The sequence below is a fragment of the Nerophis ophidion genome, linkage group LG11, assembly GCF_033978795.1.
Source record: "Nerophis ophidion isolate RoL-2023_Sa linkage group LG11, RoL_Noph_v1.0, whole genome shotgun sequence".
In the NCBI taxonomy this organism is placed as follows: Eukaryota; Metazoa; Chordata; class Actinopteri; order Syngnathiformes; family Syngnathidae; genus Nerophis; species Nerophis ophidion.
Window position 1 is genome coordinate 19391116 of NC_084621.1, and position 72089 is coordinate 19463204.

Consider the following 72089-nt stretch of genomic DNA (forward strand, 5'->3'; position numbering starts at 1 on the left):
TTATAAAAAAAAAAGGAAAATTGTATAAATATACAATTTTTGTATTGTATAAATTATACAATTATAATTGTATAAATATACAATTTTCTATTATTTTTATGAAATGTTTTATAAAAACTTTTTCTATTGATTTTTTAAAATTACGGATCGGTTTATAATTAAAAAAAAATTATTAATTAAATTAATTAATTAAAAAGTGAAAAATTGTATATATATATATATATACATACAATTTTTCATTTTTGTATTAAATTCTTTATAAAAATTTGTATTGGTTATTGAAGTTTATGAATTGGTTTTGAATTGGGAATATATATATATATATATATATATATATATATATATATATATACAATTTTTCATTTTTTTATTAAATTTTTTATTTTTTTTTAATTAATTGATTTTTGAAAATTACGAATCGGTTTTGAATCGGGAAGAGAATCGATTTTATTACCGGAAAACTTTTCAAAACAGGCTACGGGTTACAAAAGCTCCTTCTGGTTGTTAGGAGACGGCCTCGAAACATGTTTTTAAAAACTGATTCTTATTGGGGCAGGGGGAAAAATTAAAATAGTTTTTTTCTTATAATTTTGAAAAATGGATCAAAAAGATGTTAAATCCTATTTTATTTTTTAAGAAGATTACAAAATATTACTATATACACAGTATACATATATATTACATTTTTTATTTTTTTTTTCATTAAAAAAAATGTAATCAATTTTTGAAAGCTACGAATGGATTTTGAACCAGGAAGGGTAATTTTCAAAAATGAATCACGTTTTTTAATGAACAATTTAATTAAAACATGAAAAATTGTGTGTGTATATATATATATATATATATATATATATATATATATATATATATATATACAGTATATATATATACACACAATTCTATTGATATATTTTTTTTCTTAAATTTTTTGGGATGGATTTTTTGGAAAATTACAATCCAAAATCATTTTATTTTTATAAAAAAAAAAGGAAAATTGCATAAATATACAATTTTTGTATTGTATAAATTATACAATTATAATTGTATAAATATACAATTTTCTATTATTTTTATGAAATGTTTTATAAAAACTTTTTCTATTGATTTTTAAAAATTACGGATCGGTTTATAATTTAAAAAAAATTATTAATTAAATTAATTAATTAAAAAGTGAAAAATTGTATATATATATATATATATATACATACAATTTTTCATTTTTGTATTAAATTCTTTATAAAAATTTGTATTGGTTATTGAAGTTTATGAATTGGTTTTGAATTGGGAATATATATATATATATATATATATATATATATATATATATATATATATATATATATATATATATATATATATACAATTTTTCATTTTTTTATTAAATTTTTTTTTTTTTTTTAATTAATTGATTTTTGAAAATTACGAATCGGTTTTGAATCGGGAAGAGAATCGATTTTATTACCGGAAAACTTTTCAAAACAGGTTACGGCCTCAAAACCTATTTTCAAAAATGTCTTCTTTTTTGGGGGGGAAGAAAAATATAAAATAAAATTTTTTTTTTCTTTACCTTTTTTTTTTTTTTTTTTTTTTTAAATTTCTGAATCGGGGGAAAGAATAAGAATGGCGAGTGGGCTTTGAATAGAATCCTCTGCGCCCCGCGAGCAGACGAGCAGACACAGGGGCTGAAATAACCCCCCCCCGCTTGTAAAACTAAGGGCTATCCTCTCCGCACACCAAACGCTGACCTCTGGATCTTGTCTGGATGTGGTGGTGGACTTTCTATCCGTGTCCTACAAGCACACCACACTAAGGGGAAGTGGGAGGAGCTGGGGGCGGGGGGGCGGAGCCATGATGACGGACACCCAATCTTCCTATACGCATACGCAGTGCTAAATGTAGTCCTCTCAGTATGATGGAGTGTTCTTATTGACCATTATTCTATACTTCTTATGCTTATTAGCAATGATTATCTTACGGCGTGGTGTTCTTTTTACTTGGTGGACTTTTTAGTGTTTCTTGTTTTTTGGGTATCCTCATCACTTGATGCTTTTTTCCCCCGGTATATATTTGATGCATGCGCGCCTCCATTCCACCAATGAGAAGCATTTATACTCAGTAGGTCCGGACCAGTGTTGGGGATAACCACGCACTTTTGCCTACGTCAGAAGCTAATAGGGCTAGGCAACATCACACACGTACACACTACTACTACTACTACTACCACTACTACGTGGGAATAATGAACAGCAAATACCCCGTTTGTGGACAAGGAGACTTGCGAATAGATTCAGTGCCGTAAAAACAGCTGAGCTGATGCTGCTCCGTCTGGCTTCCCTCGCTGACGTCGCACGTGCCTTGGCGCTCTGCTTTCATGAAACATCTTTCAGCCTGATCCAGATATTTCAAACTATTTCCTCGTGACTGATTTACAAAACCCCAAAAGCGGTGAAGTTGTCACCTTGTGTAAATGGTAAATAAAAAAAGAATACAACAAATCCTATTTAACTTATATTCAATTGAATAGACTGCAAAGACAAGATATTTCATGTTCACACTGACAAACTTTGGTATTGTTTGGCAAATAATCATGAACTTAGAATTAAAAGGCAGCCTCATTATAGCAAAAAGGCATTTTATACCAGTGTGTTACATGGCCTTTCCTTTTAACAACACTCAGTAAAGGTTTGGGAACTGAGGAAACCCATTTTTGAAGTCTTTCCCATTTTTGCTTGATGTACAGCTTAAGTTGTTCAACAGTCTCCTGCCTCATATTTTCACATGTTCAATGTCTGGACTACAGGCAAGCCAGTCTAGTACCTGCATTCTTTTACTACGAAGCCACAGTGTTGTAACACATAGCTTGGCATCGTCTTGCCGAAATAAGCAGGGCCGTCCATGATAACAACACATGTTGCTCCAAAAGCTGTATGTACCTTTCAGCATTAATGGTGCCTTCACAGATGTGTAAGTTACCCATGCCTTGGGCACTAATACACCCCCATACCATCACAGATGCTGCCTTTTACACTTTGCGCATAGAACAGTCCGGATGGTTCTTTTCCTCTTTGGTCCGAAGGACACGACGTCCACCGTTTCCAAAAACAATTTCAAACGTGGATTCGTCGGACCACAGAACACTTTTCCACTTTGCGTCAGTCCATCTTGGATGAGCTCGGGCCCAGCGGAGCCGGCAGCGTTTCTGGGTGTTGTTGATAAATGGCTGTGGCTTTGCATAGTAGAGTTTTAACTTGCACTTACAGATGTAGCGACCAACTGTAGTCACTGACAGTGTTTTTTCTGAAGTGTTCCTGAGCCCATGTGGTGATATCCTTTACACACTGATGTCGGTTTTTGATGTAGTACCGCCTGAGGGATCCAAGGTGCGTAATATCATGGCTTACATGCAGTGATTTCTCCACTTTCTCTCAACCTGTTGATGATATTACGGAGCCTAGATGGTGAAATCCCTAAATGTTGTTCTTAAACAATCTGCTCAGGCGTTTGTTGACGAAGTGGTGACCCTCGCCCTGTCCTTGTTTGTGAACGAGTGAGCGTTTCATGGAAGCTGCTTTCATACCCAATCACGGCACCCACCTGTTCCCAATTAGCCATGTTCACCTGTGGGATGTTCCATATAAGTCTTTAATGCGCATTCCTCAACTTTCTCACTCTTTTTTGCCACTTGTGCCAGCTTTCTGGAAACATGTTGCAGGCTTAAAATTCCAAATGAGCTAATATTTGCAAAAAATATCAAAGTTTGTCAGTGTGAACGTTTAATATCTTGTCTTCGCAGTCTATTCAATTGAATATAAGTTGAAAAGGATTTGTTGTATTCTCTTTTTATTTACCATTTACACAAGGTGACCACTTTACAAATTTAGTTTTTTTTTCTACATTTATTAAAGAGCATCAGTTTTTTTGGGCAAAGTAACTACAATGAAGTGATCTTCCAAACACTGGTCCGGACTTGTGTTCTGGCTGTATGTACTGTGCCTATAGACGTGGGACATATGATTGCTTGGGTTTTCCACTAAAGAAGTGTGCGTGCCGTGAGGGCCAGCAGACAGTGAGAAGGTCTCTCCTTTCATTCCTGGGAGTTGAGAAGCTGTCACGTGTGTTCTTGTTATTCCACGCACACAAGACCAGGTCTGGCGGACCGCAGAGCCCTTTTATCCGCCGCGTCACACCACTTTGACCCCAGTCCGCCACATTTAGGCCAGAGTCGTTTCAGCGTGACGCAGTTGTTCTTCGGACCTGGAGGTGGGCACTTCCCAGCAGGCACGAGACGTTGATACAACGTTGATTATACGTACATGTCCTTTAAAAAGCTGACTCTAAAACCACGTTGATATCCAACATTGGATCCACGTTGTTGGTTGGGAAATGACCAAAAGTTGAATGTCCAATTAATATCACAACCTAACGTTGATTTAACGTCGTCAAAGAGCGTGTTGTTTCAATGTTGTATTTGTGTTGGAAAATGACCAAAATTCAACGGTAAAATAGACATCAGAACCCAACATTGAAAAAACGTTGTCAAAAAGCATGTTGTTTCAACGTTGTATTTGTGTTGGTAAATGACCAAAATTCAACGGTCAATTTAATGTCAGAACCCAACATTGATTAATAGTTGTCAAAAAGCATGTTGTTTCAATGTTGTGTTTGTGTTGGTAAATGACCAAAATTCAACGGTCAAATCGACGACACAACCCAACATTGAAAAAACGTTGTCAAAATGCATGTTGTTTCAACGTTGTATTTGTGTTGGAAAATGACCAAAATTCAACGGTAAAATAGACATCAGAACCCACCATTGAAAAAACGTTGTCAAAAAGCATGTTGTTTCAACATTGTATTTGTGTTGGTAAATAACCAAAATTCAATGGTCAATTTAATGTCAGAACCCAACATTGAAAAAACGTCAAAAAGCATGTTGTTTCAACGTTGTATTTGTATTGGTAAATGACCAAAATTCAACGGTCAAATCGACGACACAACCCAACATTGAAAATACGTTGTCAAAAAGCATGTTGTTTCAACGTTGTGTTGGAAAATTGCCAAAATTCAACAGTAAAATAGACATCAGAACCCAACATTGAAAAAACGTTGTCAAAAAGGATGTTGTTTCAACGTTGTATTTGTGTTGGAAAATGACCAAAATTCAACGGTCAAATCGACGACACAACCCAACATTGAAAATACGTTGTCAAAAAGCATGTTGTTTCAACGTTGTGTTGGAAAATTGCCAAAATTCAACAGTAAAATAGACATCAGAACCCAACATTGAAAAAACGTCAAAAAGCATGTTGTTTCAACGTTGTATTTGTATTGGTAAATGACCAAAATTCAACAGTAAAATAGACATCAGAACCCAACATTGAAAAAATGTTGTCAAAAAGCATGTTGTTTCAACTTTGTATTTGTGGTGGAAAATGACCAAAATTCAACGGTAAAATAGACATCAGAACCCACCATTGAAAATACGTTGTCAAAAAGCATGTTGTTTCAACATTGTATTTGTGTTGGTAAATAACCAAAATTCAACGGTCAATTTAATGTCAGAACCCAACATTGAAAAAACGTCAAAAAGCATGTTGTTTCAACGTAGTATTTGTATTGGTAAATGACCAAAATTCAACGGTCAAATCGACGACACAACCCAACATTGAAAATACGTTGTCAAAAAGCATGTTGTTTCAACGTTGTGTTGGAAAATTGCCAAAATTCAACAGTAAAATAGACATCAGAACCCAACATTGAAAAAACGTTGTCAAAAAGGATGTTGTTTCAACGTTGTATTTGTGTTGGAAAATGACCAAAATTCAACGGTTAAATAGACGTCAGAACCCAACATTGAAAAAACGTTGTCAAAAAGCATGTTGTTTCAACGTTGTATTTGTGTTGGTAAAAATGACCAAAATTCAACGGTCAATTTAATGTCAGAACCCATAGTCGTCAAAAAGCATGTTGTTTCAACGTTGTATTTGCGTTGTAGAATATTGGTTGGGAAATGATACAATTTCAACGGTCAAATCGACGTCAGAACCGAACATTGAAAAAACGTTGTCAAAAAGCATGTTGTTTCAACGTTGTATTTGTGTTGGAAAATGACCAAAATTCAACAGTAAAATAGACATCAGAACCCAACATTGAAAAAATGTTGTCAAAAAGCATGTTGTTTCAACGTTGTATTTGTGTTGGAAAATGACCAAAAGTCAACGTTCAATTTAATGTCAGAACCCAACATTGATTAATAGTTGTCAAAAAGCATGTTGTTTCAATGCTGTGTTTGTGTTGGTAAATTACCAAAATTCAACGGTCAAATCGACGACACAACCCAACATTGAAAAAACATTGTCAAAAAGCATGTTGTTTCAACGTTGTATTTGTGTTGGAAAATGACCAAAATTCAACAGTAAAATAGACATCAGAACCCAACATTGAAAAAATGTTGTCAAAAAGCATGTTGTTTCAACTTTGTATTTGTGGTGGAAAATGACCAAAATTCAACGGTAAAATAGACATCAGAACCCACCATTGAAAATACGTTGTCAAAAAGCATGTTGTTTCAACATTGTATTTGTGTTGGTAAATAACCAAAATTCAACGGTCAATTTAATGTCAGAACCCAACATTGAAAAAACGTCAAAAAGCATGTTGTTTCAACGTAGTATTTGTATTGGTAAATGACCAAAATTCAACGGTCAAATCGACGACACAACCCAACATTGAAAATACGTTGTCAAAAAGCATGTTGTTTCAACGTTGTGTTGGAAAATTGCCAAAATTCAACAGTAAAATAGACATCAGAACCCAACATTGAAAAAACGTTGTCAAAAAGGATGTTGTTTCAACGTTGTATTTGTGTTGGAAAATGACCAAAATTCAACGGTTAAATAGACGTCAGAACCCAACATTGAAAAAACGTTGTCAAAAAGCATGTTGTTTCAACGTTGTATTTGTGTTGGTAAAAATGACCAAAATTCAACGGTCAATTTAATGTCAGAACCCATAGTCGTCAAAAAGCATGTTGTTTCAACGTTGTATTTGCGTTGTAGAATATTGGTTGGGAAATGATACAATTTCAACGGTCAAATCGACGTCAGAACCGAACATTGAAAAAACGTTGTCAAAAAGCATGTTGTTTCAACGTTGTATTTGTGTTGGAAAATGACCAAAATTCAACAGTAAAATAGACATCAGAACCCAACATTGAAAAAATGTTGTCAAAAAGCATGTTGTTTCAACGTTGTATTTGTGTTGGAAAATGACCAAAAGTCAACGTTCAATTTAATGTCAGAACCCAACATTGATTAATAGTTGTCAAAAAGCATGTTGTTTCAATGCTGTGTTTGTGTTGGTAAATTACCAAAATTCAACGGTCAAATCGACGACACAACCCAACATTGAAAAAACATTGTCAAAAAGCATGTTGTTTCAACGTTGTATTTGTGTTGGAAAATGACCAAAATTCAACAGTAAAATAGACATCAGAACCCAACATTGAAAAAATGTTGTCAAAAAGCATGTTGTTTCAACTTTGTATTTGTGGTGGAAAATGACCAAAATTCAACGGTAAAATAGACATCAGAACCCACCATTGAAAATACGTTGTCAAAAAGCATGTTGTTTCAACATTGTATTTGTGTTGGTAAATAACCAAAATTCAACGGTCAATTTAATGTCAGAACCCAACATTGAAAAAACGTCAAAAAGCATGTTGTTTCAACGTTGTGTTGGAAAATTGCCAAAATTCAACAGTAAAATAGACATCAGAACCCAACATTGAAAAAACGTTGTCAAAAAGGATGTTGTTTCAACATTGTATTTGTGTTGGTAAATTACCAAAATTCAATGGTCAATTTAATGTCAGAACCCAACATTGATTAATAGTTGTCAAAAAGCATGTTGTTTCAATGTTGTGTTTGTGTTGGTAAATGACCAAAATTCAACGGTCAAATCGACGACACAACCCAACATTGAAAAAACGTTGTCAAAAAGCATGTTGTTTCAACATTGTATTTGTGTTGGTAAATAACCAAAATTCAATGGTCAATTTAATGTCAGAACCCAACATTGAAAAAACGTCAAAAAGCATGTTGTTTCAACGTTGTATTTGTATTGGTAAATGACCAAAATTCAACGGTCAAATCGACGACACAACCCAACATTGAAAATACGTTGTCAAAAAGCATGTTGTTTCAACGTTGTGTTGGAAAATTGCCAAAATTCAACAGTAAAATAGACATCAGAACCCAACATTGAAAAAACGTTGTCAAAAAGGATGTTGTTTCAACGTTGTATTTGTGTTGGAAAATGACCAAAATTCAACGGTTAAATAGACGTCAGAACCCAACATTGAAAAAACGTTGTCAAAAAGCATGTTGTTTCAACGTTGTATTTGTGTTGGTAAAAATGACCAAAATTCAACGGTCAATTTAATGTCAGAACCCATAGTCGTCAAAAAGCATGTTGTTTCAACGTTGTATTTGCGTTGTAGAATATTGGTTGGGAAATGATACAATTTCAACGGTCAAATCGACGTCAGAACCGAACATTGAAAAAACGTTGTCAAAAAGCATGTTGTTTCAACGTTGTATTTGTGTTGGAAAATGACCAAAATTCAACAGTAAAATAGACATCAGAACCCAACATTGAAAAAATGTTGTCAAAAAGCATGTTGTTTCAACGTTGTATTTGTGTTGGAAAATGACCAAAAGTCAACGGTCAATTTAATGTCAGAACCCAACATTGATTAATAGTTGTCAAAAAGCATGTTGTTTCAATGCTGTGTTTGTGTTGGTAAATGACCAAAATTCAACGGTCAAATCGACGACACAACCCAACATTGAAAAAACATTGTCAAAAAGCATGTTGTTTCAACGTTGTATTTGTGTTGGAAAATGACCAAAATTCAACAGTAAAATAGACATCAGAACCCAACATTGAAAAAATGTTGTCAAAAAGCATGTTGTTTCAACTTTGTATTTGTGTTGGAAAATGACCAAAATTCAACGGTAAAATAGACATCAGAACCCACCATTGAAAAAACGTTGTCAAAAAGCATGTTGTTTCAACATTGTATTTGTGTTGGTAAATAACCAAAATTCAACGGTCAATTTAATGTCAGAACCCAACATTGAAAAAACGTCAAAAAGCATGTTGTTTCAACGTTGTATTTGTATTGGTAAATGACCAAAATTCAACGGTCAAATCGACGACACAACCCAACATTGAAAATACGTTGTCAAAAAGCATGTTGTTTCAACGTTGTGTTGGAAAATTGCCAAAATTCAACAGTAAAATAGACATCAGAACCCAACATTGAAAAAACGTTGTCAAAAAGGATGTTGTTTCAACATTGTATTTGTGTTGGAAAATGACCAAAATTCAACGGTCAATTTAATGTCAGAACCCATAGTCGTCAAAAAGCATGTTGTTTCAACGTTGTATTTGCGTTGTAGAATATTGGTTGGGAAATGATACAATTTCAACGGTCAAATCGACGTCAGAACCGAACATTGAAAAAACGTTGTCAAAAAGCATGTTGTTTCAACGTTGTATTTGTGTTGGAAAATAACCAAAATTCAACGGTAAAATAGACATCAGAACCCAACATTGAAAAAACTTTGTCAAAAATTATGTTCTTCCAACGTTGTTTTTGTGTTGGAAAATGACCAAAATTCAATGGTAAAATAGACATCAGAACCCAACAATGAAAAAACGTCAAAAAGCATGTTGTTTCAACGTTCTATTTGTATTGGTAAATGACTAAAATTCAACGGTCAATTCAATGTCAGAACCCAGTCGTCAAAAAGCATGTTGTTTCAATGTTGTATTTGCGTTGTAGAATATTGGTTGGAAAATGACCAAAAAAATCAATGTTGAAATCAACGACACAACCCAACATTAATTAAACGTTGTCAAAAAACATGTTGTTTCAATGTCGTATTTGTGTTGGAAAATGACCAAAATTCAACGGTAAAATAGACATCAGCACCCAACATTGAAAAAACGTCGTGAAAAAGTATGTTGTTTCAACGTTAGGTTTGAGTTTTCAACGTTGTTTCAACGTCTGCTGCATGCAGGCTGAGTCCTTCCACCTCCATGATGTTGCTTCCATTAACGGTTTAATGGGTGTAGCTGACAACGAATGACAAGATCTGGACTGCCCGGAGTGGCTGCAACTTAGCCGACTGTCTTTGTGCGTCTCTACGTGAGCAAGCATGCCAGGAGGGATGCAACAGTAAACGTTCCGGTGGTTTGATTACCGTTTTAAATTCATGATAACCACCACCTTGAAAAATCGAAATGTTTGAAATAACTTGAAATAATCCACAAAGTCAGCACATGCAAGTATGTACAGTAAAGTACAGTAGTCAAGCCAGATCATTAATGCAATTGCCCCTCTTGCTGGTTATTATTGATAACCACCACCTTGAAAAAGAGAAATGTGAGAAATAACATGAAATAATCCACAAAGTCAGCACACGCAAGTATGTACAGTTATGTCCAGTAATTAACCCAGATCATCGATGCGATTGCTACCCTTGCCAGTTATTAATGATAACCACCACCTTGAAAAATTGAAATTTTTGAAATAACTTAAAATAATACTCATAGTCAGCACATGCAAGTATGTACAGTAAAGAACAGTAGTCAGGCCAGATCATTGATGCGATTGCTACTCCTGCTGGTTATTAATGATAACCACCACCTTGAAAAAGAGAAATGTGTGAAATAACATGAAAGAATCCACAAAGTCAGCACATGCAAGTATGTACAGTCATGCCTGGTAGTCTAGCCAGATCATTGTTGCGATTGCTACTCCTACTGGTTATTAATGATAACCACCACTTTGAAAAAGACACATTTGTGAAATAACATGAAATAATACACAAAGTCAGCACATGCAAGTATGTACAGTAAAGTACAGTAGTCAAGCCGGATCATTGATGCGATTGCTACTCCTGCTGGTTATTAATGATAACCACCACCTTGAAAAAGAGAAATGTGGGAAATAACATGAAATAATCCACAAAGTCAGCACATACAAGTATGTACAGTCATGCCTGGTAGTCTAGCCAGATCATTGATGCGATTGCTACTCCTACTGGTTATTAATGATAACCACCACCTTGAAAAATGGAAATTTTGGAAATAACTTGAAATAATACTCATAGTCCGCACATGCCAGTATGTACAGTAAGGTACAGTAGTCAAGCCAGATCATTAATGCAATTGCCCCTCTTGCTGGTTATTATTGATAACCACCACCTTGAAAAGGAGAAATGTGTGAAATAACATGAAATAATCCACAAAGTCAGCACAGGCAAGTATGTACAGTTATGTCCAGTAATTAACCCAGATCATTGATGCGATTGCTACTCTTGCCGGTTATTAATGATAACCACCACCTTGAAAAATGGAAATTTTGGAAATAACTTGAAATAATACTCATAGTCCGCACATGCCAGTATGTACAGTAAGGTACAGTAGTCAAGCCAGATCATTGATGCGATTGCTACTCCTGCTGGTTATTAATGATAACCACCACCTTGAAAAAGAGAAGTGTGTGAAATAACATTAAATAATCCACTAAGTCAGCAAATGCAAGTACTGTATGTACAGTTATGTCCAGTAATCAACCCAGATCAATGATGTGATTGCTTATCCTGCCGGTTATTATTGATAACCACCACCTTGAAAAAGGGAAATGTGTCAAATAACATGAAATAATCCACAAAGTCAGCACATGCAAGTATGTACAGTCATGCCTGATAGTCAAGTCAGATTATTGATGCGATTGCCACTCCTGCTGGTTATTAATGATAACCACCACCTTGTAAAAGAGAATTGTGTGAAATAACATGAAGTAATCCACAAAGTCAGCAAATGCAAGTACTGTATGTACAGTTATGTCCAGTAATCTCTCCGGATCATTGATGCGATTGCTACTCCTGCCGGTTATCAGTGATAACCACCACCTTGAAAAAGAGAAATGTTTGAAATAATCCACAAAGTCAGCAAATGCAAGTACTGTATGTACAGTTATGCCCGGTAGTCAAGCCAGATGATTGATGCAATTGCTACTCCTGCCGGTTATTAATGATAACCACCAACTTGAAAAATAAAAATGTGTGAAATAACATCCATAAAGTCAGCACATACAAGTATGTACAGTTATGTCCAACAATCAACCCAGATCATTGATATGATTGCTACTCCTGCCCGTTATTATTGATAACCACCACCTTTAAAAAAAAAGGAGTGAAATAAATTAAAATAATCCACAAATTCAGCAAATGCAAGTATGTACAGTTATGCCCAGTAGTCAAGTCGGATCATTGATGTGATTCCTCCTCCCCCTGCCGGTTATTAATGATAACCACCACCTTAAAAAAAAAGAGTGAAATAAATTGAAATAATCCACAAAGTCAGCACATGTAAGTATGTACAGTTATGCCCAGTAGTCAAGTTGGATCATTGATGCGATCCCTCCTCCCCCTGCCGGTTATTAATAATAACCACCACCTTAAAAAAAAAAGAGTGAAATAAATTGAAATAATCCACAAAGTCAGCACATGCAAGTATGTACAGTTATGCCCAGTAGTCAAGTCGGATCATTGATGCGATCCCTCCTCCCCCTGCCAGTTATTAATGATAACCACCACCTTAAAAAAAAATGTGTGAAATAAATTGAAATAATCCACAAAGTCAGCACATGCAAGTATGTACAGTTATGCCCAGTAGTATAGTCTGATCATTGATGCGATCCCTCCTCCCCCTGCCGGTTATTAATGATAACCACCACTTTAAAAAAAAATGTGTGAAATAAATTGAAATAATCCACAAAGTCAGCACATGCAAGTATGTACAGTTATGCCCAGTAGTCAAGTCGGATCATTGATGCGATTCCTCCTCCCCCTGCCGGTTATTAATGATAACCACCACCTTAAAAAAAAATGTGTGAAATAAATTGAAATAATCCACAAAGTCAGCACATGCAAGTATGTACAGTTATGCCCAGTCAAGTCGGATCATTGATGCGATCCCTCCTCCAACTGCAGGTTATTAATGATAACCACCACCTTGAGAAATAAAAATATGGGAAATAACTTGAAATAATCCGCAAAGTCAGCAAATGCTAGTATGTACATTTATGTCCAGTAATTGACCCAGATCTTTGATGCGATTGCTACTCCTGCTGGTTATTAACGATAACCACCACCTTGAAAGAAAAAATATGTGAAATAAATTGCAAGTATGTAACATTATGCCCGGTAGTCAAGTCAGATCATTGATGCGATCCCTCCTCCCCCTGCCGGTTATTAATGATAACCACCACCTTGCACAGTCCACTTAAGTAATCCACAACCTCAAAGTACGTTTGCTCACGCAGAGGCTGCTCATTCCCGCGAACGCTCCTCCCGCCAGTTCTTACTGACAGCCCCCGCCTTCAACGTTAGCACCTTAGCCCCCTCTCCCCCCGCAGGGGAAGTGGTGGTGTGACGCGGTGTGACAAAGTCTGCGTTTCCCAGGGGACCGGCGCTGGCACGTCCGGGATGTTCCACAGGAGGTCCGTAGCAAAGTCTGTCGAGTCCCACAAGCCATAGCCCTCACACTTTTCTACATGCTTGACCTGATTTGTGGCAGTATTGTATTTTGTATCGCTAGTACAATCAGGAAAAAAATTATATATATATATATATATATATATATATATATATATATATATATATATATATATATATATATATATATATATATATATATTAATATATATATATTTTCATTTGAGAACATGCTGTGTTAGTATTTGATGAGGTGTACAGTACCGACATGTTGTTGTCACGGCGACACTGATACCTTTGGGTACGCACAAAGTCTCTTTTGGTCTGCGCACCATTCCTCTTTTCATTTGAAACTACGCAAAGAAGAAAAATCACCTTTTTTTTTCGGTAAAACCAAATAAATGTTAATATAGAGATTTGCTCATACGTATGTTTGTTACATTAAATAAAATATAAACACCCGGAAGTAGGTTTACGTTCCGGCAGGTGAACATGGGAAAATAAGTACCGCCCACTGACCAATCAGAGGTCGGAGCCGGTGAAGTGGCCCGCCCACTGACCAATGTTTACCTGCAAGTTCATGGGGGGCATCAAGAAGTATCAAATGGCGTGGCGAAAATTCAGTTAATACACTTAATATTTTATATATATATATATATATATATATATATATATATATATATATATATATATATATATATTTATAATTACATAATACATATGAATTATATATATAAATATATATATATATTTTTCTTATGTTTTCTCTTCTATGTATATCTTATATATCTATATATGCATGCATATGTTTCATACATATATATTTATTTATATATGCAAATATATATCATATATATAAACATATTCATTCATAAGAAAAAATGTATACAGTATGATTTTATACTGTATATATTATTATATATACATGTATATTATATTATTTTGTATCATATATATGTTTTTCTTATATCATATATAAATATATATATTTATATATATATGTATAATACAAGAAATATGAAAAAATATATACATACATACATTTTTCTATCCTGTATTATTATTATTTTTTCTTATATTATATACTTATATTATATAATTAAATGTATATAATATTAAAATATATACTATACTGTATATATATTTTTTAAATTACAAAATACATATATATTCCATATTTTTTTTTCTTATGTCTTCTCTTCTGTGTATATATCTTATATTTCTATATATTTTATACATTTATATTTATTTATATATGCAAATATATATCATACATATAAATATATACATATATAAGAAAAAATATGTATATAAGAATGTAATGTATATATATATATATATATATATATATATATATATATATATATGTATATATATATATTTTTTTTTTTATATATATATGTATATATATATATTTTTTTGTATATGTATATATATAATATACAATGTATTTTTTAATACTGTATATATTATTTTGTATTATATATATGTTTTTCTTATATTATATACATATATAAAATAAAACATATATATATAATATAAGAAATATTAAAAAATATATAAAATATATACATATATATATATAGTATTTAATGTATAAATTATTTTATATTATACATTTTTTTCTTATATTATATACTTATATAGAATAAAAATATACATAATATTAAGATATATACTATACATATACACGCACAATATATATATTATATTTAAAATTTATTCACATTAAATATTATACTTAAGTTATATGTACAACTTAAAAAACAAGTTGCTAATTGTTGTTTTGTGTTGGTTTCAAATGAAAAAAGCAAATGAAGCAATGATACTCAGATTATTGTACTTTTACTTATTGGATTTTTGTTTCATGAATGGAAATTGAAAAAAATAATTATTGGTTTACTTGAATTTCGTTTTGAAATAAAAAAAATTTTAAAAAACAAAGCGTTCTTTTTTTTTTCCAGTGTCGAAAATGTGTGTTTTGATATTTGTTGTTTGGCAATAATGAAAAGAATCAGTCGGCAGAAACAAGAAAAAAAAAATAACTCAAATATTAAAACGTATAAAAGGGAAACATTCCAGTCTAGTTTAGATTTTAGTTGTGTGTTTGCTGTGTTGTGTTGATATTGTTGTGGCTCAGCACACACACAGCCGTTGTGTAACAAGAGCTGTAACAGTCAGAGCTGGCTGACACAATATCAACCAATATTGATACTTTTATAACCTTTGAACAACAGGAGCAGAAGAAACATGCAAGTTACAGCTGTGCTCTAAAGGGTGAGCGCGGGTGTAATATTAGCGGTCTTGCCTTGCATCCTTTACAGAGCGCACTGGTCTGACTACGGTCCCTTTTGAAAACAACCAAAAAAGTGACTTTTCCTCTTTGTTACACAATTTCTTCAGTTTGACTTTCCACCAATCAGGGATCACTTCCTGTGTTGTCGGGTCACCAGAGAGCGAGGGCCTTTGTTCATGCAACCAACATTATCACAATTTCAGGAGGGTTAAAACCAATAAAAATCAGTTCCCGGTGGCTTATTTTATTTTTCGAAGTTTTTTTCAAAATTTTACCCATCATGGAACATCACGAAAAAAGGCTTTAAAGTGCCTGATTTTCGCTATCTGTGAAGCCACCGTCCATTTTCTTGTGACGTCATCCAGTGACGCCAATACAAACATCGTTGGAAATGTATCTGCAGGATATCCATACATCTCTGTGCCATGTCTGCCTTAGCATCGCCGGTAAAATCTGCATACCAAACGATCGGGACTTTCGCATCTTGTGACACTGGAGCAACTTAAATCCGTCGATTGGTAAGTGTTTGTTTGGCATTAAATGTGGGTGGAGGGAAACGCTGAATGCAAATATGGCTACAAATGTACATACAGCTAGCCTAAATAACATGTTAGCATCGATTAGCTGGCAGTCATGCCGCAACCAAATATGTCTGATTAGCACATAAGTCAATAACATCAACAAAACTCACCTTTGTGATTTCATTGTTCTAAAGCTTGTGCGTGTGTTAGCATGATAAGTTTTTCTTCTTGCCAATTTTGCAGTTTTACACCTCAGAGTCATAAAAATTGGTGCTTGACACATGCTAGGTGTTAGCATGCCATGGTTAGCATGCTAGCTTTCTAACATTAGCATGTGAACTTTTTTGCTAAGGTTTTCAATTGTACGCCTCAGATTCCCATAACATTGTTCGTGACACATGCTAAGAGTTAGCATGTCACGGTTAGTTTGCTAGCTTGCTAACATAAGCATGTGACCTTTTTTTCCCCAAATTTAATAACATGCCTCCTCAGTAGAAGCATTTAAGTCTCACCTTAAAACTCATTTGTATACTCTAGCCTTTAAATAGACTCCCTTTTTAGACCAGTTGATCTGCCGTTTCTTTTCTTTTTCTTCTATGTCCCACTCTCTCTTGTGGAGGAGGTCCGGTCCGATCCGGTGGCCATGTACTGCTCGCCTGTGTATCGGCTGGGGACATCTCTGCGCTGCTGATCCGCCTCCGCTTGGGATGGTTTCCTGCTGGCTCCGCTGTGAACGGGACTCTCGCTGCTGTGTTGGATCCGCTTTGGACTGGACTCTCGCGACTGTGTTGGATCCATTGTGGATTGAACTTTCACAGTATCATGTTAGACCCGCTCGACATCCATTGCTTTCCTCCTCTCTAAGGTTCTCATAGTCTTCATTGTCACCGACGTCCCACTGGGTCATTATTGTCACCGATGTCCCACTGGGTGTGAGTTTTCCTTGCCCTTATGTTGGCCTACCGAGGATGTCGTGGTGGTCTGTGCAGCCCTTTGAGACACTAGTGATTTAGGGCTATATAAGTAAACATTGATTGATTGATTGATTGAAAGTCATATAATTTGGTGAGTGACACATTCAAAGTGTTAGCATGTTACGGTTAGCATGCTAGCTTGCTAGCATTAGCCCGTTAACGTTTTTGCCAATTTTTTAACCGTGCACCTCAGAGTCATATAACTTGACACATGCTAAGTGTTACCATTTTAGGGTTGGCATGCTAGCTTGCTAACATTAGCATGTGAACTTTTTTGCCATTTTTTTAACCTTACACCTCAGAGTCATGTAACTTGGTCCGTGACACATGGTAATTGTTAGCAAGCCATTTTTTTTTTTTTGCCAAATGTGCCATCGTACACTTATGAGCAGGGGTCACCAGCATTTTTGAAACCAAGAGCTATTTCTTGGGTACTGATTAATGCGAAAGGCTACCAGTTTGATACACACTTACATAAATGCCAGAAATAGCCAATTTGCTCAACTTACCTGTAAAAAATAAATCTACATTATATATATATATATATATATATATATATATATATATATATATATATAAATATATATAAAAATCGGTATTTCCGTCGTACATTTTTTTTCCTTTCACAGAAGGTTTTTTTGGTAGAGAATAAATTATGAAAAAAAAAGACTTAATTGAACGGTTTAAAAGAGGAGAAAACAGGAAAAAAATTTAAATTTGAAAAATAGTTTATCTTCAATTTCGACCCTTTAAAATTCCAAATTCAACCGAAAAAAAGAAGAGAAAACTAGCTCATTCAAATCTTTTTGACAAAAATTTAAAAAAGAATTTATGGAACATCATTAGGAATTTTTCCTGATTTAGTTTAATTTTAGAATTTTGATGACATGTTTTAAATAGGTTAAAATCCAATCTGCACTTTGTTAGAATTTATAACAAATTTGACCAAGCTATATTTCTACTGTAACAAAGACAAATCATTATTTCTTCTAGATTTTCCAGAACAAAAATGTTCTAAGAAATTCAAAAAACTTTGAAAAAAGATTAAATTTGATTCTAAAGATTTTCTAGATTTGCCAGAATATTTTTTTTTAATTTTAATAATAATAAGTTTGAAGAAATATTTCACAAATATTCTTCGTCGGGAAAAAAGAAGCTAAAATGAAGAATAAATTAAAAAATATTTATTATTCTTTACAATAAAAAAATTAAATTTACTTGAATATTGATATAAATTATCAGGAAAGAAGAGGAAGGAATTTAAAATGTATAAAGGTATATGTGTTTAAAAATCCTAAAATCATTTTTAAGGTTGTATTTTTTCTCTAAAATTATCTTTCTGAAAGTTTTAAGAAGCAAAGTAAAAAAATAAATGAATTTATTTAAACAAGTGAAGACCAAGTCTTTAAAATATTTTCTTGGATTTTCAAACTCTATTTGAGTTATGTCTCTCTTAGAATTTAAAATGTCGAGCAAAGCGAGACCAGCTTGCTAGTAAATAAATACAATTTAAAAAATAGAGGCAGCTCACTGGTAAGTGCTGCTATTTGAGCTATTTGCTTTAGAGTCATATAAGTAAGCCAATTCAAAACGGCCATGTCGCTTCAGCGTTAATTGAAATATGGACCAAAACGCAAAAAATGAGCAAAAAATATGAAACAAATAAGGTTTTTTAGACATTATGTTTTTAGGAAAAATGTTTGTCAACAATATGAACTTAAATCGTACTGTTGTTAAATAAATACAGTCATAATTATATCACCATGGCAACTTTGGAAGTGCAGCTAAATGAGCAACTATCTCTATGGGCTTTTGAATGAGAGAAAAAAACAAAACAAAACCCTGCAACAAAGTAATATTTTGACGATTATTTCCATTCCTGACTAGGAGTTTCAGTCATCTTCATCGCCATCATCACTTTCCCTCCAACACACTTAAGAATTCAGAGCGATACAAGTCGCAGTGATTCACATCCGTGTGATTGAAATGACTGAATGAATAAAAAAAAGGCAGGCTGGGGTCTCAGAGCCACATTTTTGTTCTCTTTGCCAAATAAATCTCTGCATTTTGTTTATAACTGCAAGAAATACACATTGTCACACATGAACATTATGAACAAATTCCAAAAGGCTAACAAGCTAAGCTAAGCTACGTCGTTAGCTAAACCAACTAGCATCAGCGATACAAAGTTAGCACTTTAATAGTTAGCACAATTCTAAGCCAGCAGTTTTGAATGCCTACATGTACAAGAGTTAAACCCACAAGCATAATTTGAACATTCTAAAATTCTCGTGGAAATTTTAACAGGCCTGTCGTCAGTGCCATGAACCTCCGGTCGGGGGTTAATTGACACTAAAAAGCTCGCATAAAATGTTTGAGTATGTTATAGCAGGGTGTCAGGTTCAAACACTGATTACATTTATTAAACAAGACAAGAAGCAAGGAATGAAACCAAGACAGAATTCAATTTGGCTCAATGAGGAGAGACCTACTCAGTGGCCTAGTGGTTAGAGTGTCCGCCCTGAGATCGGTAGGTCGTGAGTTCAAACCCCGGCCGAGTCATACCAAAGACTATAACAATGGGACCTGTTACCTCCCTGCTTGGCACCCAGGATTAAGGGCTGGAATTGGGGTTTAAATCACTGGGCGCGGCACCGCTTCTGCCCAATGCTCCCCTCACCTCCCAGGGGGTGATCAAGGGTGATGGGTCAAATGCAGAGAATAATTTCGCCACATCTAGTATGTGTATGACAATCATTGGTACTTTAACTTTAACGCGTACACCTGTACCCTTGTACAGTGTTTCAAGCTCTGACGAAAGATTGTGGGCCTCCTCTTTTATTTGGACATTCCCTGATTACGTGGCAACAACTGTTTTTAAGGGAGTGGCGGTCATAAACATCCATTGCCTTTGTTACAAAACAGTTCAAAGAAAAGGTCGTAATCCTGCTTCCTCTCCGCTTTGTAGTTCTCGAGTCAAGACAAAATCTTTCTGTGGATTACAACACAAAAAAAAAAGAAACAGAACGCCTTCATGTTGCTTCCTGTCCTACACAGTGGAGTTTTACAAGCCATCTTCTGGGGGGCGGTTTAGCTCGGTTGGTAAAGTGGCCGTGTCAGGAACTTGACGGTTGCAGGTTCAATTCCCGCTTCTGCCAACCTAGTCACTGCCGTTGTGTCCTTGGGCAAGACACTTTACCCACCTGCTTCGAGTGCCACCCCCACTGGTTTGAATGTAACTCAGATATTGGGTTTCACTATGTAAAGCGCTTTGAGTCACTAGAGAAAAAGCGCTATATAAATATAATTCACTTCACTTCACTTCTTGGTAGGATCAAAGACTTTTGTCCTCTCGCCGGGAACTCACGGCAACACAAAGTTTTGTGATAACTTAGATACAACTCTTCTGACGCAGGGACAGTTAGTAAACTTGCAAGATGAATATGTCTCAAAATCAATGATTTTTTAAAGTTTAAGATAGATCATTATTATTATTATTATTTCAAACTCAATTTTGCATGTCACTATAAAGTTATATAAGCCTTAATTGTTAAATATTCAATGAAAAACTTTTTTGGGGTCCCTACTAAAAAGTTAATTTGTTCAACCTCGACCCACGGCTTTGTTCAGTTTTAAATTTGTGCCCACTCTGTATTTGAGTTTGACACCCCTGGTTTATAGGAATAAGAAGCTAACAAAAAACATTAAAATGCTAGTGTTAGCACGCTAAAACAAGATGAGTTAGCATACTTAAAAGATGGTGTCGAGTGTACAAATCCATGATCTTTAGGCAAACAAAAAAAACACGTCTCCTTCTCTTGTTGTGCTCAAATTAGGGATGTACTTTTAAAGATACTGACCGAATTCCGGTACTACCGGGTACCGATTCACGAGAAATCCAACGATACCATATTTTGATACAATTGCCGCACGTGACGATTTCAACACCTCCATATTTGGTTATAAAAACTACGACAAATATGCAAGTTACAATCAAACAGCTGTTGTAACATAAGTGCAATTCTTACAGCATAAACACTTTGTAGGACTCAACTAAAGACGAGACTGGCACATCTACAAAACCCAGTTTCCATATGAGTTGGGAAATTGTGTTGGATGTAAATAAAAACAGAATACAATGATTTGCAGATCATTTTCAACCCATATTCAGTTGAATGCACTACAAAGACAACATATTTGATGTTCAAACTGATAAACATTAACTTTAGAATTTGATGCCAGCAACACGTGACAAAGAAGTTGGGAAAGGTGGCGATAAATACTGATAAAGTTGAGGAATGCTCATCAAACACTTATATGGAACATCCCACAGGTGTGCAGGCTAATTGGGAACAGGTGGGTGCCATGATTGGGTATAAACACAGCTTCCTAGAAATGCTAAGTAATTCACAAACAAGGATGGGGTGAGGGTCACCACTTTGTAAGCAAATTGTCGAACAGTTTTAGAACAACATTTCTCAACGAGCTATTGCAAGGAATTTAGGGATTTTACCATCTACGGTCCGTAAAATCATCAAAAGGTTCAGAGAATGTGGAGAAATCACTGCACGTAAGCGATGATATTACGGACCTTTGATCCCTCAGGTGGCACTGCACCAAAAACCGACATCAGTGTGTAAAGGATATCACCACATGGGCTCAGGAACACTTCATAAAACCACTGTCAGGAACTACAGTTGGCCGCTACATCTGTAAGTGCAAGTTAAAACTCTACTATGCAAAGCCACAGCCATTTATCAACAACACCCAGAAACGCCGCCGGCTCCGCTGGGCCTGAGCTCATCCAAGATAGACTGACGCATATTGGAAAGGTGTTCTGTGGTGTGACGAGTCCACATTTCAAATTGTATTTGGAAACAGAGGACGTGGTGTCCTCCGGAACAAAGAGGAAAATAACCATCCGGATTGTTATAGGCGCAAAGTTCAAAAGCCAGCATCTGTGATGGTATGGGGGTGTATTAGTGCCCAAGGCATGGGTAACTTACACATCTGTGAAGGCACCATTAATGCTGAATGGTCCATACAAGTTTTGGAGCAACATATGTTGTCATCCAAGCAACGTTATCATGGACGCCCCTGCTTATTTCAGCAAAACAATGCCAAGCCACGATTTACAACAGCGTGGCTTCGTAGTAAAAGAGTGCGGGTACTTTCCTGGCCCGCCTGCAGTCCAGACCTGTCTCCCATGGAAAATGTGTGGTGCATTATGAAGCGTAAAATACGACAGCGGAGACCCCGGACTGTTGAACGACTAAAGCGCTACATAAAACAAGAATGGGAAAGAATTTCACTTTCAAAGCTTCAACAATTAGTTTCCTCAGTTCCCAAAGGTTTATTGAGTGTTGTTAAAAGAAAAGGTGATGTAACACAGTGGTGGACATGCCCTTTCCCAACTACTTTGGCATGTGTTGCAGCCATGAAATTCTAAGTTAATTATTATTTACAGAAAAACAATAAAGTTTATGAGTTCGAACATCAAATATCTTGTCTTTGTAGTGCATTCAACTGAATATGGCTTGAAAAGGATTTGCAAATCATTGTTTATATTTACATCCAACACAATTTCCCAACTCAAATGGAAACGGGGTTTGTAACTTAACGGCAAAAACTACTTCCTGTCGAGGCAACACATTTTAGTTTACATACTAGGTAGGTCTTTATTGTCATTGCAACAAGTACAACGAAACTTTGTTTTCAGCACAAACCTGTTCAAGATTACACAAACAAACAGTGTACAGGGTTACAGAACAAGAACGCTGATGGGTCGCCATAAGGCACCCCGTAAAAGATGGGAAAAAGGTCAACGCTGGGGAAGGATGAGTAAAAAAATACAATCCAGACTGGGCTCCTAAGGGGAAAAAAACCTCCATAGCAAAGGTCATAAACATATTACAACATACATCTCGAGATATCTAGCAACAGAGGGAAGGTAGTTCAAGGTCATGGTGGTAGGCCGCAGCTCTCAGGCGCTGACTATCCATTCATCACCCCTACGGGATTTGCGTCGAGGGTGTTGGATTGGGGGACAGGGGGGTGTATGTGTGGCGTATATTTTTTTTTTGTGTGTGTGTGTATACGCCCATAGCGTGTCTCTGTTCCGCGGCCTTGATGTATTTGCTGTCGCTAGTCCAAAGTTCACAACAACAGGTGTGTGTCCATGAGAGACAAAAAAGGGAGTTTGTTGTGTCTTCGCTGCAGCGATCTTCGGGAGAGTCTCGAAGCCAGGGAAACAATCCAAGTTAGATTGATTTGTATGCGAGTGAAAATAAAAAAAATTTTTCACTCTAAAATTGTCTATGACTGGTCCTCAAAAACTGCGGGGTAGACAGTCCGATGTAATCCACAGTTCTTCCCGCATCCTCCAATCATTTGTGGCAGCTTTGTGGTACTTTGAAGACTGCCAGCAACTTCCAATTTGTCGACAAACCAAAGCAACAGCAGGTTCCCCCAAACCCAAGATCTTGTCAATTTTGTTGAGGCCAGTTAAATAGTTCCAATGTTTAGATTTGGAGAGCAGTGCAAAAAGAGGCAACAAGAAAGTTAAAGACAAGACAAAAAAAAGAAGCAAGCAGGAGAGGAAAGGGGAGCGTCCACCCTCGGCGAGTGCCATCTAGCGTCCTGAAATTGCAACTACGTGCAAAGTCTCCGGTATAATACTTGCAAAAGATCTTTGGAAGTGTAAGAAAGCAAGTAGTAACCGTTAAAAGTTTTTAATTAATAAACAAATTAACATTTAGTAACACATGAAGTAGTTGTGTGGTAATAACAGAAGTAGCCATTAGCGTGGTAACATTAGCATGCCAACAGCATGTGTCAAGTACCAAATTATATAACTCTGAGGTTATATAACTCTGCAAAATTGGCTGAAAACGTTAGCACGCTAATGTTAACATGGTAGCACACTAACAGCTAGCATGTGTCAAGTACCAAGTTATATGGATATGAGGGATACAACTGCACAATTAGCAAAAAAAATTAAAAATGTAACATGTTAGCATGCTATTGTTAACATGCAAACAGCTGGCATGTTTCACGTACCAACTTATATGACCTTGCGGCGTAAGGTTGCAAAATTGGCAAAAAAAAAATGCAACATGTTAGCATAATATTTTTAACATGCTAGCTGCTAGTATTTGTCAAGTACCCAGTTAAATTACTCTTGAGGGGAAAAGCTAGCATGCTAACGTTAGCGTGAGTCAACATGTGTCCAATTCCAAGTTATCTGACTCTGAGGTATATGGCTGCCAAATTGGCTAATTTGTTACTATGCTACTGTTAGCATTTTGACGTGATAACGTTAGCATGCTAACGACTAACATGTTTCATGTACAAATTATAAGACTCCGCGGCGTACGGCTGCAAAATTGGCTAAAAATGTTAAGATGAAATGTTAGCATTTTGACGTGATAACGTTAGCATGCTAACGACTAGCATGTTTCATGTACAAATTATATGACTCCGCGGCGTACGGCTGCAAAATTGGCTAAAAATGTTAAGATGAAATGTTAGCATGCTGGCATGATAACATTAGCATGCTAACAGCTAGCATGTGTCAAGTACCAAGTTATACAACTCTGAGGTTATAAATCTCTGTAAAAATAGCTTAAAAAGTTAGCATGCTAACAGCTAGAATGTATGAAGTGCCACCAAGTTGTATGGATCCGAAGGATACACCATCGCACTTAGCATAAAAAAACATTAACATTTTGGCATGCTAACGTTAACATGCAAACAGCTAGCATTTGTCAAGAAACCAGTTAAATGACTCATGAGGGGCACAGCTAGCATGCTAACGTTAGCATGATAAACGTCAACATGTGTCCAATGCCAGGTTGTCTAACTCTGGAGGTGCACGGTCACAAAATTGGCAGGAAAAAGTGAATATTCTAATGTTAGCATGTTGACGTTCTAATGTATTTATTTATTTTAGTTTGACGGCATTTTTATTTTTTCAGAATTTAACCATTTCACATGTTTTACAATATAAAAAACTATGAAAGTTTAAAAACGTATGCAATTTAATGATTTACATGTATTTATTTAAAATATATTGGTACTTTATTGACACAATTTTTTCCAGGCATTGGCTGGCCATTTAAATGTCGTGGCGGGCCAGATCTGGCCCGGGGGCCTTGAGTTTGATACCTTTGTTGTACGTAAATAAAATATAATCATAAAATACAACTACATGCATACATTATTTGTTGTTATAACCTCAATAAAAAAACGAGTTTGACACCCCCTGCGCGGTGGAAACATGCCTTTCTAAGTCATTGTCGTGTTAGTACGCCTCGCACAATGCCTGACACAAAATGAACGCAGATAATGTTAGAAAAAAGATGACGGGTTTTTACAAAACTTTTGTTTTGAAGGGGTGATTGCCAACTTCCTGTTGATTTTTGCTGAAGCATGTCAATTATTAAAATGTAGGTCAAAGTGAGACCTACATAGAGGTTTTTGTTTCATGTCTTTCCGACATTCCTACCGGAAGTTACAAGCAGTTTTGTCTGTGTTTTCTTCCTAGGAGCAGTTTTGTCTGTATTTTATTCCTAGAGGGCGCTAGAGCGCAATTTTGAGTTTTGGGGTTTGGTTTTTTATTAGATCGCAATTTTCGCCAGTCCTGATGTGTGTGTCCAGTTTGGTGAGTTTTGAAGCATTTTATGGGGGTCAAAATACAGCTCAAAGAGGCAAAAATTATATTTTTTAGGAAACTTTTGTTTTGAAGGGTTTTTTTCCAACTTCCTGTTGATTTTTGCTGAAGGAAGTCAGTGCATGAAATCTAAGTCTAAGTCAGACCTACATAGGGGTGGTTTGTTTCATGCCTCTATGACATTCCTAACGGAAGTTACAAGCAGTTTTGTCTGTTTTTTCCTAGGGGGCGCTAGAGCGCAATTTTTAGTTTTGGATTTTTTATTTTTTAATAGATCGCAATTTTTGCCAGTGCTGATGTGTGTGTCCAGTTTGGTGAGTTATGAAGCATTTTGAGGGGGTCAAATTACAGCTCAAAGAGGCAAAAATGATATTTTTTTAGGAAACTTTTGTTTTGAAGTGGTTTTTGCCAACTTCCTGTTGATTTTTGCTGAAGGAAGTCAGTGCATGAAATCTAAGTCTAAGTCAGACCTACATAGGGGTGGTTTGTTTCATGCCTCCATGACATTCCTAACGGAAGTTACAAGCAGTTTTTTCTGTGTTTTTTCCTTGGGGGCACTAGAGCGCAATTTTGAGTTTTGGGTTTTTTATTTTTCATTAGATCGCAATTTTCGCTAGTCCTGATGTGTGTGTAAAATTTGGTGAGTTTTGAAGCATTTTAAAGGGGTCAAATTACAGCTCAAAGAGACAAAAATGACATTTTTTAGGAAACTTTGGTTTTTGAAGGGGTTTTTGCCAACTTCCTGTTGATTTTTGCTAAAGGAAGTTAGTGTATGAAATCTAAGTCTGAGTCAGACCTACATAAATGTTTTTGTTTCATGTCTCCATAACATTCCTGACGTAAGTTACAAGCAGTTTTGTCTGTGTTTTTTCCTAGGGGGCGCTATAGCGCAATTTTTTAGTTTTGGGGTTTGTTTTTTCATTAGATGGCAATTTTTGCCAGTCCTGATGTGTGTGTAAAATTTGGTGAGTTTTGAAGCATTTTAAGGGGGTCAAATTAGAACTCAAAAATGACATTTTTTAGGAAACTTTTGTTTTGAAGGGTTTTTTGCCAACTTCCTGTTGACTTTTGCTGAATGAAGTCAGTGTATGACCTACATAGAGGTTTTTGTTTCATGTCTCTACGACCTTCCTAACGGAAATTACACACAGTTTTGTCTGTGTTTTTTCCTAGGGGGCGCTAGAGCGCAATTTTGAGTTTTTTTATTTATTTTTTATTAGATCGCAATTTTCGCCAGTCCTGATGTGTGTGTCCAGTTTGGTGAGTTTTGAAGCATTTAAGGGGGTCAAATTACAGCTCAAAGAGGCAAAAATGACATTTTTTTTTAGGAAACTTTTGTTTTGAAGGGGTTTTTGCCAACTTCCTGTTGATTTTTTCTGAAGGAAGTCAGTGTATGAAATCTAGGTCTAAGTCAGACCTACATAGAGGTTTTTGTTTCATGTCTCTACGACATTCCTACTGGAAGCAATCTTTTTGCAAATTGCTTCCAGCTATATATTTTAATAATATGTGGTGCAAATTTTGCAAATCAATGGGGGCAAATACATTTTTTTGGTGTCAAAATAATTTATTAAATACTTATGCAAATCTATTCATTTGTAGTCGGGACAATATAACTGAGTATTGCCCTCAAATCAGTCCAACCCTAACCCTAACCACTATACAGTGTACATCCACGACTAAACTACAGACTAAACTACTACCACAACTTGGTTTACTATTTATGACATATAATTATGTAGGGTTACTGAGTAACCATCCACAAAATCTCATCTTAAATCTCGTCTTGCGATATGCAAAATGCTTGCGCACAATGGAAATGATATATAATTTCCAAAGTGCGCGAGTTTGGTGAAATGCTTACAACAGTTACAAGCAGTTTTGTATGTGTTTTTTCCTAGGGGGCGCTAGAGCGCAATTTTGAGGTTTGGGGTTTGTTTTTTTTATTAGATGGCAATTTTTGCCAGTCCTGATGTGTGTGTAAAATTTAGTGAGTTTTGAAGCATGTTAAGGGGTTCAAATTATAGCTCGGCGTTTCTGGATGTTGTTGATAAATGGCTTTCGCTTTGCATAGTAGAGCTTTATCTTGCACTTTGAAGCATTTTACGGGGGTCAAATTACAGTTCGAAGAGGCGGCGGAATAATAATAAAGAATAATAATAATAATAAAACCTTAGAAATACAATAGGGTCCTCCGTCCCAAAGGGACATTCGGTACCTAACTACAAATTCATCCATATTTGTTGTTATAACCTCTAACTACAAATTCATACATATTTGTTGTAATAACCTCAATAAAAAAACGAGTGGAAACATGCCTTTCTAAGTCGTCGTCGTGTTAGTACGCCTCGCACATTGCCTGACACAAAATGAACGCCTATTTCACCTCTCAATGGCGTTGTTTTTGTCCATGACGAAAATATCCCAGTGTATATTTGGAGATGATTAAAAGAATAAAACGCCCCGCTTTGGCACATTAGCGGCGACCATAGTGTCCGGAAACATTCCCAGGGCCGGAAAGAAGCGATGTTTGGGGCGCACACGTCACTCTTTTTTTTTTTTTTTTAACCCCAAATTTATTAGCGCCCACCATTATTGGCAACATTTACCGCCGGTGTTGCTACGGTCGAGCTCGGGGGTGATATAGAAAAAAGGACGACGGCGGTATCCGTCCGTGTTTATTGTCTGGGAGCGGCGGGCGCGCTTTTAGTGCCCCCCAAAAATGGCTCCGGCTAACCCCTGGAAAACAGCACGCAGCGACGGGGCTGAGGCGGCGGCTACTTAGCTCCTGGCTAACAGCTAACCCTGAGGAAGGCGTGACAGGCCCCGCTCGTCGGCGAACTCTTCCCCGGCGCCGCCGAAGCCAAGGTAAGGCCTATTTTTTTTTTAAAATTCCGTCTACTTAAGTCATGCTAAGTACAATGCTAACATTAGCACCGGAGCAGGTGAGTTTCTATGTAGCTTCGATGGCTAAGTTAGCATGCATGATTAGCCACACTCGGCTGAACACGTCCAAAAGAGGATGCTTGGGGGGGGAAAATGGTATAAATAATAATAAACATCCGCATGTTAATATCCCCCCTTTTTTAATGATCTGCTCCCACTTGAAAACTCCTCCCTGGAGCGCCTCCGTTGTTAGTGGCGGGTGTTGTTGATGTTTACATTGTGCAGCCAGGACCATGCCAGTCTTCTCATTTCTCATGTCTCTGCCTCTCTTTTGCAGTTTTCTGCGTGTGTGTGTGTGTGTAAGTGTGTGTGTGTGTAAGTGTGTGTTGCTTTTCACGGAAAATGATCATCGAAAGCGTCTTTGTCAATCATCGGCCGGGGGAATCTGCTTATACGCTCCATCCATCGGATCGATCGGAGGAAATGGTAAGCATTGACAGAGGTGAGCAAGTAAAAAACAAGTAGCAAAGTGAATGGTTGGAGTTAGGGCTGGGCGATATGGCCTTTTTTTAATATCTCGATATTTTCAGGCCATATCGCGATATACTATATATAATACGATATTTTGCCTTGGCCTTGAATGAACACTTGATACTAGGGCTGCAAATCTTTGGGTTTGATTTATTGATTGATTGATACTTCTATTAGTAGATTGCACAGCTCAGTACATATTCCGTACAATTGAGCATTAAATGGTAACACCCAAATTCATTTTTCAACTTGTTTAAGTCGGGGTCCACGTTAATCAATTCATGGGTGTCCCACGATTCGATTCAATATCGATTCTTGGGGTCGCGATTCGATAACATATCGATTTTTTTCGATTCAACGCAATTCTCGACTCAAAAACGATATTTTTCCGATTCAAAACGATTCTGTATTCTTTCAATACATAGGATTTCAGCAGGATCTACCCCAGTCTGCTGACATGCAAGCGGAGTAGTAGATTTTTGAAAAAAAAAGCTTTTATAATTGTAAAAGACAATGTTTTATCAACTGATTGCAATAATGTAAATTTCTTTTAACTATTAAACGAACCAAAAATATGACTTTTTTTTATCTTTGTGAAAACATTGGACACAGTGTGTTGTCAAGCTTATGAGATGCGATGCAAGTGTAAGCCACTGTGACAGTATTGTTCTTTTTATTTTATTTTTATAAATATTGAATGATAATGTCAACGAGGGATTTTTAATCACTGCTATGCTGAAATTATAATTAATATTGATACTGTTGTTGATGATATTCATTTTGGTTTCACTACTTTTGGTTCGTTCTGTGTCGTGTTTGTGTCTCCTCTCAATTGCTCTGTTTATTGCAGTTCTGAGTGTTGCTGGGTCAGGTTTGGTTTTGGAATTGGATTGCATTGTTATGGTATTGCTGTGTAGTGGTTTGTTGGATTGATTAAAAAAAAAATCAATAAAAAAAAAACGCGAATCTATTCTCAATCGCACAACGTATTTGATTCGATTCGTGTTTGAATCTATTTTTTCCCACACCCCTACCTTATACATATAATCACAGCAGTATGATAATTCTATGTGTCTACATTAGGGCTGGGCGATATATCGATATACGATATAAATCGCGGGTTTGTCTTTGTGCGAAATAGAAAATGACTATATCGTAATATTCGAGTAGACGTTCTCACGCATTTGTTTTTAGCTGCGGGCATTACACCAGTCTAGATGTGCTTTGTGGACTTGGAGAAGGCATTCGACCGTGTCCCTCTGGAAGTCCTGTGGGGAGTGCTCAGAGAATATGGGGTACCGGACTGTCTTATTGTGGCAGTCCGCTCCCTGCATGATCAGTGTCAGAGCTTGGTCCGCATTGCTGGCAGTAAGTCGGACACGTTTCCAGTGAGGGTTGGACTCCGCCAAGGCTGTCCTTTGTCACCGATTCTGTTCATAACTTTTATGGACAGAATTTCTAGGCGCAGCCAAGGCGTTGAGGGGTTCCGGTTTGGTGGCCGCGGGATTAGGTTTCTGCTTTTTGCAGATGATGTGGTTCTTATGGCTTCATCACGTCCGTTGTGTCCTGAGCAAGACACTTCACCCTTGCTCCTGATGGGTGCTGGTTGGCGCCTTGCGTGGCAGCTCCCTCCATCAGTGTGTGAATGTGTGTGTGAATGGGTAAATGTGGAAGTAGTGTCAAAGCGCTTTGAGTACCTTGAAGGTAGAAAAGCGCTATACAAGTACAACCCATTTATCATTTATTTATCTGGCCGGGATCTTCAGCTCTCACTGGATCGGTTCGCAGCTGAGTGTGAAGCGACCGGAATGAGAATCAGCACCTCCAAGTCAGAGTCCATGGTTCTCGCCCGGAAAAGGGCGGAGTGCCATCTCCGGGTTGGGGAGGAAACCCTGCCCCAAGTGGAGGAGTTCAAGTACCTAGGAGTCTTGTTCACGAATGGGTGAAGAATGGATCATGAGATCGACAGGCGGATCGGTGCGGCGTCTTCAGTAATGCGAACGTTGTATCGATCCGTTGTGGTGAAGAAGGAGCTGAGCTGGAAGGCAAAGCTCTCAATTTACCGGTCGATCTACGTTCCCATCCTCACCTATGGTCATGAGCTTTGGGTCATGACCAAAAAGATAAGATCACGGGTACAAGCGGCCGAAAAGAGTTTCCTCCGCCGGGTGGCGGGGCTCTCCCTTACAGATAGGGTGAGAAGCTCTGCCATCCGGGAGGAACTCAAAGTAAAGCCGCTGCTCTTCCACATGGAGAAGAGCCAGATGAGGTGGTTCAGGAATCTGGTCAGGATGCCACCCGAACGCCTCCCGAGGGAGGTGTTTAGGGCACGTCCAGCCGGTAGGAGGCCACGGGGAAGACCCAGGACACGTTGGGAAGACTATGTCTCCCGGCTGGCCTGGGAACGCCTCGGGATCCCCCGGGAAGAGCTAGACGAAGTGGCTGGGGAGAGGGAAGTCTGGGCTTCCCTGCTTAGGCTGCTGTCCCCGCGACCGGGCCTCGGATAAGCGGAAGATGATGAATGGATGGATTACACTACAGGCTCTCCTCGCTCTTGTCTCCTTCTCACAGACAAGCAGGCGCACATTCTTACATACGTCACATACTGTCACGTTGGGCTGGGCGATATTGGCTTTTATTAATATCGCAATATTTTTATGCCATATTGCGATATACGATATATATTACGATATTTTGCCTTGGCCTTGAATGAACACTTGATGCATATAATCACAGCAGTATGATGATTCTATGTGTCTACATTAAACATTCTTCTTCATACTGCACTGATATATGCTACTTTTAAACTTTCATGCAGAGAGGGAAATCACAACTATGTCAATTGACCAAAACTGTATTTATTAAATACTCTTCGTTCTCTCACGGGTGACTTTTTAAATGAAAGAACAAATGAATAGTGTTGCTACCTTTTTGCAGTAACACTTCTGCTGCATACTTTGCATATTGCTGTTGTCTGCTGAATATCTTCCCACTTGAAGCCAAACCACCGCCAGATGATGGATCCCCTGCTCTTTATTTTGGGCATTTATTGTTCTTCCTCCATTTGTGATCAGTTTTGTACCTTCTCTCTCTTGTATTGTCACAAGCTCCGCTCCGCTCTGCTTACACGACCTCTCAGCTAACGTTAGCCATGCTGCTACCTCTCTGGTCGGCGAGAGCGTATGATGCTAGAGTATGTGACGTATGTAAGAAGGCGGGCTTGTTTTCCGTCTCTTTTAAAAATGGACACACAAGAAGGAGTGAAAAACGCCTGTTGTGTAAATCCCGCAGCTAAAAGCAACTGCGTGAGAACATATAATCAAATATTACGATATAGTAATTTTCTATATTGCACAGAGACAAACCTGCGATATATCGATATATCGCCCAACCCTACGATATATATTACAATATTTTGCCTTGGCCTTGAATGAACACTTGATACATATAATCACAGCAGTATGATGATTCTATGTGTCTACATTAGGGCTGGGCGATATATCGATATACGACAGGGGTCACTAACCCGGTGCCCGCGGGCACCAGGTAGCCCGTAAGGACCAGATGAGTAGCCCGCTGGCCTGTTCTAAAAATAGCTCAAATAGCAGCACTTACCAGTGAGCTGCCTCTATTTTTTAAATTTTATTTATTTACTAGCAAGTTGGTCTCGCTTTGCTCGACATTTTTAATTCTAAGAGAGACAAAACTCAAATAGAATTTGAAAATCCAAGAAAATATTTTAAAGACTTGTTCTTCACTTGTTTAAATAAATTCATTTATTTTTTTACTTTGCTTCTTATAACTTTCAGAAAGACAATTTTAGAGAAAAAATACAACCTTAAAAATGATTTTAGGATTTTTAAACACATATACCTTTTTACCTTTTAAATTCCTTCCTCTTCTTTCCTGACAATTTAAATCAATGTTCAAGTATATTTTTTTTATTGTAAAGAAATAAATACATTTTACATTAATTCTTCATTTTAGCTTCTGTTTTTTCGATGAAGAATTTAAAAAAATGATTTCTTCAAACTTATTATGTTTAAAATAAAAAAATAAAAATTCTGGCAAATCTAGAAAATCTGTAGAATCAAATTTAAATCTTATTTCAAAGTCTTTTGAATTTCTTTTAACATTTTTGTTCTGGAAAATCTAGAAGAAATAATGATTTGTCTTTGTTAGAAATATAGCTTGGTCCAATTTGTTATATATTCTAACAAAGTGCAGATTGGATTTTAACCTATTTAAAACATGTCATCAAAATTCTAAAATTAATCTTAATCAGGAAAAATTACTATTGATGTTCCATAAATAGTTTTTTTAATTTTTTCAAAAAGATTCGAATAAGCTAGTTTTTCTCTTCATTTTTTTCGGTTGAATTTTGAATTTTAAAGAGTCGAAATTGAAGATAAACTGTTTCAAAATTTAATTAAAATGTTTTCGTGTTTTTTCCTCTTTTAAATCGTTAAATTAAGTGTTTTTTTCATCATTTATTCTCTACAAAAAAACTTCCGTAAAAGGAAAAAATGTACGACAGAATGACAGACAGAAATACCCATTTTTTTATATATATAGATTTATTTATTAAAGGTAAATTGAGCAAATTGGCTATTTCTGGCAATTTATTTAAGTGTGTATCAAACTGGTAGCTCTTCGCATTAATCAGTACCCAAGAAGTAGCTCTTGGTTTCAAAAAGGTTGGTGACCCCTGATATACGATATAAATTGCGGGTTTGTCTCTGTGCGATATAGAAAATGACTACATCGTAATATTCGAGTAGACGTTCTCACGCAGTTGTTTTTAACTGCGGGCATTACACTACAGCATGGGTGTCAAACTCTGGCCCGCCATGTAATTTATTTTGGCCCTTGAGACAATATTAAATTACCTTAGAGCTGGCCCGCCGGTATTATACAGCGGCGGTGCATTCATCGCTAATTCTAATACTTGTCAACCCTCACAATTTTCCCAGGAGACTCCTGAATTTCAGTGCCCCCCCCCCCCCCCCCCCCCCCCCGATGATTTACCGGGGCAAGCATTCTCCCGAATTTCTCCCGATTTCCACTCGGACAACAATATCGGCGGCGTGCCTTATAGGTACTGCTTTTAGCGTCCTCTACAACCTGTTGTCATGTCCGCTTTTCCGCCATACAATCAGCGTGCCAGCCCAGTCACATAATATATGCGGATTCTACACACACACACACACACACACACACACACACACACACACACACACACACACACACACACACACAAGTGAATGCAAGGCATACTTGGTCAACAGCCATACAGGTCACACTGAGGGTGCCCTTATAAACAACTTTAACACTGTTAAAGGACAAAGTCAAGAAGTTGGGGTTTGAGAGGTACAAGTTTGTTGTGCAAGTGACCATTGTGGGTTCACACCACACTGTGAACCCACACCAAACAAAAATGACAAACACTTTTCAGGAGAACATCCGCACTGTAACACAACATCAACACAACAGAACAAATACCCATCCCTTGCAGCACTAACTCTTCCGGGACACTACAATATACACCCCCGCTACCAACAAACCTCGATTTTGAATGTCAGTATAAAGTTATATAAGCCTTGCTTGTTCAATATTAAATGCAAAACTTGTTTGGGTCCCTATTAAAAGGTTAAGTGGTTCAACTTTGGCCCGCGGCTTTGTTCAGTTTAGAATTTTGGCCCACTCTGTATTTGAGTTTGACACCCCTGCACTACAGGCTCTCCTCGCTCTTTCCTGTGTCTCTTTCTCACAGACAAGCAGGCGCACATTCTTACATACGTCACATACGTACACGCCCTCGCTCAGCAGAGAGGTAGTGCCGTGGCTAACGTTAGCTGTGATGCTAGCGGGTTGTTACGAGAGAAAGAAGGTGCGAATCTCGTAACAAATGAAGGAAGAATTAATTCCCAAGAAAAACAGCACGGGGCCCATTGTCTGGCGGCGGTTCGGCTTCAAGCGGGAATATGTCGAATAGACAACTTTAATTTGTCATGTGTGGGGCACAAGCGTTGCTACCAAAAGTAACATTACTGCTAATATGTAGTATCATTTGAAAAGTCACCTGCTATTAACTTTAATAAATACAGTTTTGGTACATTGACTTAGTTGTGATAAATCAGGCGCAGCGTATACACTATCTTAAAACATACGCCAGGTTAAAACATACGCTAGCATGCTGTTTTAAAAAAGCAGCAGGAGCAAAGCTGAGTTGGGTTGTACTTTATTTATTCATCAATGTACTCACATTATTTGTAGATCAACCAACATCCACAAATCCATCAAAGTCCTCATCTTCTGCGTCAGAAATGGACAGCCGGGCAAGTTCTCCATCAAACACGCCAGATTCCCTCTCCTCATTTTCAAAGTCAGTCACGTTGTCCACAACATTAAAAGTCGACTTCTCGTGCCCCGTTGTGCGTATGGATTGGCTACCGTGCTGGTCCACTTCTTCTCCAGTGTGCCGAAAGTGAGCGGCACCTCGTCCATGTTGGTGATGTGTTTATTTACAACGCACATAGCAGCACGTTATGCTCACTGGGGGCGTGCCTTTAGCGTCCTCGAAACCTTCACCCTATAAAGTCTGCATGCTGTCCTCTGTCACGTCCACCTTTCCTCCATATAAACAGCGTGCCGGCCCAGTCATATGACATCTCAGTGCACACACAACAACCTATCTGGATTCCATAAGAGATTCGATAAGGAATCAGTTCGATAAGAGGATTCGATAATGGTCTTGAACTGGATAATTTCTTAACGAACATCATCCATAATGTCAGGGGTACTACGTCTACAAAGTCTGTGGTAACACTCGGGTCTTGCTGAGATTGGATCAAAAAAAGTTGGACGTACATTTAACCCTGTTTTTTTTTGTAGCAGTGTTTTTCAACCACTAAACTGACTCTCACCAGATCCTTGTAGTTCGCTGAGTTTCACACAACGGTCTGGGCTCCAAGGCATTGATTGATTGATTGAAACTTTTATTAGTAGATTGTAGATTAGATAGATTACATAGATTTACATTATTACATCATCATTATTTACAATCCTGGGGATGGAATGTGGAGGAGGTTGGGGGGGGGGTGTTAGGTTGAGTTGCTATCGGCATACTTCACTCATCAAAAATTATATCATCTGAGAAATGGACATTGTAACAGTGCAGGTGTGACTTGGTAGGATATGTACAACGAGCGGTGAGCATAGTGAGCTCAGAAAGCATAAGAACAAGTATATACATTTGATTATTTACAATTCCGGGAGGTGGAATGTGTTAGTCTAGGGTTGTAGCTGCCTGGAGGTGTTCTTTTAGTGCGCTTTTGAAGGAGGATAGAGATGCACTTTCTTTAACACCTGTTGGGAGTGCATTCCATATTGATGGGGTACGGAAGGAGAATGAGTTTAGAGCTTTGTTAGATCGGAATCTGGGTTTGACGTGGTTTGTGGAACTCCCACAAACTACGGTGGTCATTTACGTTCTAGCAACGCAAAACTCCTTCAAGGTAGCAAAAAAATAGTGAACCAATCGGGATCACCGGGCGGGATTTCATAGATGTGACTTTGCGCCGAAACGACTGATTCAAACGCCGATCGTCTACTGACATTGCTGCGTTGTTTCCGTAAAAGTTCTCTAACTTTTCGCTCTGTTGTTATCCAATATGTCGGCAGTTCTGTTTTGGATTTTCCAGCGTCTCTCATCAGCGTCACGGGTTGATTCCGATGTCAGTGGTTGAAGTAGGACGATAATCAATAATAACGGACAATCGGTTTATCCAATCACAAACAATTTTTTTTTTTTTACAAGGTCCAGCCTTCTGAAATACATCTCCTCTCGAGAAGTCCCAGATCCTTGTGTGGAGCTCAGACAACTACAAGGATCTGGCGCGAGTCAGGTTTGCGGCACACTAATATGCCGAGATTATGTAATTTCACCTATTTGGGTCAAAAATATTTTTTTGCAAACCAGTAATTATAGTGTGGTTTGTCGTGGTCACAATATGCAGGCGACAGCGGGAGGCAGCGTTCAGGTAAAAAGGTATCTAATGCTTAAAACCAAAAATAAACAAAAGGTGAGTGCCCCTAAGAAAATACGAAACTAAAACTGAACTGGCTACAAAGTAAACAAAAACAGAATGCTGGACGGCAGCAAAAACTTACAGCGCGTGCTGTGGAGCAGAGACGGCGTCCACAAAGTACGTCCGTACATGACATGACAACAATGTCCACACAAAGAAGATCGCAACAAAGTAAATATTCTTGATTGCTAAAACATAGCAGGTGCGGGGAATAGCGCTCAAAGGAAGACGTGAAACTGCAACAGGAAAAGCCACCAAAATAGAAGCGCAAGGCATGAACTAAAACACTACACACGGGAAAAGAGCAAAAAACTCCAAATAAATGACGGTGTGATGTGACAGTAGACTACTTTGAGACAAGAGCGATCGTGATGCACGGTTGGTTAAGGTTTAAATTCATATCCAACAATTGCGACAACTTTTTATTGTCTACTGAGTTTCATTTTTTTTATGATTTCTGCTGGTGTTTTGCCTATGCATTTTTTCAATGAAACAAATGCGCCTTGGCTGAAGGTTGAAAAACACTGCACTACAGGACAATACTTCACAGAAGTATGTGTACCATCAGTAAATAGTCCAACCTTGGCAGCTTTGCAGAGATGGGATTTATGGGTTCATTGAAGGTAGTTTGTTCTTTAAATGTTCCTTTCATAGAGCCGTTGAGAAGACTAGCTTGTTATAGATGTTTTTTAACAGTTTTATTTAGATCAACTAAACAATATCTCGTATCAATTGTAAGATCAAATGTTGATCAGAATCATTACATTAACACAAATATTAATCTGTTGGTGGGAATTATTCTGTAATATTAGCTATAACTTCATATTTTGTTGTGTTTTTCATTGTAAACGTTCCATAAGGCGGTGCCATATATCCATGCTTTGGCAGTGACATAACTTTGTCTTTTCCGGACTGTAAAGCGCACCCACTAAATTTTAGAAGAAGAAAAAATATGTTCCATATATTAGCCGTACAAGAGTCTAAGGTGCAGGTGTATATGATGGGAAATGAGTTATTTACACAGAAAGATTCGTTAAATGTTTATTTACTTAATCGTTTGTAAACTTTGTCTGTGACACGGCAGTAAAACGGCTGATCAAACAAAACAGAAGTCCTCATCATGGACCCACTAGCTGCAGAAAGGTAGCTCTTCAATCAGCTAAACAGACTCAACAGCTCCACGGTGAGATTATGGTGAATTTAATTAGGAATTAGTGAAACTGAAACAATCCAAAAAGAAGGCCATTCATTGTACAAATATGCATGAAAACTCTCCTACAGACATCACACATGGGACGGTTTAGTAAGTATGACTTGTTTAAGTTAAATGATAAAACGTACTAATATTTTTTGAAATGATGAAGAAGCCATACAAGTAGAACGCTATGGAAGGGTAGAAGACTGAACACCAATTCAACTTCCGGTTTGTCAAAAATGTGAGTACAAAATACAATACTTTAAAGAAAAGTGCGTGCGTGTGTGTGTTTGTGTGAATAATATATATGTATAAATAGAAGTAATATAAGTAGAAGTATAATTAATTACAATATAAATAAGGACATTTTTTTTATTTACAATTTATGTGTGTGATCAAGCTGAAAATAAGTATTTGAACACCAACATTAATATTTGGTAGAGTAGCCTTTGTTTGCAATTACAGAGGTCAAACGTTTCCTGTAGTTCTTCACCAGGTTTGCACAGACAGCAGGAGGGATTTTGGCCCACTCCTCCACACAGATTTCTGGGCTGTCGCTGAGTAACACAAACTTTCAGCTCCCTCCAAAGATTTTCAATTGGATTTAGGTCTGGAGACTAGCTAGGCCACTCCAGAACCTTGATATGGTTCTTACGAAGCCACTTCTTGCTTTTCCTGGCTGCGTGCTTTGGGTCATTGTCATGTTGGAAGATCCAGCCACGACTCATCTTGAATGATCTGACTGAGGGAAGGAGGTTTTTGGCCAAAATCTCACAATACATGGCTGCAGTCATCCTCTCCTTAATACAGTACAGTCGTCCTGTTCTATGAGCAGAAAAACACCCCCAAAGCATGATGCTACCACCCCCATGCTTCACAGTAGGAACGGTGTTCTTGGGATGGTACGCATCATTGTTCTTCCTCCAAAACATGCATAGTGGAATTATGACCCGAAAGGTCAATTCATTATGTAGTTCAGTAGCCAGTCAGATGGCACACATGTGCGTGGGGCTGGAGGGGAGGGGACGGTGCACTTGTATTAAAAAGAAAAAGAAAAAAACAGCTCCCAAACGGACGTCTCGCAACAAAAGACTTGACTCGTCCGTGAGCGTCCAATCTCTACAGCGTTGGCAGAGTGATGATGGTGCTCTCAAGTAATCATCCCTAATGGAACAATGACTCCTCCCCTTGCCATATTGGCACGCAAGCACAATCCAGCATTAAAGCTAAAAAGCGATGAAAGGTCGGAATATTTCAAGCTATGCTGTTGTTCAGACCGTAGCAAATCAAGGGAGGCCAATGCAGTAGTTAGGCTTTTACGATTAATGGACATCAAGGTTTTAATTAGTGCGACAGCGTAACCGCAAGAGGCTTAGGTTCTTTTTTTTCAATTTCCACTGCCCTCACTGGCATTTGAGTGACAGACCTATTTTTCGATCAGAATTAAAAAAAAAAAAAAACAGGCAGCGCTCATCACCAGGCCAATACCATCCCTACAGTGAAGCATGGTGGTGGCAGCATCATGCTGTGGGGACGGCATGAGACTAGTAAGGATAGAGGGAAATATGAATGCAGCTATATACAGAGACATCCTAGATGAAAACCAACACTTTCCATATAATGCAATTCTGTTAATCTGTCAGGCTGTGGCGATGAGTGTACATCTTTGAGAAATAAAATTATTTTTAGATTTTAGCGAATGGCTGCAATAAACCAAAAAGAGTGAATATTTTAAAGGGGTTTGAATACTTTCCGTACCCACTTTTTATTTTTATTTTTAAAAAGTCTTTATTAGAGTCCATTTTTAAAGATGTTTTAAGGCCATATTTTTGCAACTTGAAGGGATCTAACCTGTCACCTGTTTTGAAAAAGTTTCATTATAATTATCATACCAAACATCGCAAGAATCAATCTGAATGGAAAATGCTGTTGTATCGTCACCCCAGGAATCCAATCAAATCGTTGGGTGCGCCAAAAATGTGCTCCCCTATAAAGTAAACAAACTAAAAACAAAATGGACTTTCACTGTTTGATACCAAAAATTGCATGTCAATAAATATTGATCATCCTGAAATGCAAAGTTTTGTCCCCAGGTACAAAAACTTAGTCACGTGATTTTTTTTTCTTCTTCATTGTTTTATCTTTCTCCAACAAATATAGCATACTTGTTTGATTTTCCTTGTGATTCAGATGGAAAGTGGAATATTCCCAGTACATTTGGCTTCATTATCATCATTTTTGCCTCCCAATTTTTATTACTTTGCAGTGCTTCTCACTAGCGACCAGCTTAGTATTTACGACTTTTTATCTGTGCGCCCCATGTGTGTAAGCTCGTGGTCCTGCCTCCGCAAACCGATACACAAATTTTGGACCGATGACAAGAGGATTCACTCAATTCATTTAATTCCGCTCTTGAATTATCACACTTAAATGCACAGAGTGAACCCTCTTGCACTCTTGAAAGCGACAGACGTAGAAAACAAACACCCGCTAACATGGCAATTTATCGATGCTGAGAAATTTGTCATTGAGGTATCGACACAGGCCTACATATTGAAAACACTTCTGCTTAGTGCCCCAATTCAGCCAGGGGCCACCCTTTCTTTGATATTTATGTCATATCTCACTAAAGAAAGTGAGACATTCATATATCCATCGTCTGTGTGCCGCAGTCCTGCAGAACCATCTGAGGGTAAGTTGTTCTAAAATATCAAATGTTCAGTATGCTTACTAATCTGATTAGCTGGGTAAACAAAAACAAAATCAAATGTTTTAATTCTTCCCCAAATGCCGTTTTTCCAAGTTTGCAATGCTTCATTTACCTCAATTAGATCCCTACTTTGTACCCACCCTAAAGCAAAATTATTATTAGCACCGCCGTGCTAATGAATCAAAAACGGTACTATTCTCTGTTTGAAAAGAACCGATTCCCAATTTCTGTTTCCTTATTTTTTTGTTTTGTTTTAACACGCTTCACGGCGCGTCGTCACGTCATGACATTGCTGGTTTTACGAGCAGAGGAACACGTTCGGCAGCGCACAATCACTGAGTACTTACAAGACGACACAGTGTATAGACAGAAAAGAGGGAACAGACGCATTTTGGCCTAAAAACCGATAAAGGTGAATTTATAACACTGTAACGCCCCCAGATAGTAGTGTTTTAAGACATGGCTGGCTCGCTAGCCAACAGCTAACATCCGTCGGCAGTTGGCAGTGTTTTAGCTACTTCTAAATCACTCATCCTCGTCTCCATGGCAACAGATAAAGTGAATTTCTTACAAGAATCAGCCCTGCAGGATGAGGAATAGCTAAAAATGCTTCACTACACACCGTAGGAGCATACAATAGCTCACCGGTGTCACAATGTAAACAAATGCCATGGGTGGATCTACACCTGACACCCACTGTAATGATACCAAGTACAATAGCGTGTCTAGTCGATAATACTATAATTCAGTGGTTCTTAACCAGTCGACCTCAGGGGTTCGGTGGAGATCAAAACACACCCGACTCTTCGTGTAAATACAAACTTCTCCCTGTTGGCATATTACAGATATGGCAACAGCTGACTGATTTGCAGGTGTGTAATTTGTTGTGAGTTTATGCACAGTCTTAGTTTTGTTGTTTGAACAAGGTGATGTTCATGCACGGTTGATTTTGTGCACCAGTAAAAAAAATATGGTAACACTTTAGTATGGGGAACATATTCACCATTAATTAGTTGCTTATTAACATGCAAATTAGTAACATATTGGTTCTTATCTAGTCATTAAGTACTAATAATGCCTTATTCGGCATGGCCTTATTATAACCCTAACCCTCTAACCCTGACCCTAACCGAATAACTAACATATTCTATTACTTAGAATATGTTCTCCTAGTGCAGGGGTAGGGAACCTATGGCTCTAGAGCCAGATGTGGCTCTTTTGATGACTGCACCTGGCTCTCAGATAAATCTTAGCTGACATTGCATAACACAGTAAGTAATGAATAATTCCGCTGGTATTCACAGTGTCAAAAATAACGTTCAAAATATAAAACATTCTCATGCATTTTAATCCATCCATCCGGTTTCTACCGTACCTGTTCAAGAAGTCGCATTAAAGGTAAGAAGTATTTTATTTGTTGTTGGTTAGCTTCAAAATAATGTTATTAAAAACAGTAAAATACTTTTTATACTCTAAAAATGTTAGTCTTACTTATAAATGCACGCATTTAGTTGAATTCAGTCTTAAAAAAATATTATATGGCTCTCGCGGAAAAACTTTTTAAAATATTTGGCTTGAATGGCTCTGTCAGCCAAAAAGGTTCCCGACCCCTGCCCTAGTGTCTAAATAACTCTAAATGAAGTCTTTGTTACTTAGAATATGTTCCCCTATACTAAAGTGTTACCAAAAACATACAACTTCGTCTTGAGTTTGAAAAAAAAAAACATGTTATTTTTCATAAAGAAGGGTTCAGTGAATGCGTGTAAGAAACTGGTGGGGTTCGGTGCCTCCAACAAGGTTAAGAACCACTGCTGTAATTATATCTATATTTTCTATCGTCACTAAATATTTTTTCCTTTTTAAAAAAATTATATTATGTTTATATACTCGAGAAATATGAAAACTAACATAAAGTATTAAACAATAGATGAATAAGTGATTATTAGATTTTAACAGTAGTGTAGATAGAACATGTTAAAATGGAAAATAAGCAGATATTAACAGTAAATGAACAATTGGAATTAATAATGAGTGAGTGAATTATATTTATATAGCGCTTTTCTCAAGTGACTCAAAGCGCTTTACATAGTGACACCCAATATCTAAGTTACATTTAAACCAGTGTGGGTGGCACTGGGAGCAGGTGGGTAAAGTGTCTTGCCCAAGGACACAACGACAGTAACTAGGATGGCACAAGCGGGAATCGAACCTGCAACCCTCAAGTTGCTGGCACGGCCACTCTACCAACCGAGCTATGCCGCCTCACATAATCATAATCCATTTTAACAGCTTGTCCCCCATAATGTTGACAATATGATAGAATGATAAATGACATAATGTAATACTGCATAGGTCACCAGACTAATTAGAATGCGCAGTTTGCTTACTATTAAAAATTGTCTAGTATTTTCACTATTTTATTGAAGGACGAAATTGTTCTTTGATTACAATAACAAATATGTTTAATGTACCCTAAGATTGTTGATTAAACAAAGCCAATATTGCCGTTTTTTTGTGGTCCATTTTTATTTCGAAAAGTATCAAAATATAATGTATTTTGATACCAGTACCAAAATATTGGTGTCGGGACAACCCGATACTAGATTTAGTATGTTTTTATATCCTTTAGAAAATATGTACTTGCACGATAACATCTGGAGCGCCACAACACACTAGCACGAATAGATTGCTCTTTTGTAGGAAGCAATGAAAGCTGTAGTTGGTAGTGTTTAGTTGTTGAAGCCTTAGTCCTGATATGAGTTTGTTACTCTCTGCACCCTGCTAACTGAATGGGGGAAAATAACAGTGCATAACACGGGCCAAAGATGAACACCATTTTAGGGCAATACATCATCTCAAAGCAGCCATTGGTGGGATATTTGCTTTCCCTTTTATGAAATTGATCTTTTCTTTAACTTTGTCTTTGTTTTTCAGCTTCAGGGTCTTCTTGGCTGAACACAGATGAGGAATCTCACTTAGATCAAAGGGAAATGTCAATGCAGTAACTGGCAAAGGAAACAAGAAGAAGTCAATAGAACTGCTTTGCTATAGAAGTTATTGTAAGCCTTTTTTTTTTTTTTTCAAAGTAGGCGGAACATTTCCAAATGACTTTTTAAATCATTTTCAGCTGCTTTTGGAAGTAAATTTTGAGCAGTGGAGGATCACGCACATCCTTTTTCTAAACATTAGATCGAAGTGACATCGAAACATTTGCACAAAACCCTTTTTTTAGACTTGAATTTATATTTCACCAAGCTCTTGTTGCTGCTCCTAGCACTGGAGGTTTGGCCCTACACCCCCAATGTGCATTTGAGTGGGAAATGTTCCAATTTGGAAAATACAATTTGGACATTATAGAAATGTTAAGTGGGCACCAGGCCCACCAGTTCAAGGGTCTTGGTCTAGACCGCCAACTACAGCATCAGCAGCAAGTGCAACTTCACCAGCATCAACTACAGCAGCAGCAGCAGCAGCAGCAGCAGCAAGCTGAGTCGTCTGGAGCTCTTCTGTCTGGACTTGGCTTGGGACCCCTGCAGGGGTCAAGAGGTAACGCCTTTTCTGATTCTGCCTCCATTTTTGCCAAGATGAGTGCCCCTCCTCCCCCACCTTTACAACAACAGCCTTCCTCATCTCAGAGCTCTCGCTCAAAGTCAAGCAAGATGGGTAGCAGCAGCAGCAGCAGCAGCTCTTCCAGTCATTCCTCGGGCTATCCACAGTTCCTGCGCTCTTTCCACCCGTCTGAGGCAGTACTAGCACAGGAGCAGTTACACCCAGGTGTAGGCCGTTTTGAGCACTTTGCCGGGGGAAGTAGCATTAGCGCGAGTGGTGGGGGATTAGGAGGATTAGTAACATCAGCACCTCCACCCCCACCTCCTCTGCATCCCGGCTTGTCTGTCCCCCAAGCATCATCTGGCCCCTCCTCGTCTTCCCCTTCTCCTTCAACCTCTGTGGCCACCTCTAACAATCCTAGTAGCAGTGCAGTCAGCTCTTTGGGACACCAGTTAGTTGGAGCCCAGTCTGATGCACGGAGCCTTCACCAACAGTTTAGCTGCATGCTAGCTGCTAACCAGTATTTTCTCTCTGGGGTGCCTGCTAATGCTAGTTTAGAGCAGTTCCTCGTTCAGCAGGGTAGCCATAACCACCTAGGGATCGGCTTAAGTCAAGCAGGTGGGGAGTCTAGCACTAGCCTCGCTCCACCTTCCGCACTGCATTCTTCTCACTCGCTGAGCCACCCTCAGCCACAGCAGGCACCGCAGCAGCCACCCCAGCAGCAACAGCTTCCGCCTCACACCCTTTCTCATCCTCACTCTCATTCTCATCCTCACCACCCGCTCCACCCCGGCTCCCAGCCGTCGTCGCTGGGCGGCTTTGACTTTCAGGGTATCCCTGTCCTCTCATCAAATCAGATCGCTTCTCTGATGCAGCAGGAAGCAGGCTTGCCACTCCCTTTGCCACTTCATTTGTCCCTGTCAAAGGATGATGGCAAAGCGGAAGGCGCAGGTGGTGGAGCCGGTGGTGGTGGTAGTAGTAGCAGTAGGAGGAAGAAAGCGATGGCTGGTTATTTGCCCCAAAGAAAATCTGATAGCGCTAATAATGGCCACAGCAGCCATAGTGGTAATCCTAGCACTGGTAGCAACAGTGGAGCACTTAGTCATAGTCAGCCCCCAGCTTTAATTGGAAGTGGGGTTGGTTTAACAAATATGGGAGGTGACCCATCATCCCTTCTTGCCTCTTCATCCTCATCCTCATCAGTAGTTTCTTCCTCCTCCTCCGCCGCTCCCTCTTCTTCTGCTGCCTCAGTACTCATTACTAATGATTCTCACCTTTCTAAATCTGATAACCCGAGCTCAATGCAACCCAACGCCACAGATTCCGATACAGAGCCAGTTTATAGCTGTGGAGAGTGTGGCAAAAGCTTCCCTCACCTTTCGAGCCTTCGCAGGCACATGCGTATGCATGAGCCAACAGCAGCTGGCACTAGCAAAGTTGCCTCTACTGGCCCAAATCCTGTTCACATTAAAACTCAGTCAGACCCCACCCTCCCCCATTCGACCCAAGATACGCCCCAGCCCTCGTCCAGTTGTTGTCCTAGTCCAGACAAAATATTTCATTGCCCCGAATGTGGCAAAGGCTTTAAGAAAAAAGGGCACCTCCTGCAACACGGTGTCTTACATTCTTCAGCCCGCCCCTATGGCTGCTCCACCTGCTCTCGGGCTTTTAATCGTAGAGAGTCACTGACACGGCATGAGAAGATACATGAGGAAAAGCCATTCCGATGTCCTGCCTGTGGTCGTGCCTTCCGTGAGAGCACCTCTCTACTCAACCACGCTGCCTCAGGCACCTGCGGCAAGCCAGGTAGGGGACCTAAACAACGGGGCAGCAAGACAGGAAGCGATGGTGAGGACAGAGTTGGGGGAGGGAGCGGAGGAGGTAATGGAGGAGGGGGAACTTATCAGAGCAATAGGGGGGTAATTTATGGGAAAACTGAGGAAGAGGATGGTGTAATCATTGTGGGGGAAGGAGAGCCAAAGTCAGGTTTAGGATGTGATGGTCTGTTTCAATCTGGAAGGGGAGGGAATTCAAATAACAGGGACAGAACAGATGGTAAATACCCCACTGACTACTCTCGGAATCGTTACACAGGCTACCATGAAGACCACCGTTCTCAAGGTAATCCATCTCCGTGCTACTCTGGCGCCTCCCCCTGCGGGAGTGGGATGGCCGGCCCAGCTTTGAGAAAGGCACCCCTGGCCCCAACGCTGCATCCGCACTCACAGAGCCACAGCCAGCACCACCATCCGCAGCAACAACCCCACCTGCCCCTCTCTTCTCTACTGGATGACTCAGAGGATGATGTCACCAGCTCCGTCAATAACGCGATCTCTGCGATCACGGCTGCGAGTGGAAATAGAGATGATAGAGGAGACATCATAGGAGGCCTACTAGGTGGTCTTGGTCTTGGCCCTCTGGGTTCCCCATCGACCTCCGGCATGGATAAAAATTTCAGAGGTGGTGGGAATCCGGAGCCTTTGAGCAGCAATCCACAAAATCCTGCTGCTAAACCCAAACGTCCCCGCAAACCCAGACCCAAGAAAGATCCAACAGCTGATGGGCAGCCCCCTAAACGTAGGCAGTACGCTCCAAGGATGGGAACCAGCGGCCTCCCCCGCACTCACCTCTGCAGTGTCTGCGGTAAGGGTTTTGCACGCCGCGAGACTCTACGCAGGCACGACCGCATTCATACTGGAGAAAAGCCTCATCACTGCACTGTTTGTGGGAAATATTTTAGAGAGGCTTTCCACCTAAGCAAGCATCAAACAGTCCACTCTGGCGCAAAGAATTACAAATGCAGCATCTGTGGCAAGGAGTTTGGCTACTCCCAGAGCCTCAGGAGGCACAGCAAACTCCACCAGAAAGGGGAGATGGAAGAGGTGCCCACAACGCCAGCTCCAGACAACATAAACAGCTTTAATACAAACCCTCAATGCGGTGTGACCCAAGACGGGAGCCAGAACCAAGTACCAAGCACCTCCTCCTACTACTCCTACCCTCAAGATGTCAAGCCTCAAGATACCCACCCTCCGCCACAGACCCAGCCACATTCACAGCCTCCGCCTCGTCTTTACACCTGTGCGATATGTTGGAAGTCGTTCCGCCATCACTTCCATCTGACTGCTCATCACCAGACGGTTCATGAAAGTGGGGGTGAAAAGCACTTCTGCTGTGAGGTGTGTGGAAAATCATTTGCCTACTCAAATAGCCTAACCCGACACAGGCAGTCCCAGCATGGAATCACCCGCGCTGAGCCGTCTAACCCTCAAGAAGGCAGCAGCGGGTCTGGAGACAACCGAGGAGGGAGTGACGTGAACCAGTCGGCGTCGGAGAGCGAGGCCGCCACCAATGCTCTGCTACAGATGGCCCCTGCTTCCGAAAGCCACGTCCCTCCAAGTCTAAATGTTGTCACTCACAACCACCAGCAGGCAGCCTCGCAACCGCCTGCTGGTTACTCCCCCCTTTTTTATGACGCCACAGCCCATTCTTCATCATCCAGTGCCCCATCTTACTCGCAGCCTCTGCCCCCCAACTCCACGATCATGCCGCCTCACCACCCGCACTCCCCAGCCGGGGTTAAAGGAGAGCATATATATCCAGCCGGATCCCGCAGCCGTACGCTTCACACAACAGCCCCCTTTCAGCCCCTTACAGAACTGCCCTCCACTGAACATCACCATCTACATCATCATCTTCATCACCCCCACCATCATCCTCATCATCAGTCAGGTGCCCTGCCCCCCCAACACCTCGACTGCAGCAACCAGGTGTCACATGATGAAATCAGGCGACACAAGAAGAAAAAAAAAAAGTCCGATAGGGGAGATTGGAGGGGAAATAAGTATGAATCCCAAGACATAGTCAGATTCGATGGCAGCCGCAAGAAGAAAAAGATAAGTTGTACAGTAAGAGGGGGGCCATTGAACAAAAAACAAGGCTCTCTTCGCTTGACGATTAGACGGGGAGAAGGATCTGGTGGCGGCGGGTATAAACTTGTCAACACTGGGGGAGTGAAAGTTCAGATCCTGTCATCCCTAAAAGTTCCCGTGAAGCGTTTTGGCTGTCCGATATGTCCCAATTCAGTGTTTTCCCGCAAAGCGGGACTGCTGATCCACATGGCAGTTAGACACCCGCAAAGAGCCACGACCCGGCTGGAGCGACTTCAGTGCAGCGTATGTGGGAAGCGGTCACACAGGCCCATGGCTGCTTATATCCACCGGGCTACTCATCGCTCCAAAGGGTCCTTCTCCTGCCTGGGTTGCTCGGCCCGCTTCTGGAACGCTGTACTTCTCCAAAGGCACAAGGGGGCCTGCCGCCAAGTTGTTCAAGAAGCACGGCCGGGCGATGCGAAGAGGATGAAGCTTCTAAAGAAACCGGCAGAAAGACAGACCCGAGACGGTCAAGGAGACATGCCGTACCACCTACTTGGATCATATAGATACTGAGCATCCTGGTATCCGACAACTGTCGCGCATGATTGCGAAAAGAGGATGACAATAAAGGGACTTGAAATTAATTTTTGACTCTGCTGACTTTAGGACCGGGTGTGGTAACAACTACTGTAGAGCGTCATGTTTAATCACCTGAAATTCTTCCAGATTCTTTTGGAATGTGTTTCAAAGATGTGACTGTTTCCATAGGATCACTAACCCCTTAAGTGCATTGACACTATGCTTGGCAGTCACTAAGCAAGTTTAGATAACAACGTGTATCTTTTCTCCCCATATTTTATCCAGCATCCCTGCTGCACCTCTCGCTGTATGATAAACTCTGTCCCTGCCGTGTACTCTGTCTTGTTCATGTAGCAGCTCTGAAGATTTCCTTTTTTTTTTTTTTTTTTTTTTTTTTAACTATTATTATTTGTCAAGTGCTTTTATTAGGAGTAGGGACTTTGCGGTGAAGACATTTGTTGATAGTTCTGTCAGTGCATGTTTGTTCTCTGGTCAAGTTTTTGCTGAGGTGATTGACATGTGATGGCTTATTGAAGTATATCCCAGACGTTTGTAGTGTCGACTTGATTCAAGAGTTCCTCCCATAACCCCTAGTGATTATAATCACGTATAGATGACATGTTCACGGTAATTAGCATCAAGGGTCTCCTGCCAAAAATGAAGAAACTTACTTCACTTGGTTCGTTTCAGATTTTCTTAGCTTTTGTACCAAGAGGTAGAACACAAGGTAAACAAGTGGACTATTAACAGTTTCTCATGTTATTTGTATGCTCTTTTATTTGAATTTTTTTTAGCAGTAATTCTTTCTACAATGCTTCACATTGGACCTATTTTAGAAGCTCCTCATGTATTTAAGTACGTAACTGTCCACACGCCAATCTGAGACTGAACCCTCAACCTTTTTTTGTGTGTGTGCTGAGTTGCAATCATAACCTGAAACTGTCACACTTTGGTTTTCTTCTAAAGAAAGACGTTAACCTCTTCACATATGAAATGTCCGTGTCCCTTTCACACCTTGTTTTTTTTTTCTTCCAAAGGAAAAAAAATATAGTTTTAGTAGATTTTTATCACTTTATTTACTTAAAGCCAGTAGTTGATTATATTTGAAAATGAATAAACCTTGAGTGTAATACTTTTGTTTTTCTTTTTTGTTCAAAGAAATGTCCGAGAGACTCAGAGAATACAGGGTTTCGATAGTTCTAGGATACGCTTAGGGATGTGAAGACTTCTTTTGTGTACAAAGAAATGTCAGAGAGAAGTTCTAGGATACGCTTAGGGATGTGAAGACTTCTTTTGTGTACAAAGAAATGTCCGAGAGACTAGGAAAAAACGGGGTTTCAATAGTTCGAGGATACTCTAATGGACGTGAAGACTTCTTTTTTGTTCAAAGAAATGTCAGAGAGACTCGGAGAGTACGTGGTTTCAATGGTTCTAGGATACTCTTAGGGATGTGAAGACTTTTTTGTTCAAAGAAATGTCAGAGAGACCAGGAAAATACAGGGTTTCAATGGTTCTAGGATACTCTTAGGGATGTGAAGACTTTTTTGTTCAAGGAAATGTCAGAGAGACTAGGAAAATACAGGGTTTCAATGGTTCTAGGATACTCTAATGGACGTGAAGACTTCTTTTTTGTTCAAAGAAATGTCAGAGAGACTCGGAGAGTACGTGGTTTCAATGGTTCTAGGATACTCTTAGGGATGTGAAGACTTTTTTGTTCAAAGAAATGTCAGAGAGACCAGGAAAATACAGGGTTTCAATGGTTCTAGGATACTCTTAGGGATGTGAAGACTTTTTTGTTCAAGGAAATGTCAGAGAGACCAGGAAAATACAGGGTTTCAATGGTTCTAGGATACTCTTAGGGATGTGAAGACTTTTTTGTTCAAGGAAATGTCAGAGAGACTAGGAAAATACAGGGTTTCGGTAGTTCTACAATACTCTTAGGGACGTGAAGACTTAGTTTTTATTCAAAGAAATGTCAGAGATACTCGGAGAGTACAGGGTTTCAATAGTTCTAGGATACTCTTATCTGAGCCTGTTTCATCCAATACAGACTTCAAAGACGGTATCTTGCAGCTCCACCAGGTGGCAGTAGAACCCACAGCTCACTGCTGCCGCGATGCAGTCACATGGACTGGCGCCGAAGGGTCAGACCGGAGTGATTCACCACAGTGCGACTGCCAGCTCCGGCTTTAGCTTGCTTGCTGCGGACTGCTTTTAAAAAGAACTGATGGGAGAAATGTGCTAAAACGTCTCCCATGAGCTTTGAGCAGGTGACCTATACCTCAATCATAATCCACCCATGTAAAATTGACCGTTCTTAAACTTGCACGTGAGTGCCACTGGTTGTGCGCATGCGTCACCGAGTGGTGTGTTTGGACATGTGACGCGACTTTAATCGTGGCGCCCATTTGTGGGTCGTGTTTTGAAAGGCTTTGAAAGAAATGTGGGTATTTTTCATTCATCCATGCGTTTTTTACCGCTTGTCCCTTTCGAGGTCGCGGGGGGCTGCAGTTAGACCCTGGACAAGTCGCCACCTCATCACAGGGCCAACACACTCAGTTTTATCTTAAAAATCATGGATTTGTTGCTAACATTTTAGCAAATTTTATTCATTTAAATCTACAAATCATTGCTTTTGATATTTGAAGCCATTTTAGAAGTTTGCTGATTTTTCCCATTTATCAGTAGTATGCTGACGTTTAGCGCTAGTATTCAAGACAATTTTACTCATCTAAACCTGATATTTGGCGTAGTCTTGAAAGTTAGCTGACTTGTTGATACCTGAACCTCTTTGTCTTTAGTCATGTGTGTTTTTAGTTGTATTTATTTTTTTAGTAAAATAAAACCATCAAAATCACACAAACACCGTGTGTTTGTATGGCTAAAGGCTAAAGCTTCCCAACTCCTTCTTTCTACTTTGACTTCTCCAATATTAATTGAACAAATTGCAAAAGATTCATCAACACAGATGTCCAAAATACTGTGTAATTATGCCGTTAAAGCAGACGACTTTTAGCTGTGTGTGTGTGCAGCGCTCATATTCCTAACAGCACGTCATCATTACACGACATTTTTAACAAGAAACTCCCGGGAAATTTAACATTGCAATTTAGTAAACTAAAAAAGCTGTTAATTCTGGGAAATCCCTTATCTTTCTATTGTGTTGCTAGTGTTTTAGTGAGTTTAATAGTACCTGATAGTCGGAAGGGTGTCTCAGGGGAGTCGACGGCAGCTATGGACGGCATAAGCTCAGCTTTTCTCTGGTAAGAACTGACTTTTTAACCACAATTTTCTCACTGAAACCTGCTGGTTGACATGTGGTCGGGATCCATGTCCTCTTGACCGCGCTCTGATCCATAGGAAAGTTTCCCCTCCAGTAATTTTAAACAAGGAATCACCGTGTGTTTGTGTGGCTAAAGGCTAAAGCTTCCCAACTTCTTCTTTCTACTTTGACTCCTCCAATATTAATTGAACAAATTGTAAAGGATTCAGCAACACAGATGTCCAAAATACTGTGTAATTATGCCGTTAAAGCAGACGACTTTTAGCTGTGTGTGTGTGCAGTGCTCATATTCCTAACAGCCCGTCATCATTACATAACGTTTTCAACAAGAAACTCCAGGGAAATTTAAAATTGCAATTTAGTAAACTAAACTGGCCGTATTGGCATGTGTTGCAATGTTAATATTTCATCTTTGATATATAAACTATCACTCTGTTTGGCCGGTAGTAGTGGGTTTCAGTAGGCCTTTAATATTCAATTATATTAAAGGCCTACTGAAATGAGATTTTCTTATTCAAACGGGGATAGCAGGTCCGTTCTATGTGTCATACTTGATCATTTCGCGATATTGCCATATTTTTGCTGCAAGGATTTAGTAGAGAACATCCAGATAAAGTTCGCAACTGGAGAAAAGCCCTGCTTCTACCGGAAGTCGCAGACAATGACGTCACATGTTTGATGGCTCCTCATATATTCACATTGTTTTTAATGGGAGCCTCCAACAAAAACAGCTATTCGGACCGAGAAAACGACAATTTCCCCATTAATTTGAGCGAGGATGAAAGATTCGTGTTTGAGGATATTGATAGCGACGGACTAGAAAAAAAAAATGTTTTTAGACATATTTACTAAATTAATTCTGGGAAATCCCTTATCTTTCTATTGTGTTGCTAGTGTTTTAGTGAGTTTAATAGTACCTGATAGTCGGAAGGGTGTCTCAGGGGAGTCGACGGCAGCTATGGCCGGCACAAGCTCAGCTTTTCTCTGGTAAGAACTGACTTTTTAACCACAATTTTCTCACTGAAACCTGCTGGTTGACATGTGGTCGGGATCCATGTTCTCTTGACCGCGCTCTGATCCATAGGAAAGTTTCTCTTCCAGGAATTTTAAACAAGGAATCACGGTGTGTTTGTATGGCTAAAGGCTAAAGCTTCCCAACTCCTTCTTTCTACTTTGACTTCTCCAATATTAATTGAACAAATTGCAAAAGATTCAGCAACACAGATGTCCAAAATACTGTGTAATTATGCCGTTAAAGCAGACGACTTTTAGCTGTGTGTGTGTGTGCAGCGCTCATATTCCTAACAGCCCGTCATCATTACACGACATTTTAACAAGAAACTCCCGGGAAATTTTACATTGCAATTTAGTAAACTAAAAAGGCCGTATTGGCATGTGTTGCAATGTTAATATTTCATTTTTGATATTTAAACTATCAGACTGGTCGGTAGTAGTGGGTGTCAGTATTCCTTTAATATTCAATTATATTAAAGGCCTACTGAAATGAGATTTTCTTATTCAAACGGGGATAGCAGGTCCGTTCTATGTGTCATACTTGATCATTTCGCGATATTGCCATATTTTTGCTGCAAGGATTTAGTAGAGAACATCCAGATAAAGTTCGCAACTGGAGAAAAGCCCTGCTTCTACCGGAAGTCGCAGACGATGACGTCACAAGTTTGATGGCTCCTCACATATTCACATTGTTTTTAATGGGAGCCTCCAACAAAAACAGCTATTCCGACCGAGAAAACGACAATTTCCCCATTAATTTGAGCGAGGATGAAAGATTCGTGTTTGAGGATATTGATAGCGACGGACTAGAAAAAAAAATGGTTTTAGACACATTTACTAAGTTAATTCTGGGAAATCCCTTATCTTTCTATTGTGTTGCTAGTGTTTTAGTGAGTTTAATATTACCTGATAGTCGGAAGGGTGTCTCAGGGGAGTCGACGGAAGCTATGGACGGCACAAGCTCACCTTTTCTCCGGTAAGAACTGACATTTTAACCACAAATTTCTCACCGAAACCTGCTGGTTGACATGTGGTCGGGATCTATGTCCTATTGACCGCGCTCTGATCCATAGGAAAGTTTCACCTCCAGGAATTTTAAACAAGGAATCACCGTGTGTTGGTGTGGCCAAAGGCTAAAGTTTCCCAACTCCATCTTGCTACTTTGACTTCTCCATTACTAATTGAACAAATTGCAAAGGATTCAGCAACACAGATTTCCAAAATACTGTGTAATTATGCCGTTAAAGCAGACGACTTTTAGCTGTGTGTGTGTGCAGCGCTCATATTCCTAACAGCCCGTCATCATTACACGACATTTTTAACAAGAAACTCCCGGGAAATTTAAAATTGCAATTTAGTAAACTAAAAAGGCCGTATTGGCATGTGTTGCAATGTTAATATTTCATCTTTGATATATAAACTATCAGACTGGTCGGTAGTAGTGGGTTTCAGTAGGCCTTTAATATTCAATTATATTAAAGGCCTACTGAAATGAGATTTTCTTATTCAAACGGGGATAGCAGGTCCATTCTATGTGTCATACTTGATCATTTCGCGATATTGCTATATTTTTGCTGAAAGGATTTAGTAGAGAACCTCCAGATAAAGTTCGCAACTGGAGAAAAGCCCTGCCTCTACCGGAAGTCGCAGACGATGATGTCTTAAGTTTGATGGCTCCTCATATATTCACATTGATTTTAATGGGAGCCTCCAACAAAAACAGCTATTCCGACCGAGAAAACGACAATTTCCCCATTAATTTGAGCGAGGATGAAAGATTCGTGTTTGAGGATATTGATAGCGACTGACTAGAAAAAAAAATGGTTTTAGACACATTTACTAAGTTAATTCTGGGAAATCCCTTATCTTTGTATTGTGTTGCTAGTGTTTTAGTGAGTTTAATAGTACCTGATAGTCGAAAGGGTGTCTCAGGGGAGTCGACGGCAGCTATGGACGGTACAAGCTCACCTTTTCTCCGGTAAGAACTGACATTTTAACCACAAATTTCTCACCGAAACCTGCTGGTTGACATGTGATCGGGATCCATGTCCTCTTGACCGCGCTCTGATCCATAGGAAAGTTTCACCTCCAGGAATTTTAAACAAGGAATCACCGTGTGTTTGTGTGGCCAAAGGCTAAAGTTTCCCAACTCCATCTTGCTACTTTGACTTCTCCATTACTAATTGAACAAATTGCAAAGGATTCAGCAACACAGATGTCCAAAATACTGTGTAATTATGCCGTTAAAGCAGACGACTTTTAGCTGTGTGTGTGTGCAGCGCTCATATTCCTAACAGCCCGTCATCATTACACGACGTTTTCAACAAGAAACTCCCGGGAAATTTAAAATTGCAATTTAGTAAACTAAAAAGCCGTATTGGCATGTGTTGCAATGGTAATATTTCATCTTTGATATTTAAACTATCAGACTGTTTGGTCGGTAGTAGTGGGTCTCAGTAGGTCTTTAATATTCAATTATATTAATATATGTAGACAAAAGTGTGCTGGTCTAAATGTGACGTATATAAAAGAACTTCCGCTTTAAACGCAATCGTGTTGTTTTCCAAAGCGAATATCCAGCTGTCTTATTCTTGTTCATCCCCTGCACAGTTGGATTGCATTGAAAGGTCAAGTCACGTGTGCGCGCACACTGTGAATTATTCACCGCCGAGCGGCTCCCAGCCTGTCAAACTGTTTACTCCTCAACTTGAGCACATCCTTCTCGGAGTAGTCGGATTCCTGTGGCGGGAGCGCTGCTTCGCATGTGCTCGCTCTTCCCTTTTTTTTTCGTAGTTTTTCTTTTTTTTTTCCTCCCCCCCTTTTTTTTTTGTTGCTCTTTCCAACTCGGGCCCTCACGCGGCACTCGCATGCACGGAGAGGGACTCCGAGTGGGCGGGCCGAGCCGACCTACTTCTGTCCAATGAGCGCTCGCCGCCGCTCCCGCCTCCGGCCAATGAGAGCGCGAGGGAGCAGGCTCGGCTTTGGCTGCGTGCGCGGTACACGTGAGGCGGTGGCGCCTTCTGTACACCCAGAGGCAACGTGTTGGTGCGTTCACGTCGCCTGGGAAGAAAAAAGAAAGGGAAGGCAACTCATGCAGGACGCTCACGTTTTGTGGGAATCGAACAGGGGGAACCGAAACGTGTTCATTGGGAAACGTTTAGGGACCACATTTCAGCGTTGTCGGCGAAATGTAAACAAACACCAGGGTCAAGTGACAGCCGTCTGCCGCCTTGAGGCGCGGCACGAGAGTGGGCGCGTCTCATAAATAATACTCCAACTTGGAGGGATCACTTGGCCACGCCTCGGCGCGACTTGTGACGTCACGTGATCCACCCGTGGCCGTTCCATCTGAGCTCCGGAGACGAGAGGACACACGCACACACACATGCACACACTCGCATGCAAATTAGCAAAGCCCCGCCCACCTTCCACGCCGTGACTCCTCCCACTCGCCTTCCACGCCACGGACAAGTGAGCGCGAGCAAAGCAGGGACAGAAACATCAACTTGTCATTTCAACGACAGCACCGACGTTTTTCCTGCTCTCGTCCACGAATTTTTTTTCCTGTTTCCGCTTCGTCTCCCGAGGATAAAATTCTTCTTTTTTCTTCTTCTTCTTCTTGTTGCCATTTTGCTGCTTTTTGTTTTTGTTTTTTTTCTCCCCTTCCTTCCTCCCAGTTCGCTTCTGCCCAGGAGTGCGATGGAATATTTGGAAGCCAAAATCCTCACACGGAACTAAAAAAGGAGGCCGCTCGTCAACACTTTCAGGTAAATTGCACGTGCTATTTACTGCTTGTCCTCTTAATATTGTCATTGTAATAATAATGTGACTGTAAACACCCCCCCCCCTTCTACCCCCCTCAGGCATACAAACTCCTATTGGTCAAATCGCCTCGCCCCTCCAAGTACCCCCCCAGGGTCCCACCCCCCTTGACCCTACAGGTGTCTCAAAGCCACCGTCTGGCCCAGGATGTCCAGGCAGCTCAGCCAGCAGCTCCCCACCCCGGACCTCCCTGCCGGCGCCAGCCCCCAATTCGGTTCTTGCACCCAGCCGGCGGGCTCCCTCACAGGGGGCCACCTCAGCTCCATGGCGGGGCTCAAGTCCCTCCTGCAGCACCCCATGAAGGGGGACCAGCGGCTCAGGAGCCCCTGCGACATCAAAGGTGGGTTGCTGTTGTTGTTGTTGTTTCTGTTTCTACCCACGTGATCCGTACCTGGCACGCGTGACCTCGGATTACGCCGCCGACGCACACGTCCAAAGGACGTTTCGTTTGATAAGGAATCTGGTGTTTCACCAATTTAAATTGAAAACATCTGCCACCCTATTGTGACCGTCGCGAGTAAAGCATTTAGTTATATGACCCAACCTGGACAACCTTCCCGAGTCATGGCGCAAAAAAAGAAAGGCAACCAACACACACAAAAAAACACTATTGGCTGAAATTTGTGGATATTATAAAAACAAAAACATCCATTTTCTACCGCTACTCCCTTTTGGGGGGGGGGAAATTAATTGCACCCATTGCAATGCATTATGGGAAAAAATGCAAAACACGACACTTATTCATGTTTGGTGCATTATAGTTGCTTGATAGGAGGTTAGTAAACAATCTGGCTTGTGAGGGGTAAACCGATTTGAATCGAAAATATCTGCCCCCGCATTGTGACCTTCACAAGTAAAGCATTTACCAATATGGCCCAACCCGGACAACCTTCCCGGGTCATGGCGCAAAAAAAAATGCAACCCTATTGGCTGAAATTTGTGGATATTATAAAAAAAAAACATCCATCCATTTCCATTTTCTACCGCTTGTCCCTTTTGGGGCGGAAAAAACATCCAAACACCAAATTGTACCCATTGCAATGCATTATGGGGGAAAAATGCAAATCACGACAGTTATTCATGTTTAGTGCATTTTAGCTGCTTGATAGGAGGTTAGTAAAGAATCTGGCTTGTGAGGTGTGTCACCGATTTAAATCGAAAATATCTGCCACCGCATTGTGACCGTCCCGAGTAAAGCATTTACCAATAAGGCCTAACCCGGACAACCTTCCCGAGTCATGGCGCAAAAAAAGAAATGCAACCAACACAGAAAAAAAAACCCTATTGGCTGAAATTTGTGGATATTATGAAAACAAAAACATCAATCCATTTCCATTTTCTACCGCTCGTCTTTTTTTGGGGGGTAGAAAACATCCAAACACCAAATTGCACCCATTGCACTGAATTATGGGAAAAAATGAAAAACATTGCACTTATTAATGTTTGGTGCATTTTAGTTGCTGGATAAAAGGTTGGTAAACCATCTGGGTTGTGCGGGGTGCCACCAATTTAAATTGAAAATATCTGCCACCACATTGTGACCGTCGCGAGTAAAGTATTTACCTCTGTGACCCAATCCAGACAACCTTCCCGAGTCATGGCGCAAAAAAAAAGAAATGCAACCAACACACTAATCCAAAACCCTGCTTGCTGAAATTTGTGTATATTATTAAAAAAAAAAAACATCCATCCATTTTTTTACCCCATTCTAATGCTGATTTGCTAACTTTTTTAAAGTTAATTCTGTTGGTATACACCCCAGCATCAAACATTCGTTATTTGACGAATGATACCAGTGAGCAGGCTAACACTAATTTGCTAACTTTTTTAAAGCTATTTTTTTAGGTAAACACCTCTGCATCAAACATTTGTTACTTGACAAATGGTACCTGTTAGCATGCAAATGCTATTTTGCTAACTTTTTTTTTTTAGCTAATTCTGTGGCTATACACCTCAACTTCAACCATGAGTTACTTAACAAATAATACCTGCTAGTTTGCAATTTTTTTTAGCTAATTTTATAGATACCTGTTAGCATGCGAATGCTGGTATGCTACCTTTTTTTGTTAAGCAATTTTTTTAGCTATACACCTCAGCATCAAATATGTGTTACTTGACGAATGATACCAGTTAGCATGCTAACGCTAATTTGCTAACTTTTTTAAAGTTAGTTTTGTAGGTATACACATTTATTACTTGACAAATGGTACCTGTTGGCATGCTAACACTAATTTACTAACTTTTTTTTAGCTAATTTATAGCTTCAACCATGTGTTACTTGACAAATGATAGCTGTTAGCATGCTAACGCTTCGGACGTGAATCTGATCCAAGTTCGATTCCCGGGGTGACCATTCGATTGAAAATCGATTCTCGCACAAAAAACCCAGAAAACTTTTTAACATTTTTTACTTTTTCTGTCGGTTTTTGAAAGTTATCAATCCATTTGGAATAGGAAATTAGCACTTTAACATATGACTGAATGTGTTGAGTTACCAAAAACGTCCCGATTCGATCCGATTTTGGGGCGACGATTCGATTCGGAATCGACTCTGAATCAATTTCCGCGATGTATCATCTGGTATCATCGGTTTTAAGTGGAACTTTTTTAAAAGGAGTCACAGGTGAGAGAGAAAAAACGTCTTTTTAAGAATTGACTCGTGTACAAAAGAACGATTCTTTTGCTGGGCCCCGAGTACTCAGTAGGGATCATGTCTTCTCCTGTGGCGCAGACAAAGAGCGGCCCCTGGACATGGACGAGGACCCCATGGGCCCCATGAGGAACTCGGCGGGAGTAAACGGCTGCAATGGCGGCAACGGCGGTGGCGGCAACGGCGGTGGCGGCGGGAACTTCAACCAGTTCCTGGGGCCCCTGTTGTGGGACCGCACCTTGCCGGCTGACGGGGGCCTGTTCCAGCTGCAGTACATGGACTTGGAGGAGTTCTTGACGGAGAACGGCATGGGGAACATGCACAGCAACAACAGCTCCAGCTCGGCACAGATCCCCTCTCAGAGCTCCCAGTCGGCCGTGCCCAACCAGAGCTCCCAGTGCCTGCCGCCCCCCTCGCCGCCCGCCTCCTCCTCCTCCTCCTCGCCCTCGTCCTCGCCCTCCCTCCTGGGTCTGGAGGTGGCTCAACCCCAGAGTCTGACGGGGTCCAGCGACTGCTTGCATGGTGAGTTCCCCCTCGCATTTCCCCCAGTCGGGGTTCAGGGAGGTAGCGGCCCTCCCGTGGCCCTGGGTATCGAACCCGCGGCCACGGCGGAACTTTAAAGGGTTTTTGCAAAATCTGCTTCCCTCAACAGGAGGAATAAAACCACCAGATAAATAGTTAGCATTCTAATGTTAGCATGCTAGCTTTGGTACTTGACAAATGATAGCAGTTAGCATGCTAACTTAAGTTAGCTAACTTTTTAAAGCTAATATTGTAGGTGTACACCTGACATTCAACAATGTGTCACTTGACAGTTAGCTTGCTAACTTAAGTTTTCTAACTTTGTAAGTATACATCTCAGCATCAAACATTTGTTACTTGACGGATAGTACCTGTTAGCATGCTAATGTTAGCTTTTGTAGAATTAATTTTCTAGATATGCACCTCAGCATCAAACATCTGTCACTTGACGATACGATACTTGCAAGCATGCTAATGTTAGTATGCAAACTTAAACATTTTTTTTTTAAGATATACACCTCAGCATCAAACATTTGTTACCGAACAGATGATACCTGTTAGCATGATAAGGTTAGCATGCTAATGTTAGCATGCAAACTTTTTATTTTTATTTTTCTAGATATACACCTTAGCATCAAACATTTGTTACTTAACAGATGATACCTGTTAGCATGCAAACTTAACAATTTTTTTTCAGATATACCCCTCAGCATCAAACATTTGTTAGTTGAAGTATACCTGTTAGCAAAATTAAAAATACTAAGTTTGCACGCTAACATTAGCATGCTAACAGGTATAATTTGTCAAGTGACAAATGTTTGATGCTAAGGTGTACATCTAAAAAAAATGTTTTATTAAAAATTAGCATGCTAACATTAGCATGCTAACAGGTTTATAAAAAAAAAGTTTGTATGCTAACATACAAACTTTTTTTATTTTTTAGATATACACCTCAGCATCAAACATTTGTCATTTGATGGATGATACCTGTTAGCATGCTAATGTTAGCATGCAAACTTAATATTTTTATTTTTCTCGATATACATCTTAGCATCAAACATTTGTTACTTAACAGATGATACCTGTTAGCATGCTAACTTAACTTTTTTATTATTTTTAATATACCCTTCAGCATCAAACATTTGTTACTTGAAGGATACCTGTTAGCATGCTAAAGTTAGCATACAAACTTTTTTTTTTAGATATACACCTCAGCATCAAACATTTGTCATTTAACGGATGATACCTGTTAGCATGCTAAAGTTAGCATGCTAATTTTTAATAAAACATTTTTTTTAGATATACACCTCAGCATTAAACATTTGTCACATGACCAATGATACCTGTTAGCATGCTAACTTAGATATATATGTATATTTTTTAGATATACCCCACAGCATCAAACATTTGTTACTAGAAGGATACCTGTTAGCATGCAAACTTTTGTTTTTTTTAGATATACACCTCATTTGACGGATGATACCTGTTAGCATGCTGATGTTAGCATGATAATTTTAGCATGCAAATGTTAGCATGCTCACTTAATTTATTTTTTAGACATAGACCTCAACATCAAACATTTGTCACTTGACGGCTGATACCAGTTAGCATGCTAATATTAGCATGCTAACAATTTTTTTTCTTTTTTTTCTTTTTTTTTTTAGATATAGACCTCAACATCAAACATTTGTTACTTGATTGATGATGCCTGTTATGTTAATGCTAGTATGCTAACTTATTTTTAAGCAAATTTTTTTAGGCGTACAGCTCAGGCTTATTTCGGTTACTTGATGCACGCTAACATTAGCCGGCTAGCGTTTGAAATCTGCTCTCCTCAGCAGGAGGAACACACCACGAGATAAAACTCTTATGACTCAGCGCCACTTTTGCATGTGATCGATGTTCCTCGCCGTCTGGAGCGCAATCAGCGTTCCGTCCGGCCAATTATTAATAAGCGCGGCGCACGGGGCGGTCGCTGCGAGCCGGGGCCCAGCACGAGACCCGGGGAGGGAGCGCGAGTGTTTATAGTTGCGTGTCTTTAAAGCTCCCCTGGCTTCACACGCCACGGCCATGTGCACGCGCCGCTACACGTGCGGAGGCCGCTGGAGCGAGGGAACAGGGGGCGGAGCCGGCCGGCCAGGGGGCGGAGCCCGCAGAGGCTTGTGTACAGGAAGAGTGAGTGAGTGAGTGCAAACGCCAGCAGGCCTCCTCACAAAAACGCTGGCAATAATTAGCGTCACAACAAAGTCACACGTGCAGGTCTGAAAGGGAGTCGGGAGAAGCAGAGCGTGGTCATTTCTCACTCTTTTTTTTTTCTAGAAAGGCAAAAACATGGACTATTTCAAAGGAATGCAATTAAATACATAAAAGACTACTGTATAGAATACTGTAAATGAATGATAAACAACAGTAAACTCATGTGTTCATGAATCTTGAAACACTCATTTTATGAAGTTGCAAATGTTGACCTTTGCAACTATTTCATACATTTGTTATTAATTCATAATGCATTCATTGGATGAATGAATGAAATACTTGGAAAACTCCACACATATTTGGAAAAATTGTCATTTATCACTCAAGAATAAAAAATAAATAAAAAAAATTAATGGATTAGATTTACTTTTCTAGACACACAGATCATTTTTAGTGCCTTTCAAATGTTTTCATTTCAATAAAATGTGCATTTAAAAATATATATGAAGGATTTATTTATTATTATATATTATTAATAATAATTAAATAATTATTATTTAATAATAAATACATGCAATAATGATAAGATTAATAAAAAAAATGCAGAAATTAAATAATTGTATTAAATAATAAAAATTAATTAACTATCATAAAAAATTAAATAAATTAATGAATATCTAATAATAACAATAAATTAAACCTTTAAAGGACATTTCTGTACTAAATGCTCAGAAAAATTTAGGTTTTTACATTTAGTGTATTTGAAACTTAATTATTATTATTATTTTATTTTATTTTGATTTTTTTAAAACATATTACAAAAGTGGCCTATGATGGATTCATTTATCATTATTTGGTGTTAATAATAATTATCATTATTTAATAATGAACACAGTCAATAATAACAATGATAATAATAATAATAACATAAGATGTGTAAACAAAATACATGAATAAATTAAATAATGATAATTTATGAACTATCATCAAAAATGAAGTAAACGAATGAACAATTGTGTTATTAAATAATAATTACAACAGTACATTAACCCTTTCTATATTAAATAATTGGAAAAATTAAAAAAATTATTGAGTGCATTTTCAGATTGAATTTAAATAAAAAAAACTTTTAATTTTAATTTAATTTTGATTAATTGGTATCACTGATCACTCATCAAAAAAGTTAATACATGTTTTATTAAATAATAATAATAATAATAACAACAATAAATTAACCCTTTAAACGCCATTTCTGTATTGAATAATTGGACATACTTTTTTTTTACTTTTAGTGCATTTCCAGATTTAATTCAAATTTAAATTAAAAAATGTTTTAATTTTAATTTAGTTTTAATTAAAAAAATATTACAGAAGTGGCCTATGATGCATTCATTTATCATTATTTAGCATTAATAATAATAATTATTATTTATTAATAAATACATTAAATAATAATAATGATAATAATAATGACATAAGATTTATAAACAAAATACATGAATACATTAAATAATAATACAATTAAATAATGAATATTAATTAACTGTCATCAAAAAATGAAATGAATGAATGAAAAAAATGTCTTATTAAATAATAATAATAATAACAACAACAATAAATGAACCCTTTAAAGGCCATTTCGGGTTTAAATACTTGTTACTACTTAGTTTATTTCCAGATTTTATTCACATGTAAATAAAACGTTGTTTTAATTTTAATTGAATTTTGATTTAAAAAACAAAACAATTACAGAAGTGGACTATGATAGATTCACTTATTATTCTTTAATAATATATGCATATATATATATATATATATATATATATATATATATATATATATATATATATATATATATGTATATTTATAGGGGATTATTTCTATAAATGGAATTTATTATTGAATAATAATAACAATCGAACTATCATCAAAAATTAAATGAATAAAGGTATTATTAAAAAATAATAATGACTGAACACTTTAAAGGCCATTTCTGTGTTAAATATTTTGACAAATTTATTTTGGTGCATTTCAAGTTTCAAACAAATGTTACTTACGTAAGGTTTGTAATATGAATAATTATTTTATTTACTTCAAATATGTCATTATTCACGTCATCTTTCATGGCTTTTCTCGCCTTAAAGCAAGCAAACGTCAGGCAGCTTCGGAAAAATAAAGACAAATCTCATTTTTAGACCTAAAACTTCTGTTAAGTTTAAAAAAGTTGAGTTTGCAAAATTGGCCGTGACGCATGTGCATGTATTTTTTTTTTTAACAGGCTAAGAAAAGTGAAACATATTTATTTTTGATGTTATTATTTACTATGAGTAATAGTTAAACGCAGTCTTGGCGAGTGTGTGGCACACTCACTAGCTGTACGGACGCCGCACTGATACCGAGTTACTGCTTCATAATGGCGCCACCTGTCTTTGACTTTGAATTGGGAGTTGGGTGGACTGAAAATGTCTTCCTAAAAAAAATTTGCCAATTTCCGTTACAAAGCCGTCCGTCATGAAATATGCGGAAGTCTTTCTCCATCCGTACACGTTAGCAACTGCCCACCAACTGGGAAATACATTCCAATCCAGGCTAGAACCGGAACATTCCGGCAGGATCCCTCTAGCAGGAGGCTGCACTGACGAAAAAAACAAAACAAAAAATTCGGAGATGCAGTACATAGCGTGCGTGGTGACGGAAACTATTGACTTGAGTGCAGCGGAATGTGGAAGCGCCAGGATGAAATCTTTGTGTTTTTGTCCGTTCCTGATGAGATAAGACGCGAGCGCGGTGCTAGTCATGTGACATTCAACTATTGCACCGCCTATCATGCACTATCAATGATAATAATCAGGACAGATACACAGCAAATCACGCCAAAATATTGCACCATATCTTCTACATACCATGCATCCATACTGAATTAGCCGTGCAACTGCTACTTTAGCTGTTCTACTGTATCGCAGATATACCGCCTACCATGCACTATCGATATTAATTGATGGGAAAAAATTTATCACAACAAGCTACTAAGCTTATATTGTCAAATAATGACAGTAGTACATATATCACTGAAATGCTTAAGCACCTGCTACTGTATCTATTGTATTGTTTACTTATACATACAGCCTATCATGCACTGTCGTTAATAATATCGGGGAAAAAATGTATCGCATTAAGCTACTTAACGAAATGACGAAAGAAAGTACACACATCACTGAAATTCCTATACAACTCCAATTCTGATAACAGGGCAGCTAACTGTATCGTAGATATACCACATACCATGCACTATCGACATTAATTGAGGGGAAAAAATTATTACAACAAGCTACTAAGCTTATATTGTCAAATAATGACAGCAGTACATATATTACTGAAATGCCTACGCTCCTGCGACTGTATCTATTGTATTGTTTACTCCTTTATACCGCCTATCATGCACTGTCAGTAATAATATCGGGCAAAAAAATGTATCGCATTAAGCTACTTGACGAAATGACGAAAGTACACACATCATTGAAATTCCTATACAACTCCAATCCTGATAACAGGGAAGTTAACTGTATCGCAGATATACCGCCTACCATGCATTATCGACATTAATTGATGGGAAAAAAATAATCACAACAAGCTACTAAGCTTATATTGTCAAATAATGACAGCAGTACATATATCACTGAAATGCTTAAACACCTGCTATTGTAGCTATTGTATTGTGTACTCCTTTATACCGCCTACCATGCACTATCAATATTGTTTTATGATGGGGGTAAAAATATGTTCTTATCAGGCTACTTCACTTTTACTGTCAAACATTCAATTAAAATGTTTATACAACCGGCTGCTATTTTACTACAATATGTCAGCAATGGACCGTATATCATGCACTATCAATATTTATTATTGATAGGGAGAAAAATCTCTTTGTATCAAACTACATAGATTTCATTGTCAAACAATGACAGAGGTACACATTTGACTGAAATGCCAATGCAGCTTGCAGCTATTGTATTGTATCATCTATGAACCGCCTATCATGCACTATCAATAATAAATCAAATTAAAAACCCGGAAACATTCTATCACCTCAGTTTGCTTAGCTTTTATAGGAAAAAATGACACAAGTACATGTAAAAATGCAGTCCTGATAAAATGCCAGCGATTCAACTGTATCTCATATGTACCGCCTATCATGCACTATCAATAATAAATACAAAAAAAACCCCGGAAACATTTTATAACCTCAATTTGCTTAGCTTTTATAGGAAAAAATGACAGAGGTACATGTAAAAATGCAATCCTGATAAAATGCCAGCGATTAACTGTATCTCATATGTACCGCCTATCATGCACTATCAATAATAAATGCAAAAAAAACCGGAAACATTTTATCATGTCGAGTTGCATAGCTTTTATTGCAAAAAAATGACACAGGTACATGTAAAAATGCAATCCTGATAAAATGCCAGCGATTCAACTGTATCTCATATGTACCGCCTATCATGCACTATCAATAATAAATGCAAAAAAAAACGGAATCATTTTATCATGTCGAGTTGCATAGCTTTTATTGCAAAACAAATGACACAGGTACATGTAAAAATGCAATCCTGATAAAATGCCTGCGATTAACTGTATCTCATATGTACCGCCTATCATGCACTATCAATAATAAATGCAAAAAAAAACGGAAACATTTTATCATGTCGAGTTGCATAGCTTTTATTGCAAAAAAATGACACAGGTACATGTAAAAATGCAATCCTGATAAAATGCCAGCGATTAACTGTACCTCATATGTACCGCCTATCATGCACTATCAATAATAAATGCAAAAAAAAAAAACGGAAAAATGTTATCATGTCGAGTTGCATAGCTTTTATTGCAAAACAAATGACACAGGTACATGTAAAAATGCAATCCTGATAAAATGCCAGCGATTCAACTGTATCTCATATGTACCGCCTATCATGCACTATCAATAATAAATACAAAAAAAAAACCCGGAAACATTTTATAACCACAATTTGCTTAGCTTTTATAGGAAAAAATGACACAGGTACATGTAAAAATGCAATCCTGATAAAATGCCAGCGATTCACTGTATCTCATATGTACCGCCTATCATGCACTATCAATAATAAATGCAAAAAAAACCCGGAAACATTTTATCATGTAGAGTTGCATAGCTTTTATTGCAAAAAAATGACACAGGTACATGTAAAAATGCAATCCTGATAAAATGCCTGCGATTAACTGTATCTCATATGTACCGCCTATCATGCACTATCAATGTTGATTGACAATACAGGGGGAAAAAAGCAATCACAGATTTTATTGTCAACCAATGACAAAGGTACACATTTGACTGAAATGCCCATACAACTGTCAGCTCTTGTGCTAGATCTCCTACAGACCGCCTATCATGCACTATCGTTCTGAACAATGATACCAACAATGATAAAAGGGCGATGGCGTCAAGCTGCCGAGCTTTTAATGTGAAAAAAAAATGGCAAATTAGACAGAGCTTCTTATACAAGTGCCAGCTGTATCTTCTGCATATCATGCACTATCGATACATATGCCAACAATATCACATCATCTTGTAGAAGCAGGCTGTGGCTAAACTGCTTTCAAGGGTAAGGATCGAAAGTTACATCACTTTTCCCACACGATGCTCCATTCTTACGTTCCCACAACGTCTTATTATACAATAAAAACTATTTTTTTCATGCGAGATGTTTCCTGCAAGTGCGGTTGGCATGATTTTTGTTTTTGATTCCAGTTTTATTGCGTAAAAGTGAGGCGAATTTACACTCAGCCCCTTGTGCCACACTGCACTCTGACTCCCCCTGGCGGTGATGTTGGTGTAGCGCAGCCTGCTGCCTGCCTCTCCTCAGTGCAGATTGACAAGTTGCTCAAAGTTTTTTTCTTTTTTCTTCTTTTTGTGTGCGCGCAGGCAGCCAGACGAGTATGAACGACTCGTACGAGTCTCCGTCCTGCTCGTCGTCCCCGTCGTCCTCCTGCCCGCCGCTGCTGACGCCCACGGACAGCGGTCCGGAGGGCATGGAGATGTTCGACATGGACCCCTCGGACATGGCTCTGTCCAACGGGCCCGGCCAGCAGAACTTTGACCCCAGGAGGCAGTCCTTCAGCGAGGAGGAGCTCAAGCCGCAGCCCATGGTGAAGAAGGCTCGCAAGATCCTGGTGCCCGACAACTTGAAAGTAAGCTATTATTATTATTATTATTAATAGTACACAAGCATCCATCCATCCATTTTCTACCGATTGGCCCTTTTTGGGGTCGCTGGAGCCTATCTCAGCTGCATTCGGGCGGAAGGCCGCGTACACCCTGGACAAGTACACTAGCAATTAAATCAGATTTTATTACTGTAAAGCATTATTATTTACCCTAGTAATTTATTACTGTAAACATTATATTAGTATTTGCACTAGCAATTTAATCATATTTTATTACAGTAAACATATATTTAAAAATGTTACATGTTTTTATGTTTAGGTTTAAAGAATATATTTTTACATAAATATAAAACTGTTTTTTTAAATTTAATTTTGAATGAAATTAAATGATTTTGTAAAACAATATTATTCAATTTATCTCCCTAATAGTACATTTATTTCAACTTAATCACATTTTACTATATTTTACATCACATTTAATATTTTACATTTTATGTTTTAAATTTTAAAAATATATATTTTGGATGAATAAATACAAAAATGCATTTTTTAAATTAGATTTGGAATGAAATTAAATTATTTTGTAAAATAATATTTTTTAATTTATCTCCCTAAGTGTACATTTATTTCAACTTAATCACATTTTATTATATTTTAAATGCCATGTAATATTGAAAATTTTAATATATTTTTATGTTTAAGTTAAAAAATATTGTTTACATACGTAAATAAATAGAAAAATGTTTTTTTTAAATTTTGAATGAAATTGAATGATTTTGTAAAACAATATTCTTTAATTGATCTCCCTAATAGTACATTTATTTCAACCTAATCACATTTTATTATATTTTACATGCCATGTAATATTCAACATTTTAATATATTTTTGTTTAATTAAAAAAAATATTGTTTACATACATATATATAAAAAAAACAATTTAATTTTCAATGAACTTGAATAATTTTGTAAAACAATATTCTTTAATCATCTCCCTAATAGTACATTTATTTCAACTTAATCACATTTTGTTATATTTTACATGACATTTAATATTTTACATGTTAACATATTTTTATGTTTTAGTTTTTAAAAATATATATTTTAGATGAATAAATACAAAAATGCATTTTTGTAATTTAATTTTGAATAGAATTTAATTATTTTGTAAAATAATATGCTTTCATTTATCTCCCTAATTGTACATTTATTTCAACTTAATCACATTTTATTACATTTTACATGCCATGTAATATTTAAAATTGTAATTTATTTCTATGTTTAAGTTTTAAAAAATATTGTTTACATATGTAAATAAATATAAAAATGTTTTTTTATTTATTTAATTTTGAATGAAATGGAATGATTTTGTAAAACAGTATTCTTTAATCATCTCCCTAATAGTACATTTATTTCAACTTAATCACATTGTATTATATTTTACATTACATTTAATATTTTACATGTTAACAAATTTTAATGTTTTAGTTTTTAAAAATATATATATTTTAGAAAAATGTATTTTTTAAATTTGATTTGGAATGAAATTGAATTATTTTGTAAAATAATATTCTTTCATTTTTTTCCCTAATAGTACGTTTATTTCAACTTAATCACATTTTATTATATTTTACATGACATTTCATATTTAAAATTTTAACATATTTTTATCTTTAACTTTTTTTAAAATATTTTTTAGATAAATTCATATAAAAATGCATTTTTGAAATATGATTTTGAATGATAGGGAATGATTTATTGCAATATTGTAGTGTTTTGTCTCCCAAAGACAAACAATATTAAAAAAAATGTGGCCTGTGTTCCCCCAGGACGAGAAGTACTGGAGCAGGAGATACAAAAACAACGAGGCGGCCAAGCGCTCCCGAGACGCCCGGCGCCTGAAGGAGAACCAAATATCGGTGCGCGCCGCCTTCCTGGAGCGCGAGAACGCCGCCCTGCGACAGGAAGTGGCGGAGATGCGCAAAGAACTTGGACGATGTCGCAACATCCTTAGCAAATATGAGAACCGCCTGGCTGACCAGTGATGGAATATTCCGGAAAAGACTTTTGGACTCGATGATGATGACGATGATGAAGATGATGATGATGAATGTATCAGGAGGCGGCGTGCAGCTCAGGTGTTTGGTCGTCATGGCGACGCACGGAGAGAATAATTTAACTTTTAGGGGTTTTGTTATTGGAGAATTGTATATTTTTATAACACTTCAGGACACTCGCAGAGAGAGAGAATCATTTTGTACATTTTCTACACGACTAAACCCGGCGGGAGGGAGGACCATCTTTCTGTGGAACATTTGGCTACTAGAACAATTTGTAAAGTCGAAACTTCACTTCGCTTCCTCCAGGAGAACTTTGGTCGTCTTTTTCTTTCCTCTTTTGTGTCCACGGCGACCACACCTCCCTCTTTTTTTTTTTTTGTGCGTGTATACGTAATTACCAGCTTCTCTTTCAACTCCGCTTCTACCCACTTCCCTTCGATGTTTGTTTCCATCAGCGGCACTCCATTAACACTCGAGACACGATCCCTGTTGTCCACTACCTTCGTAGTACTTCAATCAAGTATACTTCGTAGTACTTCAATCAAGTATACTTCGTAGTACTTCCATCAAGTATACTTCTTCACTGACAATCAACAACTTCACTACATTAATTATTACCAATATAACTGCGATGTAAGTAATATTAATAATAATTATTATTATCAGTATATTAATAATAATAATAACAATAATAAACTGGTTTGATCGCTTTTAGGCAATTTAATACAACAACATTTTTATATGTGTATTTTTTTGACAATTGAAACAATTATTAATAATAATAATACCACACAACAATCATTATAAACATATTTAAAAATCTAAATTATATTATAATCATCACATTAGGACATTTTATTAAAAAAAAATGGTGACATTAATTATTATTTGT

General features: G+C 38.4%; 2 protein-coding genes across 4 annotated transcripts in view; both read left to right on the top strand.

Annotated features, from left to right (window-relative positions):
- The first annotated feature begins 28314 nt into the window (after positions 1-28314).
- On the top strand, positions 28315-50583 carry si:dkeyp-69b9.6 (zinc finger protein 865). Of its 3 annotated transcripts, none has more exons than XM_061915292.1 (4): positions 28315-28904; positions 29260-29424; positions 44383-44994; positions 47092-50583. In XM_061915292.1, the coding sequence occupies exons 3-4, from the start codon at positions 44769-44771 to the stop codon at positions 49443-49445; spliced, it is 2580 nt and encodes an 859-aa protein (XP_061771276.1). In that variant the 5' UTR covers positions 28315-28904; positions 29260-29424; positions 44383-44768; the 3' UTR covers positions 49446-50583. The 3 variants fall into 3 exon arrangements, with proteins under 3 accessions (XP_061771276.1, XP_061771275.1, XP_061771274.1); XM_061915291.1 differs by having other exon boundaries at positions 29260-29408; XM_061915290.1 differs by lacking the exons at positions 28315-28904; positions 29260-29424; positions 44383-44994 and having other exon boundaries at positions 45001-50583.
- Positions 50584-56628: 6045 nt separating this feature from the next.
- dbpb (D site albumin promoter binding protein b) overlaps positions 56629-72089 on the top strand; it is a 17992-nt gene continuing 2531 nt past the window's right edge. Inside the window, exons 1-5 of the mRNA XM_061915293.1 lie at positions 56629-57515; positions 57612-57910; positions 60302-60742; positions 68898-69163; positions 70967-72089. The exon at positions 70967-72089 is cut by the window's right edge and continues 2531 nt beyond it. Coding sequence (XP_061771277.1) covers positions 57718-57910; positions 60302-60742; positions 68898-69163; positions 70967-71182 — 1116 coding nt within the window. The 5' untranslated portion in view covers positions 56629-57515; positions 57612-57717 and the 3' untranslated portion in view covers positions 71183-72089. The remainder of the gene's footprint in view (positions 57516-57611; positions 57911-60301; positions 60743-68897; positions 69164-70966) is intronic.

Coding starts and splice junctions, on each gene's coding strand:
- si:dkeyp-69b9.6 (XM_061915290.1), top strand. CDS start 45,033: ATGAGTGCCCCTCCTCCCCCACCTTTACAACAACAGCCTTCCTCATCT.